Here is a 72,089-nt window from a genome sequence, read left to right as displayed (position 1 = left end):
ACATTAGAGCAAAAACGAGCAATGAGGACATGAAACCAGGACTGCAGTAAGGTAAAGGAAGCTATTTAGCTAAAAAAAATCCTTTAGTGACCCTTTAACACACCATGGTTCGCCCGAGTTCCAACATGGACCTGAGGTGGTAACACCACCTACAGGCAACAAGGGAACATTTCTATCAAGCACAACCATAGCCAGAGCAGAGGCTAATTTACATAGAATTAGTAAGGTCTGAGCCCAACTATGGGCTCAGACACCCCCTAAATTTATAGTAGTGCCCCAGCCATTGGAAGCCCGGCGCTACATGAGAAACAGCTTGTATTACTCCCTTAGATGTGTTTACCAGGCTTGTAAAATACTTGCAGGTGCAGCTGCTGGTAGGTCATTTCATATTGAAGTAGGCACACCATCATAATTACTGTACATCTTCCCAGCACCCTTTCTCTACACAGTGGGGCGGATTTACTAATGACAAATACTGTAGACTGTTGACTTTGCAAGGGAAGCTGCATTTGCAAGAGAATTTTCCCAAGAGCTTAGTAAATGTGGTAAATCTTTGTTGACTTCATCATCCAGTCATGTGCAAGCAAAAATTCTGTTTTTTAAAAAAAAAAAAACTTACCTTGAAGATGTTTGGGTATTCTTTGCAAAGAGAAACTTCACCAAATTCGCAAAGTTCTGGGGAAAATTCCCTTGCAACGTTTCATAGTTTCATAGTTGGCAAGGTTGTATAATGCATTCACCAAGATGCCCATCTAAGAGCTTTTTGAAATGATTGACACTCCCCACTGACACCACCAAATGTGCAAGGGAGTTCCACATCCTTACCACTTTAACGGTAAAGAATCCCTTACACCAGTGGTTCTCAACTTTGCTATTGTCGTGGCCCCTTGATAAAATTTCACAAGTTGTGGGGAACCCTAACAGCAAAATTATTTTCGTAGCCTGTGTTTTCAAGTAATTTGCTCCCCTAACCCACAGGAAGTTAGCACTCCTTGAGTCCCTTCCACTCGTACAGTATTAAAACCCCTTATGGTACATTTTAGGATGTACCACTCTTTCTCTTTGTTCTCCTTTTTTCCCTTTTATCTCTCCTAATTTCTTGTTTTTTTCCCTCTCTCTAGTCGTCTTTCTTGTTCTTTATCTTATTCTTTTTCTTTGTTCCTCCCCCTTCCATGTTATTCTCTATTTTTATTCCTTCTCTTACTCCTTGGTGGGGTGATGGGATGAGTGGCCTTGCTGGTGGGGTGGGATGAGTGGCAGTGCTGGCAGGAAGTTAGGATGAGTGGCATGTGGCAATGCTGGGGGGAGTTCTGATCAGCCAACTTAGGTGCTCTTGATCAAGGTGATCTGCTGATCTGAGAACTGTAGTAGAGAGAGAGAGAGAGAGAGAGAGAGACTTGTAAAGCGCAACACATGCAAACTGAATCGCCTCTGGGCGCTGTATCCATTTCATGGGTAAGGAACCCCTTGACCTCAGAAGAGATGGGTTTTAATCTTTCTCCTGAAGGCCAAGTGGTCCGACTCCAGTCGGATGGGGGTTGGTAGAGCATTCCACAGGCGAGGTCCCTGGACTGCAAATCTTCGATCTCCTTTGGACTTGTGTCTGGCCTTGGGTATCTGGAGGAGGTTTTGATTGGTGGATCGCAGAATGCGATTTGGGAGTTTTAATGACAACTATAATCACAGGCAGTGTTACTCACTATGTCTCCGACTTTGTGGTGTCTCATAGCAGTGACACCTATGCTTAAATCAGGAGATAGGGGGAGGGTTGCCACCTTCTCTTCAAGTCAAACCTGAACACTTTACTTTTTTTATAGTATAAACTATACATTTATGTTGCTATTAAATAACAATTCTAATCATATGAAGTTAATAACAAGAGTCCCCCTTTACATCAGACTTCCCTTTCACTGTAAGGGGGGACACTACAGACTCTGATGTAAGGGAGAACTCTGGGGCCTCTAACATATGGGATTCTCTGGGAACCCTGATTTAAGTGTGAAAACTGGGAATTAACATGTATGGAGAAGACTCTGATGTAAGGGGAAACACTGTGGTCTCTGGTGTATAGGAGGAATCTGATTTAAGGGGTGCTCTGAGAACCCTGATTTGCCTTAGTGTACTTACTCAGAGGCAGGAGAGACAATGGGAGACTTTAGTCACAGAGAGGGATAGACGGTGAGCCCTCTCTCTTCTTCTGTGTGTGTGTGTTGGGGGGATTAATAGTGCTGGCTTTGGGCAGTGTGAAAGAGTGTAACAGACACGCTCAGCTTAGACAACTGCGGCCAGCAACCCTGCTGGGAAGCCATAGTACAGTCTAAATAATGTGTCCAGGTTTCTCGTAGTCTGAAACCCGGACATATGATTCCAATCACGAACTGTCTGGATGAATCCTGGACAGGTGGCAACCTGTCACCTCCAGCCCCTCCCACATCACATTCCTCACCAGTCAGCTGACCTCTAGTCTCTGCCCCCCAGCCATGCCGTAAACAGAATGGGCGGCTGCAAAGAGGCTGAGTGGGTGGCCATGGGCTCCTGGAACAGCCCAGTTGGGCGGCCAAAGGCTCCAGGTACATCCCTGCTGGGAGGCTGCAAAAAGCCTGGTAGAGGGGTGCGGGCTTCAGGAACAGCCCAGGATTCGTGACCCCTGGCAAATCCTCATTCGACCCCCGAGGAGGTCCCGACCCCAGGTTGAGTATAACTGCCCTACACAGTTTGTGATTAAAACGCTTCTTGTCCAACTTCATTGAATGCCTATGTGTCCTCTTGAGTGACATGACACTAAATAGTTTTTTTTTCCTATGCTAAGATAATCATTTATATATTTGTATATTACAATCATATCTCCTCTTAGACCCCTTTCACAATGGGCCGCAGCCGCGTTAGCACTAAAGCGCTGCCTGTTTTAGCGCTGTTTAAGAAGACATTTTTGGTTGCTGGTGGGGTGCTTTCAACCGAAGGAAGGGGTTAAAACCTCACACCAGGGAGAAAGCCTCACATTACGGTGTGTAGTTACAGACAGAACAGGAAGTGAGGATTTCTCAGAAGAAATAAGGACATTTAAAAGCAAAATGGAAGGATGAGGTGAGTGAAGGAGGACTGCACTAAGGTAAAGGAAGCTATTTAGGGGAAAAAAATGTTCCTTTACAACCCCTTTAAGTGTCACTTTTCGGGCACTAGCAAGGTGCTTTTAACCCCAAGAGGTTAAAAACTCTGCTTTTCATTGCAAGGGGCTGCCTATTCATTCCAAGGGGATTTTTGGGAGAGTTGTATACAGCACTTCCAAACCGCCCCAAAGATGTTGCTTGCAGGACTTTTCCCGAACGTCCCGCAAGTGCACCACCTGGGTGTGAAAGGAGCCATTGTAATGAATGGGAGGCAGTTTTTAGGCACTTTACAGGTACTATTTCTAGCGTTAAAATGCCTGAAAACTGAAAGGGGTCTAAAAGTGATGCTAAATACACACTGTTTAATTTAAAGCATTCCTTCTATTTCTGTATGTGAATTTTAATTAAAAAAATCTAAGTACCTTTTTCCTATTTGATATACACCTGTCACATGACCCCAATCTTTCCCAGCCTGTCTGCAGGGAAACATAAGCAGGAGGAGCTGCTAGTGCTCTGCTACTGGTCACATGTTCAAAATAAAAAAAACAGCCTTGGGAATACAGAGTAAAAATAAATAAATAATATCAATAAATTGTTTTAAATTGGTATAATGGAATAACATGGTGTGGGTGAATTTTTGCCAGTCACAGGCTGTGTCACAACCCTCCAACCTGTGCCTTAGAATAAGAAGGAGGTGAAACCTCCAATAATCTACATGTAATATCCCACCCTCATTCTGTTTAGCTGGTTAGTGGGCATAGAGGAGGTGGGAGGGAGTGGGCTGTCATTTACCACTGTGTATACACCCACATGTGTGACTCTATAGTCAAATGGGCTGCTCAGATGTATTAGGGAGGAAATGCTCAGCATTAGAGCTGCACGATTCTGTCCAAAATGAGAACCACATTTTTTTTGCTTAGAATAAAGTTCACGATTCTCATGGCGTAACATTATCTTTCAAATTATACAAAAAAATTGGGCTAACTTTACTGTTTAGTTATTTTTTTTTATTAAAGTGTGTTTTTTTCCCAAAAAATGCGTTTGAAAGACCGCTGTGCAAATACAGTGACAACAAATATTGCAACAACCGCCATTTTATGCTCTAGGGCCTCTGGTAAAAATATATATATGTATATATAATGTTTGGGGTTCTAAGTAATTTTCTAGCAAAAAATTCTGATTTTAACTTGTAAGCAACAAATGTCAGAAAAAGGTTTAGTCTTTAAGTGGTTAAACTGACCTCAACATTTAAACCCCCCATGTTCCCAGTGATTTCACAAGCGTTCCCAATGCCCTCCAGTGTGATTCCCATACCTTTAGTGTTCCAAGTGTAATGACCTAGTGCCTTCCAGTGTGATGTCCATATCTACAAATTTCCCAATGTCATCCAGGCCATTGCTAGTTACTCTCTGTATGTTCCTACCTGCCACCTGAATCCCAGCACGTGTTGTCCCCAGAAAAAGTCATCCCTTTCTTCAGGAGCTCTAGTGAATACAAGGCAGCACATTAGACTCTGCTCCTTGGCTTTTCTAAGTGCACCTTCGCAGTGTGTGGGGTCACCCTGGGCTAGGGTTGCCACCTGTATGGGATTCACCCGTACAGTACCGTTTCTGACTCATCTGTCCGGTTTTCAGACTGCCTATAACCCGGACAAACCATTTGGTCAGGGGGAGCTTCATTAGCATACAGTACTTGCAAGTTGCCACTCTGGAGACAGTCAAAGCAGCAGTGTAATTTCTTCTCAATAAATACACACACAGTGCTGGTGTGTGTGTTGGGAATTTGAAGCTCTTTTCTGTTTCCCCCAGAGTCTCTGTTATCTCTGCGCCCCCTCCCATTTTCAATCACTAGTGCCGTGTTCTGAGAGAAGGGGGAGGAGATCACTGTCGGGCTGGCTGCTGCTTACTAGGAGGTGGTGAGCTGACTTTTTTTTTTTACTAAGGAAAGTTTCCTAGAGTACATTTATTTTGCATTAAGATAAGGAGAATTGGAAGACACTGCAAATGAGTGTGTGTATGTGTGTGTGTGTGTGTGTGTGAGGGGAGTCTGCAGCCTGATCACAGCCAACTCACAGATAAGCAGCACACTTATCTATACAAACATCCCCATCCTCTGTCCAGTTTATGTGAAGTTCATTTATAACCATTTACTTAACCCTGTGTGTATGTAATGAGTGAACACCTCTAATTGTCCAGCATCAGAGCCTGGATAACACAGAGATGATGTGAAGGTCATAAATTACCTTCACATCATCTGTACATACAGGGTGCTGGGGGCTGGCATCTTATAACAGATTGTTTTCACTGAGTAGTATTGTTGTATATTTTAGTAGATGACCACACTATCTTTTTTTAAATTATTATTATTATTATTATTATTATTATTATAGACCTCTAGCTGACCACTTCTCAGCCCCCAACTACCCCCAGCTTACATCACCCCCAGACCACTTTATACATACATCACTCCGAGCTTCTTCTTCCCCCCCCCCCCCCCAGCTGAGGGACATCTTTCCCTGGTCACCCCACAGACACTGCAAGAATTTCCTCCCCATACTGACCCCATCATCCCCTCCACACTCCTCTCCCGTATGTACTGCCCCCATTATCCCCTCCGCACTCCTCTCCCGTATGTGCTGCCCCATCATCCCCTCTGCACTCCTCTCCCGTATGTACTGCCCCCATCATCCCCTCTGCACTCCTCTCCCGTATGTACTGCCCCCATCATCCCCTCTGCACTCCTCCCGTACATACTGCCCCATCATCCCCTCCACACTCCTCTCCCGTATGTGCTGCCCCCATCATCCCCTCTGCACTCCTCTCCCGTATGTACTGCCCCCATCATCCCCTCTGCACTCCTCTCCCGTATGTACTGCCCCCATCATCCCCTCTGCACTCCTCCCATACATACTGCCCCCATCATCCCCTCCGCACTCCTCTCCCGTATGTACTGACCCCATCATCCCCTCTGTCACTAGGCAGAATAGAGGAATCCTTTGTTTACAAAGACATTCCCCCGTTCTGCTCTTGCCGACCGCAATCGCGGGACTCCCGGGAACATCGAGTTCCCAGGACCCGTGGCCGCACTCAAGAGGCACGCAGCGGGCGCGCGTGTGCCCGCTGAGCGGCAGATTCAAATGGCAGTACCTGATTTAGTGATTTCGTAGTGATTTCACAAGCGTTCCCAATGCCCTCCAGTGTGATTCCCATACCTTTAGTGTTCCAAGTGTAATGACCTAGTGCCTTCCAGTGTGATGTCCATACCTACAAATTTCCCAATGTCATCCAGGCCATTGCTAGTAACTCTCTGTATGTTCCTACCTGCCATCTGAATCCCAGCACGTTTTGTCCCCAGAAAAAGTCATCCCTTTCTTCAGGAGCTCTAGTGAATACAAGGCAGCACATTAGACTCTGCTCCTTGGCTTTTCTAAGTGCACCTTCGCAGTGTGTGGGGTCACCCTGGGCTAGGGTTGCCACCTGTACAGGATTCACCCATATAGTCCCGTTTCTGACTCATCTGTCTGGTTTTCAGACTGCCTATAACCCGGACAAACTATTTGGTCAGGGGGAGCTTCATTAGCATACAGTACTTGCAAGTTGCCACTGTGGAGACAGTCAAAGCAGCAGTGTAATTTCTTCTCAATAAATACACACACAGTGCTGGTGTGTGTGTTGGGAATTTGAAGCTCTTTTCTGTTCCCCCCAGAGTCTCTGTTATCTCTGCGCCCGCTCCCCTTTTCAATCACTAGTGCCGTGTTCTGAGAGAAGGGGGAGGAGATCACTGTCGGGCTGGCCGCTGCTTACTAGGAGGTGGTGAGCTGACTTTTTTTTTTTACTAAGGAAAGTTTCCTAGTACATTTATTTTGCATTAAGATAAGGAGAATTGGAAGACACTGCAAATGAGTTTGTGTATGTGTGTGTGTGTGTGAGGGGAGTCTGCAGCCCGATCACAGCCAACTTACAGATAAGCAGCACACTTATCTATACAGACATCCCCATCCTCTGTCCAGTTTATGTGAAGTTCATTTATAACCATTTACTTAACCCTGTGTGTATGTAATGAGTGAACACCTCTAATTGTCCAGCATCAGAGCCTGGATAACACAGAGTTATATGAATGGTCATCAATTACCTTCACATCATCTGTACATACAGAGTGCTGGGGGCTGGCATCTTATAACAGATTGTTTTCACTGATTAGTATTGTTGTATATTTTAGTAGATGACCACACTATCTTTTTTTAAACTATTATTATTATTATTATTATTATTATTATTATTATTATAGACCTCTAGCTGACCACTTCTCAGCCCCCAACTCCCCCCAGCTTACATCACCCCCAGACCACTTTATACATACATCACTCCGAGCTTCTTCTTCTTACCCCCCCTCCCCCAGCTGAGGGACATCTTTCCCTGGTCACCCCACAGACACTGCAAGAATTTCCTCCCCATTCTGCCCCCATCATCCCCTCCGCACTCCTCTCCCGTATGTACTGCCCCCATCATCCCCTCCGCACTCCTCTCCCGTATGTAGTGCCCCCATCATCCCCTCTGCACTCCTCTCCCGTATGTACTGCCCCCATCATCCCCTCTGCACTCCTCTCCCGTATGTACTGCCCCTATCATCCCCTCCGCACTCCTCTCCCATATGTACTGCCCCCACCATCCCCTCTGCACTCCTCCCGTACATACTGCCCCCATCATCCCCTCTGCACTCCTCTCCCGTATGTACTGCCCCCATCATCCCCTCTGCACTCCTCTCCCGTATGTACTGCCCCTATCATCCCCTCCGCACTCCTCTCCCATATGTACTGCCCCCACCATCCCCTCTGCACTCCTCCCGTACATACTGCCCCCATCATCCCCTCTGCACTCCTCTCCCGTATGTACTGCCCCCATCATCCCCTCCGCACTCCTCTCCCATACGTACTGCCCCATCATCTCCTCCTCACTCCTCTCCCATATGTACTGCCCCCATCATCCGCTCTGCAATCCTCTCCCGTATGTACTGCCCCCATCATCCCCTCTGCACTCCTCCCGTACATACTGCCCCCATCATCCCCTCTGCAATCCTCCCATACATACTGCCCCCATCATCCCCTCCACACTCCTCTCCCGTTTGTACTGCCCCCATCATCCCCTCCACACTCCTCTCCTGTATGTACTGCCCCCATCATCCCCTCCACACTCCTCTCCTGTATGTACTGCCCCCATCATCCCCTCTGCACTCCTCTCCTGTACATATTGCCCCCATCATCCCCTCTGCACTCCTCTCCCATACATACTTCCCACATCATCCCCTCTGCACTCCTCTCCCGTACATACTGCCCCCATCATCCCCTCCGCACTCCTCTCCTGTACATACTGCCCCCATCATCCCCTCCGCACTCCTCTCCCGTACATACTGCCCCCATCATCCCCTCCGCATGCCTCTCCCATACATACTGCCCCCATCATCCCCCCCGCACTCCTCTCCCGTACATACTGCCCCCATCATCCCCTCCGCACTCCTCTCCTGTACATACTGCCCCCATCATCCCCTCCGCACTCCTCTCCTGTACATACTGCCCCCATCATTCCCTCTGCACTCCTCTCCCGTACATACTGTCCCCATCATCCCCTCCGCACTCCTCTCCTGTACATACTGCCCCCATCATCCCCTCCGCATGCCTCTCCCGTACATACTGCCCCCATCATTCCCCCTGCACTCCTCTCCTGTACATACTGCCCCCATCATCCCCTCCACACTTCTCTCCCGTACATACTGCCCACATCATCCCCTCTGCACTCCTCTCTCATACATACTGCCCCATCATCCCCTCCGCACTCCTCTCCCGTACATACTGCCCCCATCATCCCCTCCGCATGCCTCTCCCATACATACTGCCCCCATCATCCCCTCCTCACTCCTCTCCCGTACATACTGCCCCGTCATCCCCTCCGCACTCCTCTCCTGTACACACTGCCCTATCAAACCCTCCAGAAATGTTATTTAATCACAAAACTATTTGTATAACGTATACTACATAAAAAAATTGCCGTTCATTGCATTGAGGTAATGAATTTAATGTACTACAAAAAATATATATTTGCCGTGCGCTGCTAAAGTGTTCGGGTTTGGCTTGAAGAAAAGGTGGCAACCCTACCCTGGGCTCTCCTATCGGTGTCAACCACTATCCTGCCTACTCAGATGCCTTGTAGCTCTCTGTTTCTCTTCTGCTGCCAATGTCACGGCCTAGCCCCAGGTGCTACATCTAACCTGGTTAGCCAGTCTGCCCCCTAGGGGAAAAATACTCCTGTGACAATTTTATGATCTACCAATAATAGCTATATTGGTTTTGATTAGTGACATGCCTTCTAAGCAAATTTAAAAATAAAATACTAGACGATGACTACATTCCAAGACCCATTCTTATATTTATTGTCTTAAAATAACTTTGCAATAAAGCATATTGTGTCACATTTCATCATATATGTTAGAATGACCTTGATTAGGATTCTGGTACTTATAGTCTGCAAATATTTATTTATTGAAGATTTCTGCATAGTTTTCCAGTGTTGAAATGGGAAGATTGAAGCACTTCATACTGTGGGATCGAACAGCACTGAGTCTCCCACCTACACATATATTCAAAGTGATTCTCTCCAGAAAATGCTGTGCTGTTTAAATATCAGGTTTAGGAGATTGTGTTTTAAAGTGAAAGTATGCTACAATTGTCTATGTTTGGTATGCAAAAGTATCTTTAGTTGGTCTGCTAACATCATATAATTATTTTTAGGTTTTCTTTTTCGATTAAAAAAAAGACAATGAAATAATTATACTCTAACTTTCTCATAGCATATGTTTGTGATAAAATTCAGAAGCCATAATAGCCATGACTAGTATGCTGCACCATGAAATAATTGTTTTTTATTTAATTTCCACACAGTAAAAATAATCACATCATTGTTAATTAAGCAGATCATGAAAATATATATTTGTTCGTGTAAATTAACCATGGTTCCGGATTTTTTTCTGAATATTTGAGAGGCTATTCACTTTTTTGTTTTTTTACCTTCCTCCATTTGAGTGCTATCTTTGACTCTCTCTTCATAAACACTTTTAGTTACTTTAGGCTTTCTGTTCTTGAACATGCTTTTTTTGAGAGTTACTCTCTGCATTTTGTTCTTGAACATTCCTCTCTTGAGAGTAACCTTTGAAATTCTGTTCTTGAACATGCTTCTCCTGAGGGTTACTCTTGGCTTTCTGTTCTTGAACTTGCTTCTCTTGAGAATTATTCTTGGCATTTTGTTCTTGAACATGCCTCTCTTGAGAGGTACTCTTTGCATACTGTTTTTGAATAGGGTTTTCTTTGGAATTACTCTTGGAATGACCCTTAAGAATCTTCTTCAAATGTAAGTATTGAACAAGCTTTTTTTGAGCGTTACTATTGACATTCTGTTCTTGAACATGCCTCTCCTGAGGGTTACTCTTGACATTCTGTTCTTGAACATGCTTCTCCTGAGGGTTACTCTTGGCTTTTTGTTCTTGAACATGCTTCTCCTGAGGGTTACTCTTGACATTCTGTTCTTGAACATGCTTCTCCTGAGGATTACTCTTGACATTCTGTTCTTGAACATGCTTCTCCTGAGGGTTACTCAAGGCTTTCTGTTCTTGAACATGCTTCTCCTGAGGGTTACTCAAGGTTTTCTGTTCTTGAACATACTTCTCCTGAGGGTTACTCTTGATTTTCTGTTCTTGAACATGCTTCTCTTGAGAATTATTCTTGACATTTTGTTCTTGAACTTGCTTCTCTTGAGAATTATTCTTGGCATTTTGTTCTTGAACATGCCTCTCTTGAGAGGTACTCTTTGCATACTGTTTTTGAATAGGTTTTTCTTTGGAATTACTCTTGGAATGACCATTAAGAATCTTCTTTAAATGCAAGAATTGAAAAAAGTTTTTAACCCTCTTTAAACTCAACTCTTTACTCTTGCTTCTGTGTTCGCTCTCAGTGCTGTCACTGCTGTCAGTGCTGTCACTGGCTTTTTCCGTTAACGCGAAAGGGCAAGGAAGGTTGGGATTCCTAATCCTTACAGCTTTGAAGGTGCAGTTCACCAATATGATCTTGCAGATCTTGGGGTTGACTTTTATTTTAACTTCACTGCAGAAATAAAGACAAATTTATATTTGTGCTAAATAAATAAATATATAAATCTGTAAGTGTTTGTTGTTATGCAAGTTTGTGCACAGCCATTCAGAAACATGAGTTTATTAGGGTTTTAAAACAATCCCATGCCTAGACAATGGAAACACTGTCTAGTGGTAAATTATAGGACACTAATACATTGAAGATAGAGATAGTAGTGCTTTCACTTCTTTCTGTGATTCTTAAATGTACTAAGACCCCTTTCACCCCGGGGTGCTCTTCAGGCATTTTAGCGCTAAAAATAGCGCCTGTAAAGTGCCTGAATAGCACCTCTCATGCCTCCCCAGTGTGAAAGCTTGAGTGCTTTCACACTGGGGCGGTGCGCTTTCAGGACGTCTTTGGGGCGGTGCATGAAATGCACTGTCCATTGAAATGAATGCAGTGCTGCTGAGGCACCGCAACACAGGCACTTTCAACCCTTTCCTCAGCCGCTAGCAGGGGTTAAAAGTACCCCCGCTAGCAGCCGAAAAGCGCTGCTATGACAACAGTAAAACGCAGCTAAAACTAGCGGCGCTTTACCGCTAATGCCGGCACCGCCCCAGTGCAAAAGGGGTCTAAAAGTGATTTCACTGTGACTGAGATTATTAATTATTTATGCTCTTAGTTGTGCGTCATATAAAGTCCCAAACTATTCCTGTTTTGGTGACTGAGATTATATCAAATGGGGGCAAGGTTTTAAGTAGTTTTAATAGTGTTTGACATCTTAACCCCAGTGTTTGTGGTACTGGAGCATGGTTTCTAGCTATCCTTGGGATTTTTCTATTTCCCTGTAGCATTCACTAAATGTGTGTGCACTGTAAATTATATTAATTATATCTGAAATCGTGGCCGAAATCGGGACTGCCAGCGGGAGTGAAATTGTGCGAGTTCAGCTGAACTCACACGGCTTCACTCCCGCAGCCCAGTGTAAACCTGGGCTTAATCACAAAATTTCATATGTATCAGTCAGGGGAGGACTGGGCCGGGGTGCAAGGTGGAGATTTCCCCCCAGGCCATCCCGACTTATATGAAAAACAGAGTTTTCTTTGAAGTCGGCCAGATGCACGGCAGTGCACACAGTAGGCGGCAGGCCACACAAACGCCCTGTGATTGGCCGAACAGGGTCATATGCGACCGCACGCTGTTGAATTCTGGAACTTGTAGTCTTGATGTGAGGCTCGCATCATGAGTCATGATGCGAGCCTCACATCATAACTACAAGTCCCAGAATTCCACAGCGTGCGGCTGCACATGACCCTGTTCGGCCAATCACAGGGCATTTGTGTTGCAAGCGCCCTGCAAATGGATCGACGGAGGCAGAGCTGGTCACGTGTGGATGCGGCCAAGCGCGGCTGGTCGTGACCACTTGCTGGAGTCCCGCCTCTCTGCCTGGGGCACTGTGTGTTTCTGAGGTCTCTCAGTCTACCCCCTCTCTGTCAGCGCCCTATCCTTCAGCCATCCTCTTCTGTCAAACCACCTTCTCTATGTCAGCCATCCTCCTCTGTCAACCCACCTCCTCATTGTCAACCCACCCCCCTTTGTCAGCCCACCTCCTCTCTGTCAGCCCACCCCCTCTGTCAGCCCACCCCCCTCTGTCAGCCCACTCCTCCTCTGTCAGCCCACTCCTCCACTGACAGCCTAACCCTTTTCTGTCAGCCTACCCCCCTCTGTCACCCCCCTCTGTCAGCCCACTCCCTCTCTGTCAGCCCACCCCCCTCTGTCAGCGTCCACCCCCTCTCAGCCCACTCCTCCTCTGTCAGCCCACCCCTTCTCTGTCAGCCCACCCCCCTCTGTCAGCTCCCCTCTGTCAGCTCACCTCCTCTCAGCCCACTTCTTCTCTCTCAGTCCACCCCTCCTCTGTCAGCCCACCCCTCCTCTGTCAGCCCACAGCCCACCCCCCTCTGTCAGGCCACAGCCCACCCCTCCTCTATCAGCTCCCCTCTGTCAGCCCACCCCCCCTCTGTCAGCCCACCCCCCTTTGTCAGCCCACCCCCCTCTGTCAGTCCCCCTCTGTCAGCCCCCCTCTGTCAACCCCCACCCCCTCTCAGCCCACTCCTCCTCTGTCAGCCCACCCCCTCTCAGCCTACCCTCCCTCTTTCAGACCCCCTCTGTCAGCCCACTCCTTCTCTGTCAGCCCATTCCTCCTCTGTCAGCCCACTCCTCCTCTGTCAGCTCACCCCCCTCTGTCAGCCCACCCCCTCTCTGTCAGCCCACCCCCTCTCTGTCAGCCACAGCAGGGAGCCAGGCCAGCCACCTGCAGCAGGGTGCATTGTGCCAGCCAGCAAGCCAGGCCAGCCACCCACCCAAAGTAGGGTGCACCACGCAAGCCAGCCACTGACCCACAGCAGGGAGCCAGGCCAGTCAACCACAGCAGGGTGCACTGTGCAGGCCACCCACTGACCCACAGCAGGGAGCCAGGACATCCACCCACAGCAGGGTGCACCATGCAAGCCAGCTACTGACCCACCCACTGACCCACAGCAGGGAGCCAGGCCAGTCACCCACAGCAGGCTGCACTGTGTCAGCCAGCCACCAACCCACCCACTGACCCACGGGAGAGAGCCAGGCCAGCCACCAACAGCAGGGTGCCAGGCAGCCACCCACAGAATCCAGCCACCCACGGTGACCCACCCACAGCAGGGCTAGGGTGCCAGCCAGCCACCCACAGTGAGCCACCCACACCAGGAAACCAGCCAGCCACAAGAGGGTGCCAGCCAACCACCCACAGGAGGGAGTCAGCCACGGTGACCCACCCACAGCAGGTGACTATCCACAGCAGGATGCCCCTCTGTCAGCCCATCCCCCCTCTGTCAGCCCACTCCTCCTCTGTCAGCCTACCCCCTCTCTGTCAGCCCACCCCCTCTATCAGCCCACCCCCTCTCTGTCAGCCCACCCCCTCTCTCAGCCCACTCCTCCTCTGTCAGCCCACCCCCTCTCTGTCAGCCCACCCCCCTCTGTCAGCCCCCCTCTGTCAGCCCACCTCCTCTCAGCCCACTCCTTCTCTGTCAGCCCACCCCTCCTCTGTCAGCCCACCCCTCCTCTGTCAGCCCACAGCCCACCCCTCCTCTCAGCCCACCCCATCTCTATCAGCTCCCCTCTGTCATCCCACCCCCTTTGTCATCCATTGAAATTACAGTCTAGACACCTAAAATTTAAAGGGCAATATTCAAACTGCGACTGTGTCTTCAATTTTAATATTTCAGAGACATATGCATCAAAATGTAGGTCTGGGTCTTGTGATTCTCACAATATAAAGCTCTTTGTTGTACAATTTATAGTTTTTAAATTACAACTGTTTGAAGAATGAAAAGTATTCAGGAAGGGCAAAAAACTCTGGTCTGTGCTTAGAGCCAGCATAAACATTGGTTTCCTGGCAACGCTGAGGGGAATTATAGCTCCTCCCACACAGCTCTGAGGGGAATTATAGCTCCTCCCACACAATGCTGAGGGGAATTGGCTCAGTTTTTATGGCTCTGCGTAACTTCTGCATACTAGCATACTCTGCATATAGCAACCATCCATAGCATCCCTCCATAGAAACCAGTCCATAGAAACCGTCAATAGCAACCAGTCCATAGCAACCAATCCATAACAACCATTCCATAGCAACTGTCCATAGCAACAAGTCCATAGTAACCAGTCCATAGCCACCGTCCATAGCAACCGTCCATCGCAACCAGACCATAGCAGCCAGTCCATAGTAACCAGTCCATAGCAACCATCCATAGCAACCCTCCATAGCAACCAGTCCATAGCAAACAGTCCATAGCAACCCTCCATAGCAACCAGTCCATAGCAACCAGTCTATAGCAACCATCCATAGCAACCAGTCCATTGCAACCAGTCTATAGCAGCCAGTCCATAGCAACTCTCCATAGCAACCAGTCCATAGTAACCAGTCCATAGCAACCAGTCCATAGCAACCGTCCATAGCAACCAGTCCATGGAAACCAGTCCAAAGCAACCGTCCATAGCAACCAGTCCCTAGCAACCATCCATAGCAACCAGTCCATAGCAACCCTCCATAGCAACCATTCCATAGAAAACATCCATAGCAACCAGTCCATAGCAGCCAGTGCATAGCAGCCAGTCCATAGAAACCCTCCATAGCAACCAGTCCATAGCAACCCTCCATAGCAACCAGTCCATAGCAACCAGTCTATAGCAACCATCCATAGCAACCAGTCCATAGCAACCAGTCCATAGCAACTCTCCATTGCAGACAGTCCATAGCAACCAGTTTATAGCAACTCTCCATAGCAACCAGTCCATAGCAACCCTCCATAGCAACCAGTCCATAGCAACCAGTCTATAGCAACCATCCATAGCAACCAGTCCATAGCAACCAGTCCATAGCAACCAATCCATAGCAACTCTCCATTGCAGACAGTCCATATCAACCAGTTTATAGCAACCCTCTATAGCAACCAGTCCATAGCAACTCTCCATAGCAGTCAGTCCATAGCAACCAGTCCATAGCAACCATCCATAGCAACCAGTCCATAGCAACCATCCATAGCTACCGATCCATAGCAACTGTTCATAGCCGTTTTTGACAGAGCAGTTTTGATGGTGCAGTTTTTGATGGGGCAATAGGATGGTGCAATAGGATGATGCAGTTTTGATGGGGCAGTTTTGATGGGGCAGTTTTTGATGGGGGCAGTTTTTGATGGGGCAATGGATCGAAATGGATCGACACACTGTTGGATCACATTTACATTTCCAGGGGCACTGTCTCCAGTCAGGAGTATTGGATGAGGCAAGAACACATCACACAATTTCCCCAGAAATTGTATCTTTTCTAGTTAATGTTGTAGTAATATTTCCGTTTTCCTTTATTATACAGATTTATGTAAAATCCAAAGACAAATAAGAGAGAAGATCACCGCTCAAGGTAGGTCTATTGTAGGGTCGTTTCAAAAATATAGGACTCCAAGGGTGCAGGCAATGCACTAAGGCAAATATTGGTAAAAAGATGAGGGATGGACTGAAGCCAGTGCGAAACGTCGGTATTCTCCTGTTCCTATTGCTGTGATCTGCTGTGTTCTTGCTGTTGATTTGAATAAAGACAACCTGTTTGGTTTGGAGTGCGGCTGTCCATCCCTCATCTTTTTACCAATACAGATTTATGTCTTTGCTAAAAATCTGTCTTTTAGCATCATCTAAATACACATGTTGCATTACCTAGGACAAAATGTATAATATTTTTTATCTTTTACCTTTCACAGCAATTTATTCCATTCCTGTAACAATGACACTCTTGACAGGACTCTGGGGATATCCATTCAGATTCCAAATCATGAAACTCACCATCCATCCAGCAGCCTAAAGAAAATGAAGGGTGTGTTTTATGTGTTCACTTTTAAGAGAATTTACCTTTAGAGAAATTAGTATATTTTTAATTCACTATCATTGAATGACATGAACACAGATCAGGATGAATATTACAGCCTACGAATAAGGCTCCATGCACACAGAAGCTGATAAACTGCAGTTTATTGTGGTTTTGGCTTTTTTTTTTAAAGCCCATAAACTGAACTCCCATGCAAATGATGGGCCGAGCGCCAGACAGATACGTATAAAGAACGGCGTATACGCCGTCCCGTGTACACATCCCAGTGCGCATGCTCAAAACCACGTCGGAACAACTGCTTAAGATACGCCAGATCACTGCCTACGGCGTGCACGTAATCTACGCCCATCCAGACACACGTCCAACGTAAACTACGTAAAAAATGCCGGCTTATGTTCCCTGATGCAGACCTTTACATGTCTGCTGCTGAGTTACGCCTCCTTTATGGGGCTTAACTTTACGCCGTACGTACAACTTACGCGCACCAGTCGTAGCCTGCGTCGGGCGCAAGTACGATCGTAAATCGGCGTATCTCCCTAATTTGCATATTTGAATACAAAATCAATGGGAGCGCCACATGCGTCCAGCGTAAAAATGCGCCCACTCTACGCTGGCGTAGGCAAGTTACGTCGGTCGGATGAAGCCTGTTTTTAGGCGTATCTTAGTTTGTGGGTACGGCGCACAGATACGACGGCGCATATTTGCACTTACGCAGCGTATCTGGATATACGTCGGCACAAGTGCTTTGTGAATCCGGCCTATAACTTTTGCACAAACCAATCAATATACATACCCTTATTGCAATTTTTTTACCAAAAATATGTAGAAGAATATATATTGGCCTAAACTGATGAAGACATTTTTTTTTAATTTTGGGGATATTTATTATAGCAAAAAGTAAAAAAAAAATGTTTTTTTTTTTTCAAAATTGACACTCTTTTTTTGTTTATAGCACAAAAAAAACCTGCAGAGGTGATCAAATACCACCAAAAGAAAGCTCTATTTGTGGGAAAAAAAGTACGCAAATTTTGTTTGGGTACAGCATTGCATGACCGCGCAATTGTCATTTAAAGCGAAGCAGTGCCAAATTGTAAAAAGTGCTCTGGTCAGGAAGGGGGTAACATTTTCTGGGGGCTAAAGTTGTTAATAAAGGATTTGTCAAAAACTGTCTCTTGTGGTTTTTACTTTTTGACACTTTTTTGGTTAATTGGTAAGAGTACGATGTACCCGCAGACCCAGACAACCACTGGCCAGGGTTGTCGGGAAGAGGCCCTTGTCCCCATCAACATGGGGACAAGGTACTTGGCCATGTTGAGGGCATGTTGTCTGGTATGGTACAGGGGCGGGGCGCTTGCTCGCCCCCATATCCTGACCTGCCAGGCTGTATGCTCAGATAAGGGTCTGAAATTGATTTTGAGAGGGACCTATGCCAGGTCTGGGGTTCCCCTTAAAATCCATACCAGATCCGAAAGGGCCTGGTATGTACTGGGGGGTATCCCATGCGGTTTTCTTACATTTTTCTTTCATCTGTTTTGCTGGGAGCAGGCAATACATTACAGCCATGAGCAAATTTAAATTATTTTTTCCCTTTAGAAATATCATATTGCTGCGGCATGTTCTATACATCGCACAGATGCGCCACTTTACAGGCACACTAAGGGCATGATATTTAAACATTTTTCATTTTTATTGTTTCACGTTAAGCATCATTAAAATCACTTCTCCTGCAAAAACTATTGTTTTATTATTGTTTATTTGTTGATACATGTTCCCCAGGGCAGCACACAGACCCCCATACCCCTTTTATGGCCAATTACTTTTTACATACCAATTTATGGCAGTTTTTTTTATTTAGCTGTCCCATTCACAGCTGATGACTCATCAGTTGTTAAGGATGCAGCGGCCGGCTTACCGGCCCTGTTCCTTAACAACGAGCTTACACTGAGCCCTGATTGTGCAAAGTTTTGCCCAACCAGGGCACAGAATGCACTGTGCACTGCATTGTAGGGTGTTCGTTGGGGCGAACACCCTGCAAATTTGTTCGGCGAACGGCCTAACAGGCAAATGTTCGGCCCAAACTCATGCTCGGGCCAAACCATTCGCCCATCCCTAATGAAAATAATAGACTTCCTGGCAGATATCTTTCTCAAGGTTCACTCGATCTTAACTATTTTTAATCCTTATGCTGCCAGCATTAGTAAGTAAATACAGTAGACAAATATATTCTATTTACTAATTTTATATTACTTCCTGGTTTCCAGGCCTTGGCAAATGATGTCATACATCCCAGGAGAGGAGGAGAGGTTTTCTCAGCTGCGCACACCCTCCTGCCTGCATGCCTGAGCTAAGGGCATATGGATTCCATGAAGAAAATGCTACATGAATCATCTGCCCTTAGTCAAGATGGCCACAGCCAAAGATGCAAGTGGATATTTTTCAAAGTGATTTTGCAGGAAAACATAACGTGAAGACATGAATAGATGGGGAGTTTGCTTTGAATATTAAAAGTGAATTTATTTTTGTTTGTGGTGCTCAGATGCAGTGTAATTTCAAATTAAGGAAAGGGGCAGAGCAGTTGTTTGCTCACTTAAATTGCTAATCTATAAATCTCTACATTTAGAACAATAAAAGAAAAGTGGAAGATCAACCCTCACCCTGTCCAGAGCAGTACTGTATTTACTAACCTTTCTTTTTCTTCCTTGTTACTTTATTTAGTGCCAGGAAATACCTAATACGTCCCTGTATGGCTGAACATGTTATTTACTACATGTGACAGTGGGTCAATAAGAGCCAATCCGAGCTGTCACATGGGGGAAGGGCAGGGATCCTTATCCCTTGTAAGCTATGGGCCAGATTCACGTATCTGGGCGTATCTTTGTGCGGGCGTAGTGTATCCTATTTACGCTATGCCGACGCAACTTAGACAGCAAGTGCAGTATTCACAAAGCACTTGCTTCGTAAGTTGCGGCGGCGTAGCGTAAATGGGCCGGCGTAAGCCCGCGTAATTCAAAGTAGGCTGGTAGGGGGCGTGTTGTATGGAAATGAATCGTTACCCCACGTAAATGACGTGCCTAACGAACGGCGCATGCGCACGCATGCTCAGTATCACGTCAAATTTTCTTCCTAAATGACGCCGGCTTAATGCTTAGTCGACGTGAACATAACCTATGCCCATCCCCATTCACGTACGACTTACGCAAACAACGTAAAATACGACGCTGTTCCGACGTTTACGACGTCTATACCTTAACATGACTTACCCCTGCTTTATGAGGGGTAAAGTTACACCGGTCGTACACCTTATGTAAACAGCGTATTTTAATACGCCCGGCGCAAGTACGTTCGTGAATCGGCGTATCTAGCTCATTTGCATATTCGACTCGGAAATATACGGAAGCGCTCCTAGCGGCCAGCGTAAATATGCACCCCAAGATACGACGGCGTAGGAGACTTACGCCGCTCGTATCTTGGCAACAGTGGCCCAGATTCACAAAGGACTTACAACGGTGTATCTCCACGTACGCCGTCGTATGTCCGAATGTGCGGCGTCGTATCTTTGTGACTGATTCATAGAATCAGATACACCTCACTGTTGCCAAGATACGAGCGGCGTAAGTCTCCTACGCCGTCGTATCTTGGGGTGCATATTTACACTGGCCTCTAGGGGCGCTTCCGTATATTTCCGCTTCGAAAATGCAAATGAGCTAGATACGCCGATTCACAAACGTACTTGCGCCGGCGTATTAAAATACGCTGTTTACGTAAGGCGTACGACCGGCGTAACTTTACCCCTCATAAAACAGGGGTAAGTCATGTTAAGGTATGGACGTCCGAAACGTCGGAACAGCGTCGTATTTTACATCGTTTGCGTAAGTCGTACGTGAATGGGGATGGACGTAGGTTACGTTCACGTCGACTAAGCATTGAGCAGGCGTAATTTAGGGAGAAAATTTGACGTGATACTGAGCATGCGCGTGCATGCGCCGTTCGTTAGGCGCGTCATTTACGTGGGGTCACGATTCATTTCCATACAACACGCCCCCTACCAGCCTACTTTGAATTACGCGGGCTTACGCCGGCTCATTTACGCTACGCCGCCGGAACTTCGGGCGCAAGTTCTTTGTGAATACGGTACTCGCCTCACTAAGTTACGGCGGCGTAGCGCATATGAGATGCGCTACGCCCGATTACATATACGCCAATCTTTCTGAATCCGGGCCTATGACTCCAGCAATTCCTAATGTAAGCAGGGCACTTTTTCTCTCAACAGAGTCCTGGGGGAGCAAAAGTAAATTATGTAATATGTCTCTGGCGGTTTGCATTAAAGTGAACTTGTTGCTGTGCCCACAACTAATTAGTTGAGAGTTATTCTATGAAAGTGTCAACATTCATAGCTAGTTGACAATTATATTTAACATAGGTTTGCTGATGCTGTTGAAAAAGTGGAAGAGAGTCTTTGGCTATAGTGTGGATTGTACCTTACCTGCTCGTCGTTTTACTCCTTTAGGCAGGACATTCTTTTTCATATGGCAAACACATTCAGATACTGTTACAAAGAATCCAAATGTGACCACAAGGTGTAGAAGCATTGCCTACAAAACAATTTTAAGGGTTTGTTTTAGTTGGCTATTGAAAAAATAAATGATCACCTTCAGCGATCCTTTCTTTCTTTAATTAACAATTCATTTTTAGAGACTAGAACACATAAGGATTTACCTAACAAAGCAAAAAAGCATAGTAACTAACAGCAGCCAATCAGCATTCTTATTTCATTTAAATGATAGAAGTAAACTTAATGCCGATTGGTTGCACTTTGCGCAATGCACATTGCTTACCAGTATGGCACTACCTTGATGTTTAGGACAAGTAGACAAAAAATAATCTTTGAACAGCACTTCTACAGAGAAGGATTATGAATGAATGTATATGAGGGTTGTCATTTATATAAAGTGAAATGCAAAAAGACACTGGGGTAGATTCAGGTAGCTGCGCTTTGTGTTACGGCAGCGCAGCGTATCGTCTTTGCGCTACGCCTCCGCAACTTTCAGGAGCAAGTGCTGTATTCACAAAGCACTTGCTCTGTAAGTTGCGGTGGCATAGCGTAAATGGGGTGGGCGTAAGCCCGCGTATTTCAAATGTGGAAGGGGGGCGTGTTTTATGCTAATATGTGATGACCTGACGTGATTGACGTGATTTACGAACGACTTTCGCAAACAACGTAAAAAATTCAAATTTCGAAGCTGGAACGACGTCCATACTTAAAGCGGGAGTTCACCCATTTCTAAAAAAAAAAATTTTCTTCCCCTAGATTCCTGCTCGTTCGGTCTAGGGGAATCGGCTATTTGTATTAAAATATGAGCCGTACTTACCCGTTTTCGAGCTACATCTTCTTCCGTCGCTTCCGGGTATGGGTCTTCGGGAGCGGGCGTTCCTTCTTGATTGACATTCTTCCGAGAGGCTTCCGACGGTCGCATCCATCGTGTCACTCGTAGCCGAAAGAAGCCGAACGTCGGTGCGGCTCTATACTGCGCCTGCGCACCGACGTTCGGCTTCTTTCGGAAAATCGTGACGCGATGGATGCGACCGTCGGAAGCCTCTCGGAAGACTGTCAATCAAGAAGGAACGCCCATTCCCGAAGCCCATACCCGGAAGCGACGGAGAGGATGCATCTCGTAAACGGGTAAGTACTGCACATATTTTAAAATAAATAGCCGATTCCCCTAGTAAAAACGAGCAGGAATCTAAGGCGGAAAAGTGCCCTCTAAGGGTGAACCCCCGCTTTAACATTGGCTGCGCCTCCTAATAGCAGGAGCAACCTTACGCAGAAAAAGCCTTACGCAAACGAAGTAAAAAACTACCGCCAGGCGCACGTACGTTTGTGAATCGGTGTATCTAGGTAATTTGCATATTCTACGCCGAAAACAACGGAAGCGCCCCTAGCGGCCAATGTAATATTGCACCCAATTCTACGCCGCCACATTCAAGTTACGTTGGCGCTGAAAGACTATTTTTAAAGCGTATCTGCCTTCGTGAATCGGCGTAACGATACGCCGGCACAGATTTCAAATTACGGCGGCGTATCTGGAGATACGCCGCCGTAAATGCTACGTGAATCCACCCCATTGAAATTAGTAGAAAAGTGCAGCTTTTACTGGTATCTGCAGTTTGATTTTTTTCTTCACTTTCGCATCTTAGGATCCGATGCAAGATTACTGTTAGATTATAATATCAAAGCCTTAATAAAAATAAAAATACCTCTGTCCCCCTCACTACACATAGAATCAGACCCTGACCCCTACAACTTTGGAAAACAGATGATACCAGAAGTCTCAAAAAACGTAAGCAAGCTCTTGAGCACTTATGGAACAAGACTAATGCCGCGTACACACGATCGGAAATTCCAACAAGAAAAGTCTGATGTGAGCTTTTGGTCGGAAATTCCGACCGTGTGTAGGCTCCATCTGAATCTTTCTGTCGGAATTTCCGCCAAGAAAAATTTGAGAGCTGGTACTCAAATGTTCCGACAAGAAAAGTTCTTGGAGGAAATTCCCATCGTCTGTATGCAATTCTGACGCATGTTTGGAATCAAGTCGACGCATGTTCGGAATCATTGAAGTTTATTTTTCTCGGCTCGTTGTAGTGTTGTACGTCACATAAAAACCTCCAATAGTGAAAAAAACGTATAATAAATGAACACATATATTAAATATAAAAAATAAATATAAAAAAGATGTTTATATAAAAGCATAAACAATGCCGTCCTGTCCCTTTCCCCTACGCGTCTCGATACAGGAGTTTCCGTATCTTCTTAAGGGGGAAATCGCTTAGGGGAAGGGGTCAGGACGGCACGTTTGCACAGGTGATCTGTCAGAGAGGAACAACATACCATCTCAATACCAGTCTGGTATTTACCATTGTTTTACCGGATATAGAGCGGTGCACTATCGCACCTAATCTATGTGAATACCCCAGTTGGGGGGGGGGGGGGGGTTTGCGTTCTGTTTATTAAACCGATAAAACTCTATTACACTATCAAGTCTTTATTTCATACACTTACCGAGGTACCATACTGACGAGTCCAGGATTCCGGTGTAACTACAAGTGCCCAAAGGTGGTTCATATGCGTGTTTTGACTGCGCTTAATCGCAAAGTCGCACGCTCTGAGGTGAGCATTAAATATCTAAGGGGAGCACCAGAGTGAGGAACACCACGGCATGTTCTGGATCACCTAGCAGTTTTATAATTGCATGAACTTTATAATGGCATGAACTTTATTACACCTGGATAGACTCTTTTTGGATACCATACATGTGCACAGGAGCACGTCTTTGAACAACCCAGCAATGCAATATTGATAAACTATATAATACTAGATGCTATGCACATGCACAGGAGTACTTTTTTTATGCATCAGTGGGTCACTGATAATCTATACAGGATCATAAAAGTGGGAATTGCTCTTCTTTGCACAGTAGCACTTTATATTAATTATCATCATTGTTTATGCTTTTATAGATGTATTTTTTATATTTAATATATGTGTTCATTTATTGCACTATTGTCACTTTCCACTGCTAAGAAGATGTTTTTTTTCACTATTGGAGGTTTTTATATGTTTCTTTTTACACTAGTATAGTGTATGACATTGGAAAGCGCAGCGTATATATTTATATATATATATACAAGGGCCTAAGTGACCCAGTAAAATCACTGACATGACTTAATAGGCACATACACCATCCCAGAGCCCTGGGAAGGTATCTCCCTATTCCTCCCCCCAACAGGGGAGGGGGGGGGGGCGGTCAAGGAGTTAGGATACAGTAGAAGAAAACCAAAACAAAACAACAGTAGTCACACACACACATTCATTCAATCATTCACCCTAATGATTGTAAATCTAATTAGGTCCCAGCTCACCTCACACCTAAGTTCAATTTGACACAAAAGTTTGTTATCGTAAAAGGCCCTTTCCATATTGATGGTGTCCTCACCTCCGAAAGTGTAGGAGTATCATGCACTACAGACAGGACAGCACCCCAAAATGAATTAGTGACATCCAGCCACGGCCGACAAATTTTTGTGAATTTCTTTGTACAAGCCCTACTCACCGTTAATGATGCGATAAAGGGTTTGGGTTGCTGGAGGGTTCACATCCCTCCACTGCAATAATATAACCTTTGGGGCATAGTACAGAATCGTGCAGAGCAAAATTTGAGGGTGGATTCTATGTACAAAACCTTTTAATATACCTAAAAGTGCAACCTCCGGGGTCCGGGGTATAGGAAGTGCAAGTTGATTCTCAAAAAAAATCGAAAAAGCCCTGGGCAATTCCAGAAGATATGAAGCAAATCTTCTTCAGCTAAAGCACATCCGGGGCAAGCGACAGAAGTGCCCAATCCTATTCGGGACAGCTTGGCTGGAGTATGGTGAAGGTGATGTATAAATTTAAATTGAATGAACCGGTCAGCAGTACTGATAGTGTCTTGGAAAAAAACTTCAGTGGCCTCCACCCAGCCCTCATCTGAGAGCTCAGGTAGTAAGACCGACCACTTACGACGTGAGTTCTGAAATGGGTCGGCCCCCGCCAGGGACAATCTGCCATAGAATGTCGTCACCAGTTTTGAGATTTCAGGATAAGAGAGCAAGTCCTCCATAGGAGTCTCCGTGAGCTCTACAGACAGCGACCCAAATTGTGTACGAATGGCGTGTTGGAGCAGCAAGTATTTGAAGAAGAACTTATTTTCAATATTCCTTCCCCGCCTCAGACTCTCAAAGGTCACAAAATTACCATCCTGAATTATGTGTGTTAAATGAGTGACCCCAAGGCGAGTCCACCAACCTGCGTCTGGGTGTCCACAGACCTCAGGGAGGCCAGGGTTGTTCCAGATGGAAGCGTGTAGCAAAGGGGCCGGATCTGACACCCCGAGTTTGTTTGCCCCCTCCCTCCATGCCAAAAAGCCCACATCTAAGTGGGAGTAGCGGGAGCATCTAGACCTGTGCTTTATGAAGCATCTCTTAGGGAAGTGGCCGGAGCAAAACAAGTCAATAAAAGAGTTGTCGAGGGGGTCTGAGGGTCAGCATGAAACTATTCATAGATATATGCAAGTTGAGATGCAATGAAATAAACACGCAAGACCACCCAAGGATTTAGATGCCTGGAGAGATGATCTTGCGAAACGAGGACGGGCTATATTCCAAAAGAAGGACGAGAGAGTGGATTCAATGGTCAAAAATAGTTTTTTGGGGGAAAAAGACAGGGGCAGCTCTAAGACAATAAAGACATTTCGGTAAATAGATTATTTTACTATGAGGTATATTTAACTCTTGCAGCTGATTTTTTATAATTAAGGCAGTTTGGATTAGTGGAGGCTCACAGGACTCTTTATATTTTAGCTCTCAAGATACAATTCCTGCCTCCACAGTGCCAAGCAGATCTATTTTATCACTCTCATAAACAACTTCATCCAGTCCCCGTCAAATCTTCTAAACCTTCAACTCTCTACTTCATCCTCTACTGCCTCCACCCACTAACTCACTCACTGCTCAGAAGATCACTAATCACTTAAAAAATAATATTGATACAGTTGGTGATGAGATATCCGCTGCACAGATGCCTCCCTCCCTTAACACTTAATGGTCCAAGGGTACAACCATTACTTTCCTCATTTAATCCCGCTACTATAGACCATAGACAAAGTTGCAAAAAAAAATTTTAACGTCCACTTAACCACCTGCCCCCTGGACCCTGTTCCCTACTCCTAAACCTCTCTTCTGCCTTTGACACAGTGGACCAACCCCTCCTCCTCAAAAAACTCCACTCTTTTGGTCTCCATGACTTTACTCTTTGCTGGTTCTCATGCTACCTATCCCACGTACCTTTAGCGTCACTTACAATTTTACTTCCTCCTCTTTCCTTCTCTGTCGGGGTCCACCAAGGTTCTGTTCTTGGACCTCTCCTATTTTTGATCTACACCTCCTACCTGGGCCAGTCTCCCATGACTTTCAATACCATTTCTATGCTGATGACACCCAAATCTATATCTCTACCTCTCAGCTCACTCCATCAGTCTCCACACTAACTCCATCACTAATTTACGAACAGACATATCAGTCTGGATCATATATATATATTCGCCAGCACACCAGGGATCATTTTAAAAAAACGTCCAAAAATTTAATGCATATCTATTGATCCAAAAGAGCAACGTTTCGAGGCCACGCAGGACCTCGAAAGTCTTTTGCCTGACGAAGAGGTCCTGCGTGGCCTCGAAACATTGCTCTTTTGGATCAATAGATATGCATTAAATTTTTGGACGTTTTTTTAAAATGATCCCTGGTGTGCTGGCGAATATATATATATGATTTGCTTTCCGGTTCCCAGCCGGTGATCGTTTCAGCACCCTTTTACTTCTTGGCCATTTCGCCGGAAGGTGTGCAATCGGAATATTTTTGAGATATCAGTCTGGATGTCACACCACTTCCTCAAACTCAATCTTTCCAAAACCAAGCTCATAATATTTATTTCCCCCTGAATTCTCGGTTAAGTTTGATGGCACAACTATCACCGCCTCCCCACATGCCAAGGTGGTAGATATTGTCCTGGACTCTAAACTATCCTTTTAGGTCCACTTCCCATTTTTGTCCTCACAAATGTACTTCTAAAAGAATGGTCAAACAATCCCATAGACACACTCCTGAACCTTGTGGAAAGCCTTCCCAGAAGAGTTGAAGCTGTTATGGCTGCAAAGGGTGGGCCAACTCAATATTGAACTCTACAGACTAATGCCCCATACACACGGTCAGAATTCCCAACAGAAAAAGTCTGATGGGAGCTTTTTGTCAGAAATTCCGACTGTGTGTATGCTCCATCGGACTTTTGCTGGCGCAATTACCGCCAGCAAAAGTTTGATAGCAGGTTCTCAATTTTTCAGACGGAAAAAAATCCTATTGGAAAAAACAATCGTCTGTATGCTTTTCCGATGCGAAAAAAACAGACGCATGCTCGGAAACAATTTGATGCATGCTCGGAAGCATTGAACTTAATTTTCTCGGCTTGTCGTAGTGTTGTACGTCACCGCGTTCTTGAAGGAATGAAAGTTCAGAGAACTTTTGTGTGACCGTGTGTATGCAAGCCAAGCTTGAGCGGAATTCCCTTGGAAAAATCCGATCGTGTGTACGGGGCATAAGAGTGGGATGTCATTAAAGTTCATGTGTGTGTAAAGGTAGGCATCCCAATACTTTTGGTAATATAGTGTATATAGATATACAGTCCTGATCAAAAGTTTAAGACCACTTGAAAAATGGCAAAAAAATCATATTTTACATTGTTGGATCTTAACAAGGTTCCAAGTAGAGCTTCAACATGCAACAAGAAGAAATTAGAGTGAGACAAAACATTTTTTGAGCAGTCAATTTAATGAAAACAACGAATAAACTGAAACAGGCTGTTTTTCAGCTGATCAAAAGTTTAGGACCACACCTTCAAAAAAAACGAAACCCCCCCAAAACAGAAATCCAACTTCAAAACATAAACTCAGTAATGAGTAGCTCCGCCGTTATTGTCGATCACTTAAAAAATTTGTTTCGGCATGCTTGATGCAAGCGTTTCCATGAGGTGAGTAGGAACATTTCTCCAAGTGGTGAAGACAGCCGCACATAGGTCATCTACTGTCTGGAACTGTTGTCCATTTTTGTAAACTTCCCTTGCCATCCATCCCCAAAGGTTCTCAATTGGATTTAGATCAGGGGAACATGCAGGATGGGCCAAAAGAGTGATGTTATTCTCCTGGAAGAAGTCCCTTGTCCTGCGGGCATTGTGTACTGTAGCGTTGTCCTGTTGAAAAACCCAGTCGTTACCACACAGACGAGGGCCCTCAGTCATGAGGAATGCTCTCTGCAACATCTGGACATAGCCAGCGGCCGTTTGACGCCCCTGCACTTCCTGAAGCTCAATTGTTCTACTGAAGGAAAAAGCACCCCAGACCATCATGGCGCCCCCTCCACTGTGGCGCGTAAAAAACATCTCAGGTGGGATCTACTTGTCATGCCAGTAACAATGGAAACCATCAGGACCATCTAGGTTACATTTTTTCTCATCAGAGAATAAAACTTACTTCCACCTTTGAATGTCCCATGTTTGGTGCTCTCTTGCAAAGTCCAAACGAGCAGTTCTGTGGCGTTCAAGGAGACAAGGATTTTGAAGACTTTTTTTGTTTTTGAAGCCCTTCAGTCTCAGGTGCCGTCTGATGGTTATGGGGCTGCAGTCAGCACCAGTAAGGGCCTTAATTTGGGTCGAGGATCGTCCAGTGTCTTGATGAGAGACCCTGCTTATGCAGTTCAGCAACCCGACCACGTTCAAAAAGGGAGAGCTTTTTTGTCTTTGCCATCACAAAGGTGCGAAATTTAAAGGAATATTTCACTTTTCTTGTTTCACTTTAAGCATTATTAAAATCACTGCTCCCGAAAAAACTGCCGTTTTTAAAACTTATTTTTGCATTGATACATGTCCCCTGGAGCAGGACCCAGGTCCGCAAACACTTTTTATGACAATAACTTGCACATTAGCCTTTAAAATTAGCACTTTAGATTTCTCCCAGACTTTTACAGGGTGTTTTGCGGCCGGCGCCGGCTCACGACAATAGAGATGACTGGTGACCACATGGTCACCAGTCATCTCTCTGACTGTCGGAGGCCCGGGCGCGACGTTGTGATGTCACGCCCGGGTACCCAGAAGTAAACAAAGCCGCAATCACCTAGCGTCGCCTATGGAGATTTTTAAGTACCGAAGTTTGGCACCATTCCATGAGTGTGCGCAATTTTAAAGCATGACATGTTGGGTATCTATTTACTTGGTGTAACATCATCTTTCACATTATACAAAAAAATTGGGCTAACTTTACTGTTTTGTTATTATTTTAATTTATGAAACCGTTTTTTCCCCCCAAAAAAGGCGTTTGAAAAATGATTGTGCAAATACCGTGCGAGAAAAAAAGTTGCAATGACTGCCATTTTATTCCCTAGGGTGTCTGCTAAAAATATATATATAATGTTTGGGGGTTCTGATTAATTTTCTAGCAAAAAAAATTAGATTTTTCCATGAAGGAGAGAAGTGCCAGAATAGGCTTGGTGGACAAGTGGTTAAATTACAACTAAAGACAAAGGGGCAGATCCACAGAGATCTGCACCCGCGCAGCGTATCTGAGATACGCTATACCGCCGTAACTTTCCCGGCTTTGGTTCGAATCCATAAAGATTTTGCTCCGTAAGTTACGGCGGCGTAGTCTATCTCTCGTGGCGTAACGGCGCGTAATTCAAATCGGCGATTAGGGGGCGTGTTTCATTTAAATGAAGCGCGTCCCCGCGCCGAACGAACTGCGCATGCACCGTCCCTAAATTTCCCGCCGTGCATTGCGCTAAATGACGTCGCAAGGATGTCATTTTTTTTAACATGGACGTGAATTACGTCCATCCCGATTCACGGACGACTTACGCAAACAAAAAAAAAAATTCAAATTATACGAGGGAACGACGGCCATACTTAACATTGAGTACGCCACCAAATAGCAGGTTTAACTATACGCCGAAAAAAGCCGACTAGAGACGACGTAAAAAAATGCGACGGACGCTTGTATGTTCGTGGATCATCGGAAATAGCTAATTTGCATACTTGACGTTGAAAACGACAGGAACGCCACCCAGCAGATGCCGAAGAATTGCATCTTAGATCCGAAGGCGCACGAAGAAAGTACGCCGGTGTATCAGTAGATACGCCGGCGTACTCTCTCTGTGGATCTTCCCCAAAACGTTGTATTTAGTGTTGGACGAAGTGGAGATGGATTAGAGCCCCTGTCAGTTTTTATTGCTGTCTGTGTCCCCGTTAAAGAGAATTACCCTCTCTAATTATCCTGTTTACCATTATCATTGAAAGTGAAGGTAAAAGAAAATCCCAAATTTTGAGTTGTCCCCAGAACAGTAATAGAAGGGAAATCTTCTAATAGGGACACTAGTTCTGGTGACCTGGGGGTCCCACAAAAATTCCCTTAATTTGCAGGGATTTCCTCCCACTTCCTGTTTGGCTATGGAACAGAAAGTGAAGGCAAATTTTCGCAATGAAACAAATGGTGCTCTATTCTCCTTGCTCTATCCAAAATGAAAAAAAAATATAGTTTTTTCCGTTTATAGAGAAAGCTCTATTTGTGGGGGAAAAAGGACAACAATTGTCAGTTAAAGCGACGCAGTGTCGTATCGCAAAAAATTGCCTGGTCATTAAGGGGGAAACATTTCTGGTCCTTAAGTGGTTACCTAAGCCCCACACAGGGTAAATATATCATTAAAAGGAGTCCCTGCTATCCTTAAAGTATAACTAAAGGCAAAACTTTTTTTTTAGTTTGGAATAGAGGAAAAAGGGATTATATCGGCTGGCACTTTTTATTGCTGTCTGTGCCCCCCCTTTGGGAAATCCCCCCTCTCTATTTGTCTTGTTTATCATTTAAAGTGAAAGTAAAAGAAAAATCCCCAGAAAAGTAATATATGGGAAATCTTCTAGTGGGGACACTGCTTCCGGTGACCTGGGGGTCCCCAAAGAATTTACAAAATTTGCAGGGATTTCCTCTCACTTCCTGTTTGACTATGGGACAGGAAGTGAAGGGAGATCTCCACAATGGGACACGGATGGCAAAAGAAAATCTAACAGGGGTTATAACCCTCCCTTACTCTATCCAAAATGTAAAAAAAAATTGCCTATAGATCTACTTTAACCTCTAATGCTAAATCTTAAATTTCCCTTAACCATTCTTTTTGTTGCAAAAGCTGTTCTATTAAACTTTATCATTAATTATTTTTTTCCTGTTATGCACACTTAAGACATATTTACAAAAACGATTGTTGCCCATGGTACATTGAAACAAAGAAACAGCCTGGTTACTAGACACAAAATGCTTATTTTCTCCAGTTTAAAAAAAATATATATATTTTTGCTCTATGTACAGTATATCATTGCGGTTATTTTCCTCTACTTTTTGACACAGAGAAAGATAGGAAATGAAAGGAGATTCATCTTTGACAGTGGTTACTAGGTCAGGTGTCCCATTGAAAATTTCCTTTCCATTTTTGTTCCTTTGACAACTGTTAGATTTCCATTTAATGAATGGCAAATCCACTTTGCACTACAAATGCACTTGTAGTGCAGTCACTGTAGATCTGAGGGGGACATGCAAGGAAAATAAAAAACATCATTTTAGCTTGCACATGATTGGATGATAAAATCAGCAGAGCTTCCCCTCATTTCAGAGCTTCCTCTCAGATCTACAGCGATCTACAGCGACTGCACTTATGCCGGGTACACACGACCGTTTTTCGGGTTCTAAAAAAATGAATTTTTTTTTAATGTCATTAAAAACGATCGTGTGTGGGCTTCAGGGCATTTTCCGGGTTCTGAAAAACGGGCAAAAAAAAAAATTGGGTTGTAAAAAATGGTCGTGTGTGGGCTTTAACGACGTGAAAAATCTGCACATGCTCAGAAGCAAGTTATGAGACGGGAGCGCCCGTTCTGGTAAAACTACCGTTCATAATGGAGTAAGCACATTCATCACGCTGTAACAGACTGAAAAGCACAAATCGTCTTTTACAAACACAAAATCAGCTAAAGCAGCCCCAAGGGTGGCGCCATCCGCATGGAACTTCCCCTTTATAGTGCTGTCGTACGCGTTGTACGTCACCGCGGTTTGCTAGAGCATTTTTTTTTCACGATAGCGTGTAGGCAAGGCCGTTTTAACGATCAAGTTGAAAACCGTTTTCATCGGTTAACGGTTAACCGATGAAGCTGACTGATGGTCAGTCGTGCCTACACACCATCGGTTAAAAAAACGATCGTGTCAGAACGCGTGACGTAAAACACAACGACGTGCTTAAAAAAACGAAGTTCAATGCTTCCAAGCATGCGTCGACTTGATTCTGAGCATGCCTGGATTTTTAAACGATCGGTTTTGTTCTATCGGTTAGGTATCGATCGGTTAAATTCAAAACAAGATTGCTTTTTTTAACCTATGGATAAATAACCGATGGGGCCCACACACGATCGGTTTGGTCCGATGAAAACGGTCCATCAGACCGTTCTCATCGGTTTGACCGATAGTGTGTACGCGGCCTAACAGTACCCCTATGTTTACAACCATTTTAATACTCTGTCCAAAATTAAAGAAAAAAGTTTTGGCTTTAAATAAACTCTAAAGTAATATTAACAATACTATTGGGCTATATAACAAACAACATACATAGTATTAAATCATCATCAAATACAATATATTCATTTGTCATGACTTACTAAACCTACATTAATTCAACACATTATTGAACTTCATTCACTGGGAACGCACCCAGGGATAATAAAAAAAAAAAAAGTTTAAATCAGTTCTAACCCAATGCAGACCTCTAACCTACACCTAAAAACAATGTTACACAGTCATTTTTACTTCGACTTACCATTGTGAAATGTGTCCTGTTTCAAATGCTGGATGGCATGCTTGAAGAACTTATATATATGGTAATACGAGAGGGAATATACCACAAATAATCATCAGAAAGCAAATATTTAACACAAGAACACTTCAGTGACAATGCTGTCAGCATTATAATCTCTTCCTATGAAGGATTTACTGGAATAACAATACTTGACATATACTCTAATCTGTATCGTTGTACAGTTAATGTCCAATGAAATCATAAAAGAAGAACAATTTGCACTTTTCAGGCACCACATAGACAGTGTATAAAGTCTTAAAGCGATTGTAAAGGCTTGTTTTTTTTTTTTAAAATAACAAACATGTCATACTTACCTCCTCTGTGCAGTTGGTTTTGCACAGTGCAGCCTGGATCCTTCTGCTCTCGGGTCCCTCTTTGCTAACGTGTCCAAGATTTTTACAATGAAATCCGGGGACATGTTTTTTTTTTTTAATTGGCAAAATGGTCAACTATTTATAAGCATATTTTCCTCAAATGATATATGCAGTGTATGTGGTATGTGTTTATGTAATGATTTGTGATATAGACGTTATTTCTGAAAATCATTTCATACTAGCCCTATAGCATTATTATACCAGCCCAGCCGCATAACGTCATTATTTTCTTGTTCATAAAAATGCGCTGGCCTGACGTACGTTCGTGGATCGCCGTAACTAGCTAATTTGCATACTCGACGCGGAATTCGACGGGAACACCACCTAACGGCCGCCGAAAAATTGCAGCTTAGATCCGACGGCGTACTAAGACGTACGCCTGTCGGATCTAGCCGAGATGCCATCGTATCTTGTTTTGTGGATACCAAAACAAAGATACGATGCGCAAAATTTGAAATTACGCGGCGTATCAAGAGATACGCCGGCGTAATTTCTTTGAGGATCTGCCCCAAAGTCTCTTTTTTCAACCTCCAAGAACCAAATCACTTTAATCTTGAGATGGACGAGACGCCTTAACACTTTTCCCCTTGAAAGCCAAGGAACGTTGGTATGGTAAAGCAGGCATTTGTAGTCTGAATCCATTGTTTCACAGAGTTGATAGAAAAGTCGAGATTCAAGAGGTCGAAATTTGATGAAGTTTACAACATGAATATGTTTATTCAGAACAGACTCCAAATCTTTCGGCAAAGATTTGGAGGCGAAAGTTTTGCTATGGATAATGCAGTGAACAACTAATACGTTTGGATTTTCTTGGCGTACGAGAGTGACAAATCCTTTTTTTTCTTCCCTGCATTTAAAGTGGAGGTTCACCCTAAAAACAAGTATTTACCATTCAATCCAGCATACTGCCGACATGTACAGTAAGCTGTGTTTTGGTTTTGTTTTTTGGTTTACATACCGGGCGTTCCTATTCGAGACTAAGTGATTGACGTATGACAAAAGCTTGCCCCCCGGCGCAAAAGGCACGTCGCCAGTTTCTGAAAAAAGCCGAATGTCGGTGAGCAGGCGCCGTATAGCGCCTTTTTGCAGTTCGGCTTTTTTCAGAAACTGGTGACGCGCATTATGCGCCGGGGGGCAAGCTTTTGTCATACGTCAATCACTTAGTCTTGAATAGGAACGCCCAGTCCCACGCTGGCAGCATTTGATGGGGAACACTGGCAGCAATTAATTGGGCGCCGTGGTGGAAATTGGTGGGCACAGTGGCAGCAATTGATGGGCACACTGGCAGCAATTGATGGGTACAGTAGCTGCGTATTTCTCCATAGTGAACAAACTGTCTACTATTTTTAATAGAGTGAGAAAAAAGGAGAAAAAGGCACATGGATTTGTGGCCGTTAATTGCTAATTGTAATTTTTTTTAAAAAAAGGGGGGGGGGGGAATCCACCACTGTAGACAAAAGAGAAAAAGGGACAGGCACCTTTAAGTCTAAGACGCTTAACTCAGTGTAGTTAGCACAAGCAGTTGTATACAGTAATAACCTTTATTAAAAAAGATTTAACTCACAAGAGGAAGTATACAGGAAGTATACAGGCACAGCATACAGTGCCTTGAAAAAGTATGCATAACCCTTGAAATGTTCCGCATTTTTTCATGTTACAACCAAAAACGTAAATGTATTTTATTGAGATTTTATGTAAAAGACCAACACAAAGTGGCACATAATTGTGAAGTGGAAAGAAAATGATAAATGGTTTTCCATTTTTTTTCCAAATAAATATCTGAAAAGTGTGGCGTGCATTTATATTCAGCCCCCTTTACCCTGATACCCCTAACTAGAAGTTAACTAATTAGTAAATAGAGTCCACCTGTGTGTCATTTAATCTCAGTATAAATACAGCTGTTCTGTGAAGCCCTCAGAAGTTTTGTTAGAGAACCTTAGTGAAAAGACAGCATCACGAAGGCCAAGGAACACACCAGACAGGTCACAGAGGATAAAGTTGTGGAGAAGTGTAAAGCAGGGTTAGGTTATAAAAAGAATACCCCAAGCTTTGAACATATCACGGAGCACTGTTCAATTCATCATCCAAAAATGGAAAGAATATGGTACAACTGAAAACCTACCAAGAAATGGCAGTCCACCTAAACTGACAGGCAGGGCAAGGAAAGTATTAACCGGAGAAGCAGCCAAGAGGCCCATTGTAATTTTGGGGGAGCTGCAGAGATACACAGCCATTGTTGAAAAAAAGACATAAGAAGTCCCATTTGCAGTTTGTGAGAAGCCATGTGGGGGACTCAGCAAACATGTGGAAGAAGGTGCTCTGGTCAGATGAGGCCAAAATTAAACTTTTTGGCCTAAAAAACTTTATGTGTGGCGGAAAACTAACACTGCACATCACCCTGAACACACCATCCCCACCGTGAAACATGGTGGTGGCTGCATCAGGCTGTGGGGATGCTTTTCTTCAGCAGGGACAGGGAAGCTGGTCAGAGTTGATGGGAAAATGGATGGAGCCAAATACAGGGCAATCTCAGAAGAAAACCTGTTAGTCGGCAAAAGACTTGAGACTGGGGCGGAGATTCGCCTTCCAGCAGGACAATGACCCTAATCATACAGCCAGAGCTACAATGGGATTGCTTAGATCAGTGGTCTCCAAACTGCGGCAGGAGGGCCGGATGTGGCCCTTTGCTTGCCTTTACCCGGCCCTTGGGGCACTATTCCTCCCACTGATACAAGACACTATTCTGCCATCTGACACCAAAAATGGAGCACCTTTTCTCCCACCAACACAAATAATGAGGGCTCTATTCTTCCCTAGAATACCAACAATGGGGCACTATTCCTCCCCCCCCCCATACCAAATGTGGCGATGTTTACTCCCACTAATGCCAGAACAATTTCTACTCCTGCTGGCCACAATCCGGCCCTCCTAAAGTCTGAAGGACAATAAACCGGCCCTTTGTTTAAAATGTTTGGAGACTCCTGGTTTAGATCAAAGCATATTCATGTGTTAGAATGGGCCAGTCAAAGTCCCGACCTAAATCCAATTGAGAATCTGTGGCAAGACTTGCTCTCCATCCAATCTGATAGAGCTTGAGTTATTTTGCAAACATAGAATAGGCAAAATTTTTGCTTTCTAGATGTGCAAAGCTGGTAGAGACATACCCCCAAAAAACTGCAGCTGTAATTGCAAAGTGTTAACTCGGGGGGGCTGAATACAAATGCACGCCACACTTTTCACGTATTTATTTGTAAATAAAAATTGGAAATCACTTATCATTCTCTTTCCACTTCACAATTATGTGCCACTTTGTGTTGGTCTAACATACGATCTCAATAAAATAAATTTATGTTTTTGGTTGTAACATGACAAAATGTGTAAGATTTCAAGGGGTATGAATACCTTTTCAAGGCACTGTATATAGGACATACAGTACAGACCAAAAGTTTGGACACACCTTCTCATTCAAAGAGTTTTCTTTATTTTCATGACTATGAAAATTGTAGATTCACACTGAAGGCATCAAAACTATGAATTAACACATGTGGAATTATACATAACAAAAAAGTGTGAAACAACTGAAAATATATTTCATATTCTAGGTTCTTCAAAGTAGCCACCTTTTGCTTTGATTACTGCTTGGCACACTCTTGGCATTCTCTTGATGAGCTTCAAGAGGTAGTCACCTGGCGCAGCACCCCATCACTCTCCTTATTGGTCAAATAGCCCTTACACAGCCTGGAGGTGTGTTTGGGGTCATTGTCCTGTTGAAAAATAAATGATGGTCCAACTAAACGCAAACCGGATGGAATAGCATGCCGCTGCAAGATCCTGTGGTAGCCATGCTGGTTCAGTATGCCTTTAATTTTGAATAAATCCCCAACAGTGTCACCAGCAAAGCACCATCACACCTCCTCCTCCATGCTTCACGGTGGGAACCAGGCATGTAGAGTCCATCCGTTCACCTTTTCTGCGTCGCACAAAGACACAGGGGTTGGAACCAAAGATCTCAAGTTTGGACTCATCAGACCAAAGCACAGATTTCCACTGGTCTAATGTCCATTCCTTGTGTTCTTTAGCCCAAACAAGTCTCTTCTGCTTGTTGCCTTTCTTTAGCAGTGGTTTCCTAGCAGATATTCTACCATGAAGGCCTGATTCACACAGTCTCCTCTTAACAGTTCTAGACATGTGTATGCTGCAAAAGATGGCTACTTTGAAGAACCTAGAATATGAAATATATTTTCAGTTGTTTCACACGTTTTTGTTATGTATAATTCCACATGTGTTAATTCATAGTTTTGATGCCTTCAGTGTGAATCTACAATTTTCATAGTCATGAAAATAAAGAAAACTCTTTGAATGAGAAGGTGTGTCCAAACTTTTGGTCTGTACTATAGGTGCACAGGTGCTTCCGTGGTGCTGGCACAGAGGTTGGTACAAGGGTACAGGGCTTGGAGAGCTTGAGAAATGAGAAAGGAGCATCTCTGGGCTATCATGCTCTTCCTCCCTGCGTTCCATTCACCGTCGGGCGCTGCATGTCACGCTGCACTCCAAGACCCTGGCCTGTCCTCCCCGTTGTGTCAGGGGAGGATAGAGAAACCTGCTGTTCTTATTGATTAGGAATGACGTCCTGTCTTCTCCTCCAGTCACTACACTCCCCCACAGTTAGAAACACCTCCCTAGGGAACACTTAACCCCTTGATTGCCCCCTAGTGTTAACCCCCTCCCTGCCAGTGACATTTATACAGTAATTAGTGGCTATGTTTAGCACTATACTCTCTGTATAAATGTCACTGGTCCCAAAACAGTGTCAAAAGTGTCCAATCTGTCCGCCGCAATAGAGCAGTCCCGCTAAAAATCGCCGATTGCCACCATTACTAGTAAAAAAATAAAATAAAATGCCTTAAATCTATCCCCTATTTGTAGACGCTATAACTTTTGCGCAACCCAATCAATATATGCCTATTGTGATTTTTTTTACCAGAAATATGTAGAAGAATACATATTGGCCTAAACTGATGAAGAAATTTGTTTTTTTACATTTACTTTTATTATATTTATTATAGCAAAAAGTAAAAAATATATATTTTTTTCAAAATTGTCAGTCTTTTTGTTTATAGTGCAAAGAAAACACGCAGAGGTGATCAAATACCACCAAAAGAAAGCTCTATTTGTGGGGAAAAAGAAGAAAAAAAAGAAAAAAAAAGTTGATAAAATGGTACCACATCACTCATACTAATAAAAAATTGTAGTATGAGTGAATTTGTGTGATGTGTTACCATTTTATCAACTTTTTTTTTTTTTTTTTATTCCTTTGATACCAATAAACTTTTCTCTAGTTATTTTAGTGAGTTGAAGGTAATTTTTGATCTTGATACAAGAAGTGGTTGAGCTGAATCAGGTAATTATCTTCAGTTAGTATGTTTCGACAAAAACTGGCTTCTTCAGGAAGTATTTAAGTGCAGATAACATAACTAAATGAAAGTAACCATAATTAATAAATAATACAAACATGGTGTTGATGCATAATTCATATTGCACACAAAGTTCACATCACATACCATGGCTTTCAGGGATTCCACCTGGGTTGGGTTAGAGGCCAAGAAAGAGGAGATGGGAACAAGTCCTCAAGGGAAGCAGGGGGCAAGGGCAGACACCCCAGGTCCACAAGTGGATCCCCAAGCCCCCCGCTTCCAGTGCCCACGCTGAGGAAGTTTACACCCAGGACGCAACGTGTATGGGGACAGGAGACTGATATCTGACGTCATCCCGCTGCCATTTCCAGATACACGATGGTAAGCGATTGGAAATGTTTGAGTTCATACCAACTGGCACGGCTCCGGTGTCTTTTATGTGAGTGTGATTCATTCCTTTTTTAAAGAAATTAACTATTTGTACATACAGATGTTGTATCTTCTGTCATATTACCACTATCCTGTGAATACACCTATGAAGGGGAAAGACAGGTAAAGAGAATGATAGGCTAATATGTTATGCAGATCTGGTTACATCCCTTAGATGAACAGCTTGTTATGACTCACTGGTAAAACAAGAGTCATAGCATGAGGTGAGCACAAGTGGAGGATTGCACGGGCACTTTATGTACAATTTTTCATATTGTGTTACATACACAGCGGTGGAAGATGATCATTTATCGACTTTTTTTATATAATTAATTGAGAACATTTTTGTGCACTTTGAATCTTAGAGCTATTGTTTTTGAGCTTCATTGATATTTGACACTGATAGTAGTATGTAATAAAAGATAATTTTGCACTTGCACTTTATGTTTATAAATGAGTTGCGCTGCACTACTATGGAGGTTTTAAATACTATGTTGTCTTTTCCTGAATGCAAAGAGGGATGTGATAGAAGAGCAAATGTTCTTGTGACATGTAGTCCAGAGAGCCAAGTTGATACAGGGGGCGGATCATCAAAACCCAGCCGGAGGGAGGTAGAGAACAGAATGCTGGGAGAGGTAATAAATAGCCTAGGTTGGTGAGGAACCGGTGCTGAGAGCAGGGACCTGGATGCGAGGAGGGCTGCGAGGAGCGGTGCAGCCTAGCCAGTGTATAGAACCCTTTGCATGGGCGAGCGGATCCATCATCTCCAGCTTCCTGATGACTGAGAGATCATCGGGGGGGTCACCCTAATTGTCTTAAACACAGATCTTGCTGAACACCAGTGAAGCAAGGCGTGATGTCTGGCACCTTTTCCCTAGCGACAGATTTCTGCAAGGGCCTGTCCTGACACTATGTTTCCACAAGACTGGTATTGCCTTGGTGAGTGGGCAGAAGCCCACCTTCTATACACCTTTAGAGACACTGCATGCAGACACCTTATTTCACCTCTTTGTACCAAAGGAGACATTTACACAAGCTATTCATAATATTGGATGCTTGTGTGCAGAGATTTCCTCTGGGCCCTTGTTAAGCTAGCTGAAGAAACTGGATCCCTACATCATCTGGGCTTCTTCACCCCCCCCTTTTGTAAATGACCATGTGCAAAATATTCACACATTCAAAAGGGGAAATCTTCTATCTGGGAAGTTAAGTGTTACAGTTCTGATATTATATTGTTAATACCTGTTTACAAAGTTCTGGGCCCATGGCACCAGGAGTTGGAGGGAGCTGTCTGACTGGGAAAAAGGTCATCAGTCTCCCTTTTATGCCTTGGGTCATAGGTTCATAAGCATTTAATACTGTTCCCCCCCCCGACCCCAGCCAAATGGGTATGTGAGATGAACAACATCATGCTTATGGAGGAACTGCAGGCCAAATCCCTTGACACCCATGCTAAATTATCTTTCACCTGGAGTGTATGGAGGCATTACTCCACTTCAGACAAGCTTAAATCCAGGTTAAACCCAGCCTAACTCCCTGTTCACTATTACGAGCCGGTTCACCCCACCTCCTAGATTGTGGAGGACCGTCTCGGAACGGAGCACGCTGCTCCTCCCCCCTCCCCCCTTTCCCTTTGTTCCTTCTTTGCTTTTTTCTCAACTTAACTTCACTAACTATCTCTATTTTCTTTTCCCCTTTGTCACCCGGCCCTCCCCCAGGGCCATTTAAACGGACCATACCGTGCTTTCATCAGTTTCCTGCTGGTTCGGTGCACTTACCTAACCCTCGGGTTACGGTGCATTCCTCACGCTGTTTAGTGGCTCCCTGTATCCCAGCCCTGACTTTACTAATGTCATGGATGCTACTGCCCTGGTTCCTGGCCGCAGCAGGCTCCCAGAGGGGCGGCCGGGACACGGGTGGTCTTTACCCGATGCTGGGCTGCACTGCCTATACATGTTTGTACCACTAATGTGCCTTCTCGACATCTATTTGTACCTTTTTAATCATTTGGTATGGCAATGTAACTGTTTACTGTTTTATTTGTAACTTTATTTTTGTGTTTCTACTTTTATCGATCGGGTCGCCCTCTGTTGGGTCCTTGACCCAGCTGATACTGTTATGTCTGTCTAAAAACTGACAATAAAAACGTATTGAACCTAATACTGTTGCCACTATATACTGCTCACCGGCTGCCCTGCCACTACATACTGTTTACTGGCTGCCCTGCCACTACATACTTCTCATTGACTGCCCTATCACCACATACTGCTCACTGACTGCCCTATCGCTACATACTTCTCATTGAGTGCCCTACCCCTATATACTGCTCACAAACTGCCCTACCCCTACATACTGTTCACTGACTGTCCTATCACTACACATTGCTCACTGACTGTCCTATCACTACATACTGCTTAATGACTTCCCTATGACTACGTACTTTTCACTGACTGTCCTGCCCCTACATACTGCTTACTGACTGCCCTACCCCTACATACTGTTCACTAACTGTCTTATCACTACATACTGTTCACTGACTGCCCTATCACTACATACTGCTTAATGACTTCCCTATGACTACGTACTTCTCACTGACTGTCCTGCCCCTACATACTGCTTACTGACTGCCCTACCCCTACATACTGTTCACTAACTGTCCTATCACTACATACTGTTCACTAACTGTCCTATCACTACATACTGTTCACTGACTGCCCTATACCTACATATTGCTCACTGACTGTTCTATCATACTGCTCTCAATCTTGCCGCTGCATAATTTTACTTACTACCACTACACGCAATCTCATGGCCTGCTGTGCCCTGCATTTTTTACTACTACATCACTGCACGCCGTTCACTGCTCTACACTTTTGTACTGCTAAATACAACACTCCACAGATCTGCACTGCCATTCTTACTGCTCACTGCCCTACACTTTCTCTATGTACTGCCCTGCACTGACACTACATTGCACACACGAGTAAAGGCAGTCATGGCGAGCAGGGCAGGGGGGCCCTATCAGGTAGGCTGTATCAGGCCCCATGATTTCTAGTGGTGATCCTACAGCCACCTCTCTTGTAATTTCTCAATTCTCAACCCCTATAGAAATAGGTTTGTTTTTTGAAAACAGCTTAAAAGGACACAAACAATGTTGTTGCCATAACTTTATATTAATGTATTCACTACAGAAAATACAAGTTGAAAAATACAAGTAGCAGCTTCAGAGATCATTTTAAAATATGTGTTATTACAGTGTTATGTGTTGAAGCATACCATTGCACCTTTACAGTACTGCACATGGTTAAGAAGAACAAGAATGAAAATGTATTATTTATTGCAAGGCAAGTGATTTTTGTCAGGAAATGCTAAATGCTAGTTTTGTATTGTAGTTGATATGTAGGTGTGCAATGTCTTCTGATGTATTGAAGCTCCACAGTCGGATCTTTTACCCTTTCATTGATTTGTACTCGCATGGAATGGATGGGTCATCTTTTCTGGTCACTTTGTATGTACATGATTCCTTATCAAGCATCATGTTACATGCCTCTTTGTCATAGCCAGATGGCATAGGAGCACTGTCAAAGAGAAGAGAAATGTTACTCAATAAAGTATAAACAATGAGGTTGATTTACTAAAGGAGTAGAGAGTAGGGATGAGCTGAACACCCCCTGTTCGGTTCGGACCAGAACCTTCGAACGGACCAAACGTTCGCGCGAACATTTAAAACCACATTGACGTCAATGGGACTCGAACGTTCAAATTTAAAAGTGCTAATTTTAAAGCCTAATATGCAAGTTATTGTCGTAAAACAGGTTTGAGAACCCGGGTCTTGCCCCAGGGAACATGTATCAATGGAAAAAAAGTTTTAAAAACTGACTTTTTTTTTCTGGAGCAGTGATTTTAATGATGCTTAAAGTGAAAAAAAAATGAAAAATTCCTTTAGATATCGTACCTGCTGGGTGTTACTATAAGAAAAAAGTCATTTAAAACTGCTTGCGGCTTTAATGTAATGTCTGGTCCCTGCAATATGGATGAAAATCATTGAGAAAAATAGCATGGGTTTCCCCGTCCCCCCTCACCCCAGGTCATTACCAGCCCCTTTGGCCCTATATACTTTGAACAGCAGTATACAGGCGTTGCAAACAAGACAGGGACTGTAGGTTTGTTGTTAAGTAGAATCTGTTTGTAATTTTGAACTGGTACTTTTTTGAAGTGTAGCTCCAGACAAAAAATCTATTTTTAAGCTTTTTGGAAAACATAGAGAGGGGTTATCACCCCTGTAACATTTTGCTGTCTTTTGCTGTCTGTGCGCATCTGTTCAGAAGATTGCTGCCTGTGATATTAATTTGACAACAACAGCAATTGTATTCACGTGGCTTTAGGTGCACACTGTGGAGGACACAGCACACCACGTGAAAATATTTGCAGAATGATCCCCTGCCTGTGGTTTTAAAGAAGATCCCTGCCTTTTAGAGTTGCACGATTAATCGCGAGAATATCGCAATCTCGATGCAAACCCCCCCCCCCCCCGTAGCCGCCGGTTCCACATAACCAGCGTGGAACGCAAATGGTGGATATCCAAACTGACGTCAGCAACTGGAACTGACGTCAGTTCAATGCATGAAGCGCAGCGCCGCTGGGCATGGGCGGTGCAGAGACACAGACAGTGTCTCAAGCTTGTCTTGGGAAACGAGGAGCACAGCAGTGAGTGCGCAGTGAGGTAGGGTAGTACTGTAGTGACGTTGTACAAAACAGCCATGCTATTATCAGCTATCACTGCTGTGGTTTTTTATGCCCCTCGGCCTCCTGACTGTGTTTTAAAGGTTCAACTTCACATACTCTGATGCTCTGCATCAGAGTATGTGCCTTGCTGCAGAACAGCCTATTCATTTGAGAATGAACTGCCTGCCACCATGCAATCGGAGAACTGGAGAAAGTGCAGAGAAGGGCAACCAAACTGATAAGAGGCATGGAGGAGCTCAGCTATGAGGAAAGATTAGAAGAACTGAATTTATTCACTCTTGAGAAGATGAGAATAAGGGGGGATATGATCAACATGTACAAATGTATAAGAGGTCCATACAGTGAACTTGGTGTTGAGTTATTCACTTTACGGTCAACACTGAGGACAAGGGGGCACTCTTTACGTCTAGAGGAAAAGAGATTTCACCTCCAAATACGGAAAGGTTTTTTCACAGTAAGAGCTGTGAAAATGTGGAACAGACTCCCTCCAGAGGTGGTTCTGGCCAGCTCAGTAGATTGCTTTAAGAAAGGCCTGGATTCTTTCCTAAATGTACATAATATAACTGACTACTAAGATTTGTAGGTAAAGTTGATCCAGGGTAAATCCGATTGCCTCTCGGGGGATCAGGAAGGATTTTTTTCCCCTGCTGTAGCAAATTGGATCATGCTCTGCTGGGATTTTTTGCCTTCCTCTGGATCAACTGTGGGTATGGAGTTGGGTGTATGGGATTGTACTGTGTTTTTTATTTTGTTTGTTTATTTTTTTGTGGTTGAACTGCATGGACTTGTGTCTTTTTTCAACCTGACTAACTATGCAACTATGTAACTTATCCGAGCATGCAACCTGGCAGGCCACATGAAAAGAGGGGGGTCGAGAGATAGCCCCCCCTCCTGAACCGTACCAGGCCACATGCCCTCAACATGGGGAGGATGTCCCCATGTTGATGGGGACAAGGGCCTCATCCCCTCAACCCAAAGTTTTTTCCGACGTGCTTCCTCTCAAGCCTGCCTTGCATACACATGTTCAGTCAAAAAAACACTCGACCAAAGCACGGTGACGTCCAACACGTTAGGATAACACTATTACGAACGCTAGTTTTCCCAGAACGAGCGCTCCCGTCTCATACTTGATTCTGAGCATGCGTGTTTTTTTCCCCTCGGAAAAGCATACACACAAGCGTTTTTTTTTTTTTTGCAGGCAGTTTTCTCGTCGGGAAAACTGCTATGGAGCATACATATGCATTTCCTGACCAAGCTAAACAATTTCAGTTTTCTCGTCGTGTGTACGAGGCATAAGAGCGGTAAGGATGTGGAATTCTCTATAACAGGCAGTGGTTTCAGCGGGGTGCACTGATAATTTAAACAAACTATTAGATAAGCACCTGAACGACCACAACATACATATACAATGTAATACTGACATAAAATAACACACATAGGTTGGACTTGATAAATTTGTGTCTTTTTTCACCTCCCCATCTATGTTTTTTGTTTGGCAGGATGTTTAAGAATAAGGAAGCCGAGTATACTCCTTTTCAGTTGTGAGTTTGTGCAACAATAAGAAAACCTATTTTAATTTCTTATTTAGGAATACATTTGGCATCATACCTGGTGCAACAGTACAGCCCACTCTCCGAACACTCGCACTCTTCACATTTGACAGTCCACTTGGTATCAATTTTATGAAATGTACCCTTATGCATACACCCTAGAAGAAGAAATATAATGGATTTAGGCTTATTTTCTAGCAGGGATGAGTTGGAGAATGGGGTCAAAGGGTAAAGGATGGTGAGAATCTTCCCAGAAAAGAGTGTTATATAATAGAATTGCAGCAGAAATAATAGAATTGAAGAAACCAACACATCTTGGCTGGATGAGCACCCGTTCACACACAGAGGTTGAAACTAAAACATGTAGGCCCAGATTCTCAGAAGAGATACGACAGCGTATCTCCAGATACGCCGTCGTATCTCTGCGTTGCCCCGTCGTATCTATGCGACTGATTCTTAGAATCAGTTACGCATAGATATCCCTTAGATCTGACAGGCGTAAGTCTCTTACGCCGTCGGATCTAAACGGCATTTTTCTTTTTACCGCTAGGTGGCGCTTCCGTCGAAATCCGCTTTGAGTATGCAAATTAGCTAGATAGGCGAATTCCCGAACGTACGCGCGGCCGACGCAGTAAAGTTATGATGTTTACGTTAAGCTTTTCCCGGCGTAAAGTTGCCCCTTGGTCTATGAGGCGCAGCCAATGTTAAGTATGGCCGTCGTTCCCACGTCGAAATTTAAAAAATTTACGTCGTTTGCGTAAGTCGTCCGTGAATGGGGCTGGATGGCATTTACGTTCACGTCGAAACCAATGATGTCCTTGCAACGTCATTTGGAGCAATGCACCCTGATATATTTTTTCGGACGGCGCATGTGCAGTTCGTTCGGCGCGGGGACGCGCATCATTTAAATGATACACGCCCCCTACCCGCCGAATTTGAATTCCGCCGGGTGATTTACGATACGCCGCCGCAACTTTACAGGCAAGTGCTTTGTGAATAAAGCACTTGCCTGAAAAACTTGCGGCGGCGTAACGTAAATGAGATACGTTACGGCCGCACAATTTTGCGCCCGTCTACGTGAATCTGGGCCGTAGTGTGCAAAATCAGGTGCAGCTCTGCATAGAAACCAGTCAGCTTCCAATTTTGTTTTATGTTGTTTTGTCAATGGTAAATTGAACAGGCTGAAATTAGAAATTGATTAGCTACCATGCACAGCTGCACCAAATTTTGCACTCTCCAGTTTTGGTAAATCAACCCCATAGTGTGGTGACATGTATGTTTTACCACACTGAATGTACACAGGTCACTGCTAAAAAACAGTTGTTTTTTCATGTGTCCCACTCAGTGTTGCCAACCTACCAGATTGAAATTTACTGGCGCAGCCACGTTTTTACTGGCATTTCACAAAAGTTACTAAATTACATTATTAGGTGCAAATTTCAGTATTTAGGCTACAAACAAGTACGCTAGGCAAATAGCAATGTGATTTAAGGTAGATAAAAAAATCATTTTTGTTATTTTCGATATAAGGGCAAATTATTTAGTCACATCACCCCCTGCCTCCATCCCCCTCTGCCACCAACACCCCCCTGCCTTCACCCCCCTCTGCCACCAACACCCCCTGCCTTCACCCCCCTCTGCGGTGCCACAATCTCCCCCTGCCTCCAATTGCAATTGACTTTAATCTCTTCCTGCCTCTAATCTCACCCTGCCTCTTATCACCTCCTGCCTCTAATCACCCCCTGCCTCCATCCCCCTCTGTGGTGCCACCAACACCCCCTGCCTCCAATCACCCCCTCCCACCAACACTTCCTGCCACTAACGCCCCCCGGCCTCCAATCTCCATGCGCAGTTCCAAGCCGAACCGATCTTTGCTTTTTTTTAACCAATCAAAAAGGGGAAAACAACAAAGGGTGATCATTATTCACAATGCAGAGAATATTGAACTGAAGCTAATTTCTAATGCAAAATGCAGTGTGTGCGTTAGAAATTATGTAGGTTAGCAGCTGACAGATTCCTGATCATTGTGATTATAGAGAATGTCCTCCTCCCTCCTATGTACTGTATAGGAATCATCTTTGAATTCAGCACAAGGGGAAGCGCTGTATGGAGGATAACCCAACATGAGTGGGCGGGGTAACCCTACTTCTATAAGCGGATTGGTCCCCTTGAGTGGGCAGGACAGTTTCTCCAGAAGTAGATTGGCTCTCTGTCCGGGGGTTAAATTCACGGACTGTACGTAAATATACGTACGGTTGATAACACTGTTTAAAAACCTCACACAGGTCCTGAACAGAGGACTTGGTGTCATACCTGTTGTTTCTGAGTACGTAAATATACGTACGGTTGGCAACACTGTTAAAAACCTCACACAGGTCATGAACAGAGGACTTGGTGTCAGTTTTGCCCCAGCTGTACAATGAGGTACCCGCCTGATACAATCACACACATTTTGCCACACAGCTGCTATGAAAAGAGAACATTCCGCTCATCTAGTACACTAGTTTGCACAGCACTGATTCATTAGTCAACGTGGCTGACCCACAATTGAGCATGAAAATGTAATTACTGTTCATCATATAGATACCGTATTTATCGGGGTATTGCGCGCTCCGGCGTATAGCGCGCACCCCTAAAGTGGACCCGCATTCCTGTGGAAAAAATATTTTTGTACTTACAGTTTTGGTGTCTTGCGCGGCGTCCATCGGCGGCCTCGTCGGGTCCGGCATCCGTCTGCGGGTTCGGGTGTCCTCTTCGTCGGGTCCGGCATCCTTCTGCTTTCCCGAGCCGAGTTTGAATACTGCGCCGGCATATACCGTATGTTTGTCCAGGACGTGAGCGCGAGAGGAGCCTTGCCTGCCCGACTATACACGAGTGTACTGCGCTCGGTATATGCTGGCGCAGTATTCAAACTCGGCGCGGGAAAGCGGGTATCGGCGTATATTGCGCACCCACAATTTTGCCCTGATTTTCAGGGCAAAAAAGTGTGCGGTGTACGCCGATAAATACGGTAATTTGCATCAGACGCCTGGCATTTGTGACATTTTAAAGTGCTAGGTGACCAGCAGTACAACTAGAAGATAAACCAGCAGAGCATATTGGAAATTGTACCGGTACATAGGGATGAGCCAAAGCCCCCCCAGTTCGTTTCGCATCAGAACATGCGAACAGGCAATAAATTTGTTCGAACATCAGAACACCGTTAAAGTCAATGGGACTCGAACATAAAAAATCTAAAGTGCTAATTTTAAGGCTTATATGCAAGTTATTGTCATAAAAAGTGTTTGGGGACCCAGGGGACATGTATTAATGCAAAAAAAGTTTTAAAAACGGCTGTTCTTTCGGGAGCAGTGATTTTAATAATGCTTAAAGTGCAACAATAAAAGTGAAATATTCCTTAAAATTTCATACCTAGGGGGTGTCTATAGCATGCCTGTAAAGTAGCGCTTGTTTCCCGTGCTTAGAACTGTCCCTGCACAAAATGTCATTTCTGAAGGAAAAAAATAATTTAAAAGCTCTTGGCAATACAGAGAAAAGTCATTGAAAGTCATTGATAAAAAAAAATGCGCGGGGATCCCCCCAAATTCAATTACCAGGCCCTTCCAGTCTGGTATGGATATTAAGGGGGGTGGGGTCACCCGTCACATCACTGGGTAAGCCCGGGTTTCCCCTTTCGTCAGAGGGGGACGGGGGTCACATGACGGGTGGCCCCATCCTCAGCTACATAAGACCTGTCAGGCTGCGGCGACAATTTTCCCGGAGTGTCTCCGGTGGAGACAGGATGCACTGCGCTGGACATCTCATCGCTGGAGCCTGGACCTGGATGGAGAGGAGATCATCCATCGCTGGACCCCGAAGAGGAGAGCATTCATCTCAGGATACCGACAGCATTGGAGTGGAGACCGAGAGTGGATTACCACCGCTGGAATATTTTTTTTATTTTTTATTTTTAATAAAGGACTTATCCCAACGGTGTCTGTGTGTTTTTTTACAATTTTTTACACTTTCTTTGTGAAATAGTAGAGGTACAATGTACCCCATTACCAATTCACATGTGGGGGGGGGGGTGGGATCTGGGAACTCCACACCATTTTTTTTATTTGGGGTGGAGTGCCCCTTAAAATTCATACCAGACCTGAAGGGTCAGCTCTAAGAACGGGAAACAAGCGCTACTTTACAGGCATACTATACACACACACTAGGTATGAAATTTAAAGGAATATTTCACTTTTATTGTTTCATTTTAAGCATTATTAAAATCACTGCTTCCGAAAAAACTGCAGTTTTTAAAACTTTTTTTGCATTGATACATATCCCCTGGGGCAGGACCCGGGTCCCCAAACACTTTTTATGTCCATAACTTGCATATAAGCCCTTAAAATTAGCACTTTAGATTTCTCTCATAGACTTTTACAGGGTGTTCTGCGGCTTTTCGAATTTGCCGCGAACACCCCAAATTGTTCACTGTTCGGCGAACAGGCGAACAGGCAATGTTCGAGACGAACATGAGTTTGACTCGAACTCGAAGCTCATCCCTACCGGTACAGAATAAAAGGAGACCTGTAAGGGCTCATGCTTCTAGACTGTAAGCTCTAACGAGCAGGGCCCTCTGATCCCTCCTGTATTGAATTGTATTGTGACTGTACTGTCTTCCTTGATGTAAAGCGTTGCGCAAACTGTTGGCGCTATATAAATCCTGTATAATAATAATAATAATGCACACTGCAAGTCAAAAAATAAATAAAGCTGCTTTTACAGGCATTTGAGATTTAATTTCTCTGCCTCTCATGGTGTATGCTGGGACTTGTGCATGAGCATGGCAATACTGTGACTTTTACTGTACAAATAAAATAGATGTGGAAAATTTACTTTTACAGAGAAGTAGAGAAAGCGATCAGACATATTTATTGTGAATGGTTGTGCCAGGAAAAACCCAGTAGAGTGACAGGGTTCAAAATTGAAATTTGCTGTTACTTACCTTTAGTTCTTGTTTTAAAGTTTAGGTTTAATTTACCCTGTGTACAGACAGCACTGGACAGTGCCACTGAGACTGCGAGCACAATACACACTGTTACAAGGATCCTCTGCAAAAGAATAATAAATAATATCATAAACATCCATTTTTTTTTTTACATAAAATAGATACTGGAACTCAACCACAACCCTCCAAAACCCCCTCTTACCCCCCACACCCATCAAATTGTGGGTGTGATCAAATTTCACTAACAGTGGGAGGATCTTAAAGGGGCAGGATATTATAGCAAAAAGTACAAAATATTGTGTTTTTTTTTAAAAAAAATTGACTTTTTTTGTTCATAGCACAAAAATAAAAACCGCAGAGATGATAAAATACCACCAAAAGAAAGCTCTATTTGTGGGAAAAAAGGAAATCAATTTTGTTTTGCCTGAGCACGCAATCGTCAGTTAAAACGAAGCAGTGCCGTATCCCAAAAAAAGGCCTGGTCATTGAGCAGACAAATCTGCCGGGGCTGAAGTGGTTAAAAACAAAAATTTTCAATTGAAATGCAAAGGATAATAGCCTAATTATAACAGTTATTTTTTTCTCCCATACACATAGAATGAATGTACATGCACTTTCACTGGGCGAATGGCTATGCAAGTTCTTTATAAATGAACCCCTGACTGTTGTGTCTCTGGGGGGAATTCTCCTTAATAGGAATGGAAGCAAAAAAAAAAAAAAAAAACAAGGTTCTAACCCATGCCACATCTATATAAAAAAAGCCAATAGATATACTTTAAGTATGAATAGATCAATATAATACAATAATACAATATATAAATACATTTATGTATATGTATATCCTTCCTTATCTATAGATCAGTTTACTTTATTTATTTTTATAGATTTATTATATTTATTAGCATGCACTATTATAATAAACATGTCCCGATTATAATAAAAAGGTAAAATGCAAAAAATGGGCAATCACATGCAAGGAAAAAGAAAAAAAAATGCATTTTTGCTTGCACATGATTGGATGATAGAAATCAGCAGAGCTTCCCCTCTGATCTAGAACGCATGCACGTGCAGTGCACAGTTTATTTGCCTTTAGTAAATCAACACCATTGTCTTTTAATAATACTCAACATGTATTAGACGTGTAGTCAGGTATAGTTCCCTTTAAGGCTCCATGCACACCGAAGCTAAAAAAAGCTATAAAAAACGCCAGTAGCTTTGCAGGGAGCCTTTCAATGTTTTTTAGCATTTTTGCAATAGTGTTTATTGGCGTTTTTTGAGCTTTTTTTTTTTTCTTTTTTCAATGGATAAAAAAACCCTAAAAGATGCTGGTGAGCAGCGTTTTTTTTGCGTATTTTTTTCTGCGTCTTTGGGCGTTTTTTTGCATTTTTTAGCGTTTTTTTCCCGCGAAAAAACAGCACTTTGAACGCAAATTGTGGGCGTTCAGAAAAAAGCCAATAAACTCCAAAGCTCATTAACACTAAAAAACGCCCATGTGTGCATGGGCACATAGGCTAACATAGAGTTCAGTTTATGGGCTTTTTAAAAAAAACGCCAAAACGCCAATAAACTGCAGTTTATCAGCTTCTGTGTGCATGGAGCCTTAGAGATTCTTTCACCGCATCCAGTGATGTTAGTGGGAGGAGTCTCTGTCTTTTGTTATCTGTTGTGGATGGGTCCCAGAGCAGATGGTAGCATGGCAAAAGGCCAAGCCTGACCAACATCACGTAGGTCTTTGATATATGCAAGAGAGAGAGTCTCCTATGGGACTGACAGGAGGCTTGAGATAAGGACCCATGTTGTGGGACTTGCAAGGGAGAAGGTAAAAGGAAATCAATACCCCTGACCTACATCTTGTAGGTCTGTAGTCTGGAGAGTGGAGGCCTTCTGTGCTGGGCCTGGCAGTACATCCCAAGAGATGTGCCATGGTTGAGGAACTTATAATATACTGTTTGGGAAGGTGGCTGCTGTTCAACAAATCATATTAATGAGATTTTTGTGCTATACACTGTGAAGAGGAATATCATTTTGTGTGGACATTAATTATTCAGGAAATCAGGCCTCTGGCCAGGAATTTGTGAGTACTGTGAAGAGGGTGGGCCTCAGGCCTGGTGTATCTGTGACACAATATGGTGGAGTCTAATAGAAAGGTATGTGTGTATTCCATCTTGAGACAAAGCAGGTGAAGGGAGGGACCTGGGCCAGCTTGGTGGGAACCGCTGTCCAATCCAGTTGACTTACTCACAGAAAGTACTCCATGACTTTAAGTGTTCCGTTTCATCTTTCTAAAGCGTAAATTCTATAAAATACATCTGCAGTTTTACAAAAAGGTTATGAAAGTCATATAACCTCTATGCTTGTTATTTTTTCTAATATACTTTTACACTGCAAATTTTGCACCAATTCCCAGTCACCTGAATGCTGTGTTTTCTTTCACTTCTGAATAAAAACAAAATGTATACTATTGTTTCTGGGCCCTACTCTGTGTACAAACAACAAATAAGATAAACTAACACAAATACACCACCACAGGATGTGGGTGTATAAATAATAATAAGAAGTGCTACATTCTATTATTTAAGATTAGGTTAAATTAGGAGAATCTTACAGATTACAGTACTGTATGTAAAAAATACACACCCCCCTTGTCCCTAGTGGTCTGTCCAGTGTCCTACATGTACTTTCTGCCTGCAAACTGGAGATTGTCCATAGCAACCAAAAGTGTCCCTTTATGTCAAAAATGGTTTTATAGCAGCTAGAAAATAGCGATAATAAATTATAATCACTTGCAGAATTGAGCGATAGCGATTTGTGGGGAAATTTGTCATAAAAAAATAAAAGTAATGACAGCGACAATTCTGCAACTGAGCAAATTTCAGTGTGTCTGATTTGATTACATTATTGAATAATTTTTATTATAATAATTATTATTTGTTAGAATTATTTATAGTTATTTATTATATTATAATTTTGTGTTTTAAACTTTATCATACCCGGGATGTCTACTAGACTCTTGTTTGGACAGATTTAAGTTATTACAGGCCTACAATGTAAAATGCCAAATTTCCTTGCAAAATAATGGTACCGCTTTCAGCACCTAAAACCAGAAAGAATCATACCGCCAGGTAGGTTAAGCAATGATGTGCAGCTACTACTGGAGCAAGTGCACGTAGACAGAAAATGCATGAAAAAAAGGCTGCAGGAAATCAGCAGTATTGAAATGCAAAAAATTGAAAATCATTATTTATGAAAAAAATAAAAAATGATTGATTGAAAACGAAATATCATCCAGTTTAGATCTACTTCAAAAACCATTAGACTCACCATTTTTACACAACTGATCTTGCAGAGGCCCGTCTCTGATCATTCACAAGTCGCCATTTATATAGTATGAATGATGGTGAGAAATTGTCTGCCAGACCAATGAGTGTACAGAGAGGATTACGAAATATACGTGACGCTGTGATTGTCAGATAGAGGACATGTATTGACAAAGCGGTGTTTGGATGCCAGTGTCAATTTGTAATATTCTTGGGAACACTTGTTGGAACCTGTGGTTTTCAATGAAATAATATAGTTGTGCAATCAGAGAAATGTCAAGGATTAAATCCTGGAACAGGTGTGTCCATTGTGCTACCACCAGTACTATTGTTTGAAAATGTGGTCTGCAGTAGAGCTCAAGTTTAATCTGATTTTAAGTCTTTGTTTTTTCGAGTAACCAAAACCAGAACAAATTTTTTTTATTCACACACAGACCTATAACAACAACCAAGATCATTACCACTTGGTGCTCCAAATTAGGACTTGAAGCAACAACTAGACACCAAAAAATCTATAAAAAGAGTGTGTGTCACTCCTTACAATTGATTAATATTAATGGACACAAAGCAGGTTGCAAATATGTATATTTAGCAGTAATTCGAAAATGCAATGTAACTGTGAAGGAAAAAAAAGCATAGCAAGTGTACAAAGAGTCTTCTGACCACATAGACAAAGAAACACATGGTGGAGCACTGACTGCAGAGACAGCAAATCACACAAGGATGAAGGTTAGTTTCACAGAGATGGTACGAATAGGGAAAATGGTGGCACCAGGCACGATCACTGCAGGAAAAAAAAAGACAGCCACATTTTTTTCTAAAATTAAATCTCACTGCCGGGGAAAATTGTTCACACTGCTACCAACATTGCACAGACCTTTCGTGATTTTTACACAAGACTTAAGCCTCGTACACAGGATCAGTCCATCCGATGAGAGCGGTCCGAAGAACCGTTCTCCTCGGTTAACCGATGAAGCTGACTGATGGTCCGTCGCGCCTACACACCATCAGTTAAAAAAACGATTGTGTCAGAACGCGGTGACGTAAAACACAACGACGTGCTGAAACAAACGAAGTTCAATGCTTCCAAGCATGCATCGACTTGATTCTGAGCATGCGCGGGTTTTTAACCGATGCTTTTGCATACTAATGATCGGTTTTGACCTATCAGTTAGGCGTCCATCTGTTAAATTTTAAATCAAGTTCCTATTTTTTTAACCAAAGGTTAAATAACCTATGGGGCCCACACACGATCGGTTTTGACCAATGAAAACAGTCCTTCAGATCGCTGTCCTCTGGCTGTCCTATCGTGTGTACGTGGCCTTATACAATGTGAGAGGTAAATGAAATCAAGAAGTAACAGAGGAAAGAGATTGAAACATTTTAAACTACTTACAATAAGCAAAGTTACCTAAACAGCCTTCAAAATTTAGAATCTGAATTTACGGTTGAGGAGTTCTATGCAGCTTTAAAGTCAACACCGAAAGGTAAAGCACCAGGCTCAGATAGGTACACAATTTCCTATTACAAGAAATTTAAGGAAATTCTTGTTCCACATTTGACATCTTATGCTAATTCCATAGCAGGATCAGAGGGCTTTTTCGACTGGAGTCACTTTCTGCATCTATAACTGTAATCCTCAAACGAGGTAAAGATTCATCAAGTTATGGAAACTATCGTTCAATATCATTACTTAATGTAGACACAAAATTATGCGAAGGTGTTGGCTACTAGATAACTCCCTCTGATAGCGCAGTGGATAGGGTTAGACCAGACAGTTTTTGTCGTGAAGCGTAAAGCCAGGGACAATTCCTTACGATCTTTGTCTATAATTTGCTATGTCGGGAATAGTTCCCAGCCCACCCTGTGACTTTCAACTGACGCCTAAAGGGCGTTTGACAGGGTGGACTGGGAATATTTGATGCTGACATTGAAATCTTTGAGAATAGGCCCAAAAATGTTTCACCGGATTGCATCTTTATATGTACAACCAACTGTATGAATAAGGGTTAATGGCATACCAAGTGATGCATTTACTCTTAAAAAATGGTACACATCAGGGCTGTCCATTTTCACCCATTCTATTTTCCATTTATTTAGAACCGTAAAATAATGCGTGAATTTCAAAATATATTCAATTTTAAAATGAATATGACTAAATCTGAAATATTAAATCTATCAATACCTACGCATTAAACTGAAATTTTAAAAACATCATTCCATTTTACTTGGCAATCAGCCACCTTAAAGTATTTAGGTATCCATCTTACTCCTAGCCTCACCAATTTATTCCAACACAATTATCTTGATCTACTTAAAAAAGTAGGGACAAGGTGCTTTTGGGGGGGACCCTGAAGCATCCTCCCCATGTTGAGGGCATGTAGACTGGTACGGTTGGGGGGCACTCTCCCCATTGGAATTCCTGAAGCATGTTAGGCTAAAGGAGTTAAAACTTTCTCTTTCATGGGAATTTGTATTTCCAAATTCATGTCATGTTTTGTACCATTTAATGTATATTGTGCAATATTGATATGCTTGACATACCTGTATATTTGCATATATATTCTCTCTCTTTTTTTTTAAAACAAATAATATATTTTGTCTTATACAGTGAGTACAGGCAAAAAAATCGTAATTTTTTTTAAATTAGGGGGGTCGTCTTATACGCCCAGTTGCCTTATACACGGTGAAATATGGTATATACCGTATTTATCGCGGTATAACACGCTCCCACGTATACCGCGCACCCCTAAAGTGGCCCCCAATCCTGTGGAAAAAAAGTTTTTTTTTTTTTTGTACTTACAGTTTTGGTGTCTTGCGCGGCATCCATCGGCGGCCTCGTCGGGTCCGGCGTCCTTCTGCGGCTTTGGGTGTCCTCTTCGGCGGGTCCGGTGTCCTTCTGCGGCGGGTTCGGTGTCCTCTTCGGCGGGTCCGGTGTCCTCTTCGGCGGGTCCGGCGTCCTTCTGCGGCGTCCTCGCGGCGTCCTCGCGTCCTTCCCGCCACGAGTTTGAATACCGCGCCGGCATATACCGAGCGCAGTACACTCGTGAATCTTCGGGCAGGCTCGGCAACTGTCGCGCTGACGTCCTGTACGTACAGGACGTCAGTGCGAGAGGCGCCGAGACTGCTCGAAGATTCACGAGTGTACTGCGCTCGGTATATGCCGGCGCAGTATTCAAACTCGTGGTGGGAAAGCGGGTATCGGCGTATATCGCGCACCCACGATTTTGCCCTGATTTTCAGGGCAAAATAGTGCGCGGTATACGCCGATAAATACGGTACTTGTGGCAGCACCTCAGAACAGACTGAATGTCATGGATATGCAATAAAGTCTGGCAGCTTACCTGTTTCCATCTGTTCATTAGAGGCCTGACTCTGTTCTGGTTGCCTTTTTATCACTTCTCCTTCCTGTATGGCCCCACCCAGGCCATCCCAGGAAGTCTATATTAACTGTTGCACTACAGGACTGCAGTGCTGTTCAACCGTGTTGTTAGCTTAAGTTCCTGTCTGCAGTGTGCTACGATTACCTTCCTGTGTACCGTTTTTGGCTCGTCCCTGACTTCTCCTGTTTGCCTGTGATCCTGACCTTTTGCCTGTCCCTCGGTTACCCTTGTCTGCCTGTTGCCCTGACCTCGGCTCACCCATCACTATCGCTTGTCCTGCTTGCTGATTCCCCTCTCTCCCTGCGGAGCGTGACCTAGGGGATCCCAGGGGTCGCGACCTGGATCCAGCTGCGGCGAAGGCCATCCTCACCACTAGAGGCTCTGGTGAACACAAAGCTGGGTCTTAGACTCCGCGCCCTGGGGGATCTTGGATTCACGCTTCCTCTCTGATAGCAGCAGTCGGCTATAGGGTTCACTACCCTGTGGTGCATCCCTGACCCCAACAGTGTGCACTTGTCACCTGGCCACAGGTGACCTGACACTGATGAATTCTCTGTAATGATAAGAAAAGAACACCAGAGGGCACACACCTTAGAGTAGCATTAAAAAGACTTTAACAATGAAAAGAAAATAAACAACTTACAAATGTGGCAGAATATAGTGCCTTTCCGGCACAAATCCCATGTGGACGAATAGTAAATCACTCAGTTCCAGAATACAGCCTCACCACCACTGGCCAGATTATGGAAGAAACCAGGAAGCCAGGATTTCAGTGGAGAGTATGGCCGGACCATAAGCGACATCAAATGTTGCTATAACACAAAATAGCATTGACTACACATTTCTGAGCCACCTAGGCTCCTTTCTCAAATGGTAGAACCTATTATGAAAGGGGCTATTTGTATTCAGCCAGGACTACATTTCTCAGCATTCACAGGGTGACAAAGGAACTTCCAGTGGCAGTCCACTATAAGCCGGTGATCAACGCCATTACCAGTATAGTGTCATAGCTGCGTAAATTCCAGTATATACTGTATACCATAGTTTGTAGACGCTAACACTTTTTCACAAAACAATTAATATACACTTATTGGGATTTTTTTTGTCAGGTCACCAATGGCAGGAGAAGGACTCTAGGACCCAACCTCCCTATAAGCACAAAAAATGGCCTGGTCATGAAGGGGGTAAAACTTTCCACGTGTCAAATGACTAGTTGCGAATGCGATTTAGACATTTTGTTTCATAAATCTGACACTCTCAAATTCCTACATTTTTTGGCACACTACACTTGAAAGTTTGCCTAAGCCTGGCCTATAGCTTCACAGCAATGAAAAGAAGAAATAGCTGCCCAGTCATAGGCTGGCTGGCCAGTTTCAACCCTTAGCACACCACAGTGTATTTTGTATACATACCTCCCAACTGTCCCTGATTTTGAGTGACTGTCTCTGATTTGGAACAAAGTCCAAATGTCCCTCATTTTGGTCTGATCTATAGTATAGTATATAAAATGCACTTTTCTATCTTTCAAAAAGTGTTTCCCAGTGCTAAACCTTTCATCCAATAAATTGTTGCATTTGTAAATCTAAAAAGCCAGTTTAAAGCAATAGTAGTGATAAAAATAAGTACCTGTAGGTTTAACTAATATTTTTTTGCATAAATTTCCTTTAAGGGGCCATGGCAGGGGGTGTGTCCTATGCCTGCATAATTATGCTAATAGGTGTCCCTTGTTCTCATCTCAAAAAGTTCATGTATTATTTCATAACATTTTAATTCAAAGTTAGATTTAAGCCCAATATAAAGGCCATGGCTATTCATATGTCTTGCAATTTGTTATTTTTAATTGTTGTTTATATTGTGCATTTTGGAGTGGGGTGATAGGGAACATGTACAATTAGGTGACTGGACGACTTAGTGATCAGATCACATAAGATATCATAACAAATGGTGTGAATCACAATTTTTAATATGTGTCATATACTGTAAAGACAAAATAAAGATTGAACAGCAGTATTGGTTTTTACCTTTGTTGTCTTTTGAGCTTTCCAAACAATCATCTATCATGACGAGCTGACAACACAATCCAGTGTAATGATTGTGTGTTTGTCTTCACTGTAGTAGTAGTATTATGTGTGACATTATGTAGGTGATATATTACAAATATAAGCCTTGGGTAAGCCAGGATCTATTTGTATTGGTGTTTAGAGTTAGACTTCTCATAGTTTTGGGTATGGTCTGACTATACCTGCCATATGGCCTCCAGTCAGAGGTACACCAGAGACCAGATACACGTATACGTTTTCCACATTGAGGTTTATAGCCATTGCACCAGTGTCCTTGAGATGGATTTGTTGGAATAGATTTTCTGATAAAAAGAAAGGTTAAAAAAAAGATGAGAGCCATCTGCATGTAGTCTCCAAATTGACAAGTGGCAGCTAGTTTACGTAAAGCAATTATATAAGTCTTTATGTCCTCCCCAGCAGGCTGCCTTCTACTGTAGAATTTAAACCGCTCTGCAACTTCTAACGGCTTTGGGTTGTAGTTCTCATATAGCTTCTGAATTAACTCAGGCAGGGGCTTAGAGGCTTGTCTGGAGAAATTAGGTCTCTGAGAGTGCCATATGCATCTTCACCCAATGTTGTGAGGAAAACTGCAACATTCTGTTCTACAGCCACACTATTTTAGGGTGACCAGACATCCCCGGTTTCCATGGACAGTCCCCGGTTTAAGGACAGTGTCCCCGGACCAAGTCTCAGCGGTGTATTTAGGTTTTGTGGTGCCCTAGGCCTGACTAAACTTGTGAAACCCCTAATTTAAATATGATCCACCCCTTTCTGTCAAGGTCACACCCTTCCTGTTTAGGACCTGCCCTGAAATTTTCCAGTGGGGACACTAGTTCTGAGGGCCTTGGGGGGTTCCCCTAATCTGAAGAGATTCCCTCTCAATTCCCGTTTGGCTATGGGGCAGGAAATGAAGGTAAGTCAATGGATGACAAAAAATTAACAGGGGCTATAACCATCTCTTACTCTATCCAAAATGGGGAAAAAATGTTGCCTATAGTTCTACTTTAAGCACAAATTTCTGCTAAATTTATGGAGGACTAATAGGATATAACCATGCCAGTGGTGCAGCAGAAAACATATAGCACAGTAATGAAGGCATGTGGTCCAGGCAGTGAGGAAAGGAAGGATTGGGGGCAGGAACAAATAAACATATCTGTTTATTTTTCTCATCAGCAATCAACAGAAATAAAATTAAGATACCTTAATATGTGCAACTGACACAAGCAAAGGACGGCAGGAGAGTCCTACTACCTACCTGCCAGGTATAGGTGACCATGTCAGTGTCCCTTGTGTCTGCACCATCCCTATAATACCGGCAGCAGTGTGGCCGCTTTATGGGGGTGCCAAAACGATTTGTCTTGCGGCCCAGTCCATCTCATAAGACTGGACACTAAAAGTGTAGCGCAAGTCGGCGAGGACTCTTTTCATTCTGCCCCCTGCAAAGTGCTGCCCTAGGCCTGGGCCTTGTTGGCCTAGGCCAAGATACAGTGTTGCCAAGTCTGCCCCCAGTTTTGTCCCCGAATTGGATTTGAACAGGGGCTGGGGCAATTTCAAAGACAGTCAGTGCAGAATTAAAAAAAAATCTGAATTACACACCCCCGCTCTCTGCCGCTCCTTCTAGCTTAGGGAGGTGTATTTTTTCCATTATCTGTGCCCCTTTTCTGATGATCATGTGCTGGTCAGAGCGGAGGGAATATTTTTTTAAGTTTCGGGTGCATGCTCATTCACCTCCGCTCATGTTGTTCTGCCTTGGCTCAAGTCCCGGCCAGCCGCCTGCCTGCTTATCTCCTTGCCTTCCCAGGCGGAGTGATCTTCCTCCACTCCCCACCCAGTAGTAGCCAAGGGCCCAGAGAGTGAGACTTGACAGGCTGCCATTACTAGTAAAAAAAACAAATTGTCCCTGGATTTCATTTTAAAAATCTGGTCACCTTATGAAACATGTATGTGATGCACGTGTAAATGTTTTGTGTTGCATTTACAACCCCCCTATGTTAGTAGGCACGGCGGAGCAGGTGTGTGTAATTCACATTTTTTTTATTTTAATCCTGCACTGACTGTCTTTGAAATTGCCCCTGCCCCCTATTAAATCCAATCTAGGGACAAAACCAGGGACAGACTTGGTTCAGGGACAATGTCCTCAATCAGGGGACTGTCTCCTGAAACTGGGGATGTCTGGTCACCCTAATGTTTCAGCATAGTTAATAAAGAAGGTGGCCTTAACCACTTAACTCCAGGCAAATTCTGACATTTCTGTCATATATGTAAAAATCTGTGTTTTTTTTCCTTGCTAGAAAACTACTTATAACCCCCAAATAGTATATACATTTTTTAAGTAGAGACCCTAGGGAATAAAAGCGTGTGTTGTATATATGCGTATGTGGCACTAAAATGATTTCCCTTACTCTGACGTTGGCAGCCATACTTCAAATGTATGGTGCAATAACCAGTTATATATGCGTGTAAAACTCGCATTTGTGTGTGAGTACGGGGGAACGGGGAGCTTTAACTGGTTGCCGATCAGCCGCTGTTGTTTTACGGCGGCAGGTCGGCTCCCCTGCGCGAGAGCACGTAGCTATACGTCGACTCTCGCGCAGGCAACTAGGGCACCCTAAAATCATAGGGTGATGATTAAGTGGCGTGCTCAGCCACGTAACGCGTAAGGGAGGAGGAGAGCCGTCGGTGACGTCACCCCCGCTCGCGACCGAGAGCGGAGGGGAATCTGTTCGTTCTTGCTGTTCGTATAAGCCGTTTTTGTTCAACCCCTTGTGAGTGTTTACATTTTAATAAATCTGTTGTTTTAATGATACTACACCATGGAGCCTATCCTTGTTTTTTTTATCCATCGCTGGGGGCCTTTATCCTTGCTGAGAGCAAATTAGATATCGCCAGCCTGGGGAATTACTAAGTGATCGGTCTGTGATTGGGAGCTGCTGCCTGGTATTATTGGGAGGCTTTTTACCTAAGCCAGCTGAGGTGAGAGGCTGGGGAAACGGGGTCACTTGGAGTGGAGCACCTTACCAGTTTGCAGTGAATTCAGTATCACTACACACTTCAGGAATTGCTGTGGACATCACCTAATAATTATTTTTTGTGCATGTTTTTGGACTTATTTTATTCATTATATGGAGGAGCACATATAATTGATCCACCTGTTGCACATCATTGCATGATTCATTTATTACGCATCTTTTATATCATCAATTTCAGTAATTGCTGTGGACATTGTTGTTTGAATGTGATTGGACTTATTTCATTTGTGTGGAGGAAACACATTTTTTCATTCGGTGCACACTATTGCTATTTAGCAATCAAAGCACTTGCTCCGTAAGTTGCGGCGGCGTAGCGTAAATGGGGCCGGCGTAAGCACGCGCGCGTAATTCAAATGTGGAAGGGGGGCATGTTTTATGCTAATGTGTGATGACCTGACGTGATTGATGTGTGATTGACGTGTTTTACGAACGGCACATTTCCTATCCCAGAGTACGGCGCAACAACGTATTGGTTTCGACGTGAATGTAAATTACGTCCAGCCCTATTCGCGAACGACTTACGAAAACAACGTAAAAAATTCAAATTTCGAAGCGGGAACGACATCCATACTTAACATTGGCTGCGCCTCCTAATAGCAGGAACAACCTTACGCCGAAAAAGCCTAACGTAAACTACGTAAATAAATTGCGCCGGGCGTACGTACATTTGTGAATCGGCGTATCTAGGTAATTAGCATATTCTACGCCGACAACAACGGAAGCGCCCCTAGCGGCCAGCGGCAGAATGCACCCTAAGATACGACGGCGTAAGAGACTTATGCCAGTCGTATCTTAGGCCAATGTCGGCGTATCTAGCTTTCTGAATACAGAAAGTATATACGCCGGCGCAGATTTGAATTTACGCGGCGTATCTATGGATACGCCGGCGTAAATTCTCTGTGAATCTACCCCAGTGTGTGAGCACTATTTAGTTGTGGCTGCTGCTTAGTAGTATTATTTCTTTCTTTTATTTTAGTAGACCCTTATTCTCCATACAGTGTGGTTTGCGCATTAGTATCCCCATCATACGTCGGCCACAATATTGCAGTCACAATAAAAATCGCTGATCGCCGCCATTACTAGTAAAAGAAATAAAAAAATAAAAATGACATAATTCTATCCCCTGTTTTGTAGCCGCAAAACTGAGGAAAACATTTGTTTAAAAAAATTGATATTTATTATAGCAAAAAGTTAAAAATATTGTGTTTTTTTCAAACTTGTCCCTCTTTTGTTTATAGCGCAAGAAATAAAAACCGCAGAGGCGATCAAATACCACCAATAGAAATCTCTATTTGTGGGGGAAAAAAATATAAAAAATTGGGTACAGTGTTGCATGACCATGCAATTGTCATTCAAAGTGTGACAGCGCTAAAATCTGAAAAATGGCTTGGGCAGGAAGGGGGTGAAAGTGCCCAGTATTGAAGTGGTTAAAGTTCATGTGCATGTAAAGGCAGGAATCCCAATACTTTTGGCACACTATAGTGTATGTGTCAATGTACACATAGGCTTTTAGTAGAGTTTATGAGCTTCTACAGTCAGGGGTGCTTCAACCTTCCTCTTCTCAACGCGGAACAATTGCGTTCATTATAGGAACGCTTTGACCGCCTACTGCGGCAAAACCGCGTTGCCGCCTTTAGGCTTTTTCCCACAGAATGCGGTAAATGTAAGGCAGGGTGTAGATGAAGCCTTAAAAATGTAACTAATGCAGCAAACAAATCTGTTTGTTATTGGGTTTAGATATCCTTTAAAGTCCATCTAAAAGTGCAGGTTGGTATGAGACTACTCACAGGATGACAATGCTGTACCTCAATTTCACTGCAGAATGAACAGCATTGTCATCTTTTAAAAGAATTTGGGACAACAGATCTTCTGGCATTATAGACATGTAATAAACCTGTGTTGCAGGAGGGACTTATGCCGCGTACACACCATCACTTTCTGCGATGAAAAAAAACGACGTTTTGAAAAACGTCAATTTAATTAACCGTGTGTGGGCAAAAACGTCATTTTATGTCTTCTGAAAAACGACCAAAAAAAATTGAAGCATGCTTCAATTTTATGTGTCGTTTTTGGCCGACGTCGCTTTCTGTGTTCTAAACATTGACCATGTGTACGTAAAAACGTTGTTTTAAGCACGCGCATGCTCAGAAGCAAGTTAGGAAACGGCAGCGCTCATTCAGGTAAAACGACTCTTCAGAATGGAATAAGCACATTCGTTAGGTCTTTTTCAGCTTATATACAAGAAAAGAAAGCGCTTCTTTAACCCCTGCTTTTAACTGCTACCCAAAAATGGACGTTTGTTGCGGCTGATCTTGTTACATAGTTATGACAAGCTTTTAAGTCGTTTCTTTCTTGTTTGATAATGTTTATGTTTGTGTTCTGTTATTTAGTTGTATCTTCCATCTTCAAAATTTGAAATATATATATTGGGCAACCTTTTTTTTTTTTGATTTTTATTTTGTCACCAATTTTAGTGGAAATCTCTATTTTGTGTTGATTTGGGAGTGTGTGAAGTGGCTGCAACATGGCTAGAAAACGGTCGTCAAATCAGATCAGACTAAAAATTACGCCCTGAAGTACAGAATGGCCTCTGAGGAAAGAGCTGCTAAACAGCACCGTGCACACAAAAACGTAATGCCAAAACAAATACGTCCTTAGTACAAGCACTGTATCACAGATCCGACGACAAATACACAAACTGTACAACAGAAAACGAAATTTAAAGCACAAACACTGAAAATCACGAATCGTCTCTCACCAAACTTTTACTAACACGCAGCAACACTATATCAGCAAAAGAGGCCGTCTTCCGCATGGAAACGACCCTTTATAGTGACACCGTGTGCGTGATTGACGGAACTGCGCTTTGCTAGAGCGTTGTGAAAAAGTGATGGTGTGTATGCTACGTCGTTGTTCAAATTGAAGTTTGAAAAATGTCGTTTTTTTCCATCACATAAACCGTCGCATTTTTTCATCGCAGAAAGTGATGGTGTGTACGCGGCATTAGAAAAACAAAAACTGCTATGTTAAATGCTAGTAAAAGACGTAATTTATACTTATTTATTTACTTTGTCTATAATATATAAATACTTGAATGTCCAAAACCTGGCTACAATTAGACTTTGAGGCTGCACACTCATCATCGGTCCAAACCGTCCGTGTGTACGCCCCATCGGTCTTTTGTCCTTCGGACAAAAGTTAGAGAACTTGCTTTAAAATCGAACCGATGGACTGCTGACCGATAGGTCCAAACCAATGGTTAGTACACAAAAGCACAAAACCCGCGCATGCTCAGAATCAAGTCGACGCATGCTTGGAAGCATTGAACTTCATTTTTTTTCAGCACGTTGTGTGTTTTACGTCACCGCGTTCTGACCAGATCGGTTTTTGGAACGATGGTGTGTACGCACATCAGGCCATCAGTTTGTTTCAGCGGTGAACCGATGAAAACGGTCTCTCGGACCATTCTCATCGGATGGATCGACCATGTGTAAGAGGTTTAAGCCTAGGTTCACACTGAAATGCGGGTTTCAAGTTGTGCGAGTTCAGCACGACTATTAACCGGCATTTCAGTCATGCAGGAACAACTTTTGGAAATCGGTGCGGTGTCACAAAGTCTGCGTCGCACTGATTCGGACGGTGCTGTTGCTGGCAATAGCCGGCGATTTAACATGCGATTAAACATATCAAATTGCATGTCAAAATGGCCCGATGTGCAATTGGGCATAGGAAGACAAAATATATTATTGTTATATTACCATCAAGGAAGTGCTGGAGTGTTTCCACCTGAGTATCACTTCTGTAACGATGTAGGTCCAGTGAAACAGTGGCTGTTACAATATACAGTGCCTTGAAAAAGTATTCATACCCCTTAAAATTTTCCACATTTTGTCATGTTACAGCCAAAAACGTAAATGTGATAGACCAACAAGAAGTGGAAGGCCTCATTCACACGACGGACTGTTCAGGTCCGCCTGTCAGTTTTGACGGCGGACCTGAACGGCCGCTCCCTGCATCCCTATGGAGCGTCGGATGTCAGCGGAGACATGTCCGCTTACATCCGACCCTATCCGATCCGCTATAAACAGACGTATGGGGGGCACGTCCCCATCCGTCCATGCGGATCGGATCGGATCGAGTAAGATCTGATGAAAACGGACATGCTGTCCATTTCATCAGATCGCTCCATAGGAGACAGCGGTGCCCGACAAGCCCCTCCCCGCTCAGTGAGCAGAGAGGAGCTTGTCATCCGTCGGCTTAGCGGAGATCTGCGGACTGATCTCCCGCTGAGAAACGAAACGCATGTGTGAATGGGGCCGAAGGAAAATGATAAATGGTTTTCCAATTTGTTTACAAATAAATATGTGAAAATTGTGGCGTGCATTTGTATTCAGCCCCCCTGAGTCAATACTTTGTAGAACCACCTTTCCCTGAAATTACAGCTGCAATTGTTTTTGGGGATGTCTCTACCAGCTTTGCACATCTAGAGAGTGACATTTTTGTCCATTCTTCCTTGTAAAATAACTCAATCTCTGTCAGATTGGATGGACAGCGTCTGTGAACAGCAATTTTCAACTCTTGCCACAGATTCTCAATTGGATTTAGGTCTGGACTTTGTTTGGGTCATTCTAAGCCTACCCATGATCTAAACCATTCCATTGTAGCTCTGGCTGTATGTTTGGAGTTTTTGTCCTGCTGGAAGGTGAACCTCAACCCCAGTCTCAAGTCTTTTGCAGACTCTAACAGGTTTTCTTCTAAGATTGCCCAGTATTTGGCTCCATCCATCTTCCCATCAACTCTGACCAGCTTCCCTGTCCATGCTGAAGAAAAGCATCCCCACAGCATTATGCTGCCACCACCATGTTTCACAGTGGATGGTGTCTTCAGGGTGGTGTGCAGTGTTAGTTTTCAGCCACATATAGAATTTTGCTTTTAGGACAAATATTTCAATTTTGATCTTTTCTGACCAAGGCACCTTCTTCCACATGTTTGCGGTCTCTCCCACATGGCTTCTTGCAAACTGCAAACCAGACTTCTTATGGATTTCTTTTAACAATGGCTTTCTTTTTGCCACTCCTCCATAAAGACCAAATTTGTGGAGTGCACGACAAACATTCCTGTGGACAGATTCTCCTACCTGAGCTGTGGATCTCAGGTTACAATTTCAGTTGGCTGCTTCTCTGATTAATGCTCTCCTTGCCCGGCCTGTCAGTTTAGGTGGATGGCCATGTTTTGGTAGATTTTCAGTTGTGCTATACTCTTTCCATTTTCAGATTATGAATTGAACAGTGCTCTGTGAGATGCTCAAAGCTTGGGATTTTTTTTATAAACCCTGCTTTAAACTTCTCCACAACTTTATCCCTGACCTGTCTGGTATATTCCTTGGCCTTCATGATGCTGTTTGTTCAATACGGTTCTCGAACAAACCTCTGAGGGCTTCACAGAACAGCCTTTTTTATACAGACATTAAATTACACCCAGGTGGACTCTATTTATGAATTAGGTTACTTGACTTTAGTTACGGGGTATCAGAGTAAAGGAGGGCTAAATGCAAATGCACGTCACGCTTTTCAGATATTTATTTGTAAAAAGAAAAAAGAAAACCATTTATCATTTTTCTTAAAAGATTAAATAAATAAAAAAATGTTTCAGTTTGACTGGATTATAATGCACAAGTATTGTAATATTTGTATCAGTTTGTGTTGGTGTTAACCACCAAAATAGTGACTTTACTTTGTTTGCCAAAGGGTGGTGTATTAGTGATGGTAAATTTACTTTTGTAAATGTTTACTTGCCAAATGATTCTCAGGTTTAATTCCTGACGTTTGTTGGTGTTCGAAGAAAGAGGGGCTGATTTTGAAAATGTATCTACAAACATGAAAGCCACATCTGATGTGTCTGTGAGGTATATATATATACACACACACCATACGATAGAGACTTAAAGGGGTTGTAAAGGTAATTTTTCCCCCTAAATAGCTTCCTTTACCTTAGTGCAGTCCTCCTTCACTTACCTCATCCTTCGATTTTGCTTTTAAATGCCCTTATTTCTTCTGATAAATCCTCACTTCCTGTTCTTCTGTCTGTAACTCCACACAGTAATGCAAGGCTTTCACCCTGGTGTGGAGAAAGCCTCTTGAGGGGGGAGGGGGCTAGCAGGCAAGTCAGGACACTCTCTACTTTGCAGATAGAGAAAGGAGCTGTGTGTTAGTGGGCGTCCTGACACTCCTGCGCGCCCCCTCAAGAGGCCTTTTCCACACCAGGGAGAAAGCCTTGCATTACTGTGTGTAGTTACAGACAGAAGAACAGGAAGTGAGGATTTCTCAGAAGAAATAAGGGCATTTAAAAGCAAAAATGGAAGGATGAGGTAAGAGAAGGAGGACTGCACTAAGGTAAAGGAAGCTATTTAGGGAATTTTTTTTTTTTACCTTTACAACCCCTTTAAGCCAGCCATACATGGATCGACATTTGCCTGTTTCAGCTAGGACTTGACTAATTACGATCCATGTAAATATACCCAAGTCAAACAATCGATCATACGGTTAACGCCAGCGGTTACAGCTGCTAGCAGTAACCATTGTATTCTGCAGGGCGAGAATCCTTCCCGAACGCCCAATTGGCAGAATACAAAACACAATGAAAGGCATTCAGTCAGTGTTGATGGGGGAATTGAACAATTTTTCATTTCTTCCACCCATGGTAGAAGGAAAGAAAATCGTATCTATAGCTAGCTGTAGTGAGGGAAATAGTGATTGGAGAAGTTAGATAACCTTGACTTGCTATCATAGGTATCAGATATCAGCCAGCTCATACCTGCAAATCCAACCCACATAAAAAAATCTGCAGGTTTGTTCCTTACATATTTAAGATTAGTGGAGAAAAAGAAAAACAACTGCGCTAAACGAATGATATGTGAGTGAACGGTGAGCAGCTAGCACACAAACAAACAAAGTAAAAAGCAAAATATGTAACAAAAGTGCAGCGCTAGAATACTATGGTCAATGACAATGATCGTGACCAATGGTGTAGAATAATAAAACAATTGAAGTCCAAACATTGAATCTCCAAACAACTTGATGGATTGCTCCAGCTGGTGAGTAGTGCAAATCAATGAAAGTGAGTAGATAGTTATCTCATGTAGTTGTCTGAAGTCATCATCCAATTGTGAGATAGCCACTGTGGATTCATACTACTACCATAGGACTTGCCATACTAAATGTTGCTTGAGTACTCTTGAAGATTATATGTATACCAGATGGCTTAGCCTATATCTTAACGGGGCATAAATTCTTAAGGCATTCATATAAGTACCAAGTGCCTCTCTCTAAAAGTATTATCTTAACACTGTGGGGCATATTCTTATAGATCTGAGGCGGCGGAACGTATGTCCTTTACGTTACGCCGCCGCAAGTTTAAGTGGCAAGTGCCTGATTCCCAAACCACTTACCTGTAAACTTGCGGCGGCGTCGCGTAAAGTCCACCCGCGCAAGCCCTCCTAATTCACATGATCCTGGTAGGGGGCGTGGATCATTTAAATTAGGCGCGCTCCCGCGCCGATCGTAATGCGCATGCTCCGTCGGGTAAATTACCCGACGTGCATTGCGCTAAATGACGTCTCACGGACGTCATTTGTTTTGACTGTAACGTAAATGGCGTCCAGGGGTTGTAAAGGAAATGTTCATGTTTCATAATAAGCATCCTTTACCTGCAGACATTCCTCTTTTCACTTCCTCATTGTTCGTTTTTGCTCAGAAGTTGCTCTATTTCTTCTCTGTTCTGTTCACTTCCTGCTTGTCTGATTGTTACTCACCACCGTGAAGGGAGGCTTTACTGCGGTGGTCAGTGACATGCTCACCCCCTCCTGGGAACTACTGTACATCTGTGTGGCAGGATGCTCTCTAAGTGTTAGAGACCTCAAGGAGGTGTGAATTACTGGGCGTGCCGCAATTCATATTGGGAAATGTAGTTCTTACATGAACGAGCGCCGCAAACCAGGAAGTGAATGAGAGAACAGAAACAAGAACGCCGGAGGTGATATAGATGAAGGAATTTAATAGGTATTTACTAGTTTTTTAACAGAATCATTACACTATTCTGTCTGTCTACCTTGCAGACATTAATTTTAGGCAAAAAAATGTTTTCCTTTACAACTCCTTTAATTCTCTGCAGTTGTGGTTCACTGTCATTCACTATAGTTTGTGACACTGCTTATCTCCTACTCTAATAGCTTTAAGACAATCCCTGAAAACCCTTCTCTTCAGAGAAGCCTATCCTACCCACACCTAACAACTGTGGGCCAAATCCTCAAATTTCCTGCCTAACTTAACTTTTCCCATTTAAGTTACACTGACTTAAAATTTCTACCTAAGTGCCCGATCCACAAAGCACTTACCTAGAAATTTCAGGCCGTGTAACTTAAATGTCTCCGGCGCAAGGCGGTCCTCTTCTGCAGGGGGCAATGACAATTTAAATGAGGCGCGCTCCTGCGCCGGCCGTACTGCGCATGCTCGTGATGTCATTTTCCCGACGGGCAGCGCGTGAAATTACGTTACGTCGGGCTTTGTGGATTGCGACGGGACAATAAAGTTGCGTCGGGTAAAAAAAAAGTTACGCGCCGGGAAAAAAAATTCAAAATTTTAAAAAAAACGCGGCGATCGAAAAAAAAAGATCTGTTTTTACAAGGTGTTACTAGTTTACACTTTGTAAAAGCAGAACTAATTTTACGTATGCAAACGTAAACTTACGCAGAAAACACAAAGCTGAAAAGCTTTGTGGATCTCCGTAAGTCCTCATTTGCCTACGCAAAGCGGCATTTCGACTCGAAATGCCCCCAGCGGCGGATGCGGTACTGCATCCTAAGATCCGACAGTGTAAGTCTCTTACAGATGTCGGATCTTCTGCCTATCTTTGGAAAACTGATTCTGAGGATCAGTTCCAAAGATAGGCACAGGGATACGCAGGCTGAACAGCAGTTCCGCCTGCGTATCCCTTTTGAGGATTTGGCCCTGTATTTTCATCTTGTCCATCTGATCATCCCCACAGCTACTACCCTTTGTTCCACTTGACCCTCCCTTCTAGATTATAAGCTGTAACGAGCAGGGCCTTCTGATTCCTCCTGTATTGTATTGTAATTGTACTGTCTTCCCTGAAGTTGTAAAGCGCGGCCCAAACTGTTGGCGCTATATAAATCCTGAATAATAATAATAACTTAAGGTTGGCTAACAGATACAGATTAAGGAGTTTATTTACTAAAGGCAAATCCACTTTGCACTACAAGTGCACTTGGAAGTGCAGTCGCTGTAGATCTGAGGGGGACATGCAAGGAAAATAAAAAACAGCATTTTAGCTTGCACATGATTGGATGATATAATCAGCAGAGCTTCCCCTCATTTCAGATCTTCCACTCAGATCTTCAGCGACTGCACTTCCAAGCGCACTTGTAGGAAGGAAGTGTTTTGTCTTCCAGCACGGATAGCGGTCCTTGCTTCCTGATAATGTCAAAACCTTAAACATACTTCTCCAGGTCCGTCTGCCTCTTTCTAACGCCAATCCACATGCAAGGTGCTGGTCCAGTATGCCTCCAGATAGGTGTGCAAATATTGTTGGATGACTGCACACCAATCTGTGCAAAAATCATGTACTTTATTACATTTTCTAA

The 72,089-nt window shown here is 43.5% G+C and overlaps 2 protein-coding genes across 3 annotated transcripts; both read right to left on the bottom strand.

Moving 5' to 3' along the window:
* Positions 1-9,992: 9,992 nt before the first annotated feature.
* On the bottom strand, positions 9,993-33,196 carry LOC120947181 (involucrin-like). Of its 2 annotated transcripts, XM_040362283.1 has the most exons (5): positions 33,110-33,196; positions 21,114-21,222; positions 16,497-16,602; positions 10,737-11,253; positions 9,993-10,610 (listed from the first exon to the last, which is right to left on the bottom strand). In XM_040362283.1, exons 1-5 carry the CDS (start codon positions 33,110-33,112, stop codon positions 10,221-10,223), a joined length of 1,125 nt encoding a protein of 374 aa, XP_040218217.1. In that variant the 5' UTR covers positions 33,113-33,196; the 3' UTR covers positions 9,993-10,220. The 2 variants fall into 2 exon arrangements, with proteins under 2 accessions (XP_040218217.1, XP_040218216.1); XM_040362282.1 differs by having other exon boundaries at positions 9,993-11,253.
* A 9,321-nt stretch (positions 33,197-42,517) lies between these two features.
* Positions 42,518-54,050, bottom strand: LOC120910696 (beta-microseminoprotein-like). The gene is made up of 4 exons (XM_040322446.1): positions 53,964-54,050; positions 50,640-50,745; positions 45,720-45,819; positions 42,518-42,943 (listed from the first exon to the last, which is right to left on the bottom strand). Exons 1-4 carry the CDS (start codon positions 53,964-53,966, stop codon positions 42,814-42,816), a joined length of 339 nt encoding a protein of 112 aa, XP_040178380.1. The 5' UTR covers positions 53,967-54,050; the 3' UTR covers positions 42,518-42,813.
* Between the last annotated feature and the right edge of the window lie 18,039 nt (positions 54,051-72,089).

This window comes from Rana temporaria, chromosome 8, assembly GCF_905171775.1.
Source record: "Rana temporaria chromosome 8, aRanTem1.1, whole genome shotgun sequence".
NCBI lineage: Eukaryota > Metazoa > Chordata > Amphibia > Anura > Ranidae > Rana > Rana temporaria.
Note: the sequence above shows the minus strand (reverse complement) of the source record. Positions and strands in the feature narration are given on the sequence as shown.

What these genes read in the sequence shown, in the direction of transcription:
- LOC120947181 (XM_040362282.1), bottom strand. An exon ending in AGGAGTAAAACGACGAGCAG is followed by an intron (nt 16,603 to 21,113) that starts GTAAGGTACAAT and finishes CATTTTCTTTAG; the next exon opens with GCTGCTGGATGGATGGTGAG. An exon ending in GGAATAAATTGCTGTGAAAG is followed by an intron (nt 11,254 to 16,496) that starts GTAAAAGATAAA and finishes TTATTTCTGCAG; the next exon opens with TGAAGTTAAAATAAAAGTCA.
- LOC120910696 (XM_040322446.1), bottom strand. An exon ending in CTTTAAAACAAGAACTAAAG is followed by an intron (nt 45,820 to 50,639) that starts GTAAGTAACAGC and finishes TTCTTCTTCTAG; the next exon opens with GGTGTATGCATAAGGGTACA. An exon ending in GGGCTGTACTGTTGCACCAG is followed by an intron (nt 42,944 to 45,719) that starts GTATGATGCCAA and finishes TCTCTTTGACAG; the next exon opens with TGCTCCTATGCCATCTGGCT.